General features: G+C 37.8%; 2 pseudogenes; one reads left to right on the top strand and one right to left on the bottom strand.

Moving 5' to 3' along the window:
- Nucleotides 1-13,078: 13,078 nt before the first annotated feature.
- LOC136385573 (large ribosomal subunit protein eL37 pseudogene) lies at nucleotides 13,079-13,367 on the bottom strand (annotated as a pseudogene).
- Nucleotides 13,368-28,299: 14,932 nt separating this feature from the next.
- Nucleotides 28,300-29,090, top strand: LOC136386254 (small ribosomal subunit protein eS4, X isoform-like; annotated as a pseudogene).
- Nucleotides 29,091-67,189: the final 38,099 nt, after the last annotated feature.

Raw genomic sequence — 67,189 nt, 5'->3', positions numbered from 1 at the left:
ATTTTTCATTTTCTGGAGCATTTTCTCATCTGTTAAGTTTGGTTCAAATAAACTTATAAAAGATTTTTATAGGTTTGGAAGTTTCTTATGTTGACAGTGTGATGACTCATTGTGGTTTGAACCTGCATTTCCCTAATGGTTAATGTAAAGCCAGTAAGCAGGGCTGCCACTATCAAAGCAGTCCGGCCCATGCAGGTTCGCATTGGATTCAGACAGTCGGTAAAGAAACAACGGAGCCAAAAACTGATGGGCTGTCATCTTGAATTCTAGCTTGCACCCGGCAGGCAAGTAAAATACACACTGGGCTCCAAAACCCACTCACATTCAGTGCTCACAAAGCTACTAACTTATCCAAGTTTCCTAGAATCAAAGGTTTCTAGCTCATCAGACTTTATTCACCTCTGTTCCCCATCTCCTTCCTTCTCACTGCACAAACTCTGCACAAACTCGCTTTTCACTCAACATTCCGCCATCTTGGCCACTTCTCCTGGCCTCTTCCACGTGGCCTTTCTCTATCTCCTCTCTGCTCTCTGTTCTAAGGTTAATCTCAGGAACCAAGAGAGCAAGCTCTCGTTCTGCCCCCATTTCATAGTGTAGATTCAAAACCTTTAATCCAATATACAAAATAGGGAAGTCAAAGTCACTTATCTGAGGCATGATGGGATTGTACCACCCCACAGCAAAAAGGGTGGGAAAGGCTTAATCCCAAAACCAAGCCCCAGGCTACAAGGATTCTGCCTGCCCACAACCCGCCCCCAACACACATTAATATCACCTGGGCAACGGCCTCCATGTGGGCAGCGTCATCTTTAACAAAGTGAGCATAATACATTTTATCTGCCCAACAGTTATTGACACTAAGCATTCTTTCTGTGCTTATAATGCATTTGTATATGTTCTTTGAATAAATGTCTGTTCAGATATTGTGGCCTGTAGAGCCAGTAGCCACAGCCACCATCACAGCCTCCTGGCCCATGCTGATTCGCATTTGATTCGGACAGACGGTAATGAAATAATGGAGTAAAAAAATGATGGGCCATTACCATTAATCCTAGCTTGCACCTGGCAGGCAAGAAATACACACAGTGGGAAAACACTTCCCTTTCCATGCAGGGCTCACAAAGCTACTGACTCATCCGAGTTTCCTAGAATCAAAGGTTTCTAGCTCACCAGCCTTATTCACCTCTGTTCCCTATCTCCTTCTCCCTGCACAAACTCTGCACAAACTGGCTTCTTCTTCAGCACTCCACCATCTTGGCTGCTCCTCCTCTCCTCCATGTGGCCCTTCTCTGCTCTCCTCTGTAATGCTAATTTCAGGAAGTGAGAGTGAGCATGCTCCTGGTCTGCCCCATTTTATAGTATAGAAATCAAAACCTTTAATCCAATATACAAACAAGGAAGTCTTTGACACAAAGTCATTTAGGGTGGGAAAGGCTTAGTCTTAGAACTAAGCCTTAGGCCAGGGGTCCCCAAACTATGGCCCGCGGGCTGCATGCAGCCCCCTGAGGCCATTTATCCGGCCCCGCTGCACTTCCAGAAGGGGCACCTCTTCCATTGGTGGTCAGTGAGAGGAGCACATTGACCATCTCATTAGCCAAAAGGAGGCCCTAGTTCCCATTGAAATACTGGTCTGTTTGTTGATTTAAATTTACTTGTTCCTTATTTTAAAATTGTATCTGTTCCCGTTTTGTGTTTTTACTTTAAAATAAGATATGTGCAGTGTGCATAGGGATTGTTTTTTTTATAGTCCAGCCCTCCAACAGTCTGAGGGACAGTAAACTGGCCCCCTGTGTAAAAAAGTTTGGGGACCTCTGCCTTAGGCTATAACGACCCTGTCTGCTTACAGCCTGTCCCCACACCCAATGCAAACTATAAGCCAGGAAACCTATATATCATATTTACAATCTTATTTGACCAACATGCCCATTTTAATTGGATTATGTATTTATATATATATAATATATATATATTTATTTATTTATTTATTTTTGACTGAGAGAAGCAGGGAAAGAGAGAAACAGGAACACTGAGCTGCTCCTGTATGTGCCTCAACAGGGGAATTGAACAGGCAACCTCCACACTCTGGCACCACACTCCAACCAACTGAGCTACCCAGCCAGGGTTTAATTTTTATTGATTTTTTTTAGAGAAACAGTGAGACAAAGGGAGAGAGAGAGAAGAGAAAGGGAAGTGTTCATGTGTTGCTCTACTCAGTTTTGCCTTCTTTGGTTGCTTCCATTAGTGTGCCCTGAGGGATTGAACCCCCAACCTTGTCATTTCAGGATTACACTCTTAACCAACTGAGCTAACTATCCAGGGACTGTATTTATTAATGATCTCAAAGAGTTCTTTATATATTGTAGCTACAAGCTCCTTATATACAGAAGTGGGCAAAAGTAAGTTTACAGTTATAATACGAATTAATAATACAATGATTAATAAATGATAACACAAGAATAAATTGTACTCACAACTATAAACCTACTTTTGCCCACCCCTGTATATGATTTGCAAATATTTTCTCACATTCTGTGGGTTATCTTTACATTTTCTTAATGGTATTCTTTGAAGCAAAAGTCTTTATTTTTTATTTTGATGTAGTCCAACTTATTTTTTCTTTTTGTTTCTTGTGCTTTGATTTTGTTGTTCTCTTTAAGAAACCATTGCCTAGTCCAAGGCCACAAGAATTTACCTCATGTTTTCTTCTAATACATTAATAGGTGTAGCACTTATATTTCCGTTTTGAATTATTTTTTGTATGCCATGAGGAATGATTCCAATTTCATTCTTTTGAAAGTGGATATTCAGTTGTCTTAGTTCCATTTGTTGAGAAGACTATTCTTACCCCATTGAATTGTTTTGGCAGCCCTTTTGAAAATAAAGGAAATGTAAATGTAAATGTGAAGATTTATTTCTGTACTCTTCATTATATTCCTTTGGTTTATATGTCTAGCTTTGCCAATAACAAACTATCTTGACTATTGTAACTTTAAGTTTTGAAATAAGGAATTGTAAGTCTTTTTTTTTTTTTTTAAATAAATTTTTATTAATGGTAATGGGATGACATTAATAAATCAGGGTACATATATTCAAAGAAAACATGTCTAGGTTACCTTGTCATTAAATTATGTTGCATACCCCTCGCCCAAAGAAAGATTGTCCTTCGCCACCCTCTATCTAGTTCTCTGTGCCCCTCCCCCTCCCCCTAACTCTCCCCCTGTCCTCCCTCCCCCCACCCCTGGTAACCACCACACACTTGTCCATGTCTCTTAGTCTCATTTTTATGTTCCACCAATGTATGGAATCATGTAGTTCTTGTTTTTTCTGATTTACTTATTTCACTCCTTATAATGTTATCAAGATCCCACCATTTTGCTGTAAATGATCTGATGTCATCATTTCTTATGGCTGAGTAGTATTCCATAGTGTATATGTGCCACATCTTCTTTATCCAGTCTTCTATTGAAGGGCTTTTTGGTTGTTTCCATGTCTTGGCCACTGTGAACAGTGCTGCAATGAACATGGGGCTACATGTGTCTTCACGTATCAATGTTTCTGAGGTTTTGGGGTATATACCCAGTAGAGGGATTGCTGGGTCATAAGGTAGTTCTATTTGCAGTTTTTTGAGGAACCACCATACTTTCCTCCATAATGGTTGTACTACTTTACAGTCCCACCAACAGTGAATGAGGGTTCCTTTTTCTCCACAGCCTCTCCAACATTTGCTATTACCCGTCTTGTTGATAATAGCTAATCTAACAGGGGTGAGGTGGTATCTCATTGTAGTTTTGATTTGCATTTCCCTAATAACTAATGAAGCTGAGCATCTTTTCATATATCTGTTGGCCATTTGTATCTCTTCCTGGGAGAAGTGTCTATTCATGTCTTCTTCCCATTTTTTTATTGGATTGTTTGTTTGTTTGTTGTTGAGTTTTATGAGTTCTTTGTAAATTTTGGAAATTAGGCCCTTATCTGAGCTGTTGTTTGAAAATATCATTTCCCATTTAGTTGGCTGTCTGTTTATTTTTATATCAGTTTCTCTTGCTGAGCAAAAACTTTTTATTCTGATGTAGTCCCATTCATTTATCTTTGCCTTCACTTCTCTTGCCATTGGAGTCAAGTTCATAAAATATTCTTTAAAACCCAGGTCCATGAGTTTAGTACCTATGTCTTCTTCTATGTACTTTATTGTTTCAGGTCTTATATTTAGGTCTTTGATCCATTTTGAATTAATTTTAGTACACGGGGACAGGCTATAGTTGAGTTTCATTCTTTTGCATGTGGCTTTCCAGTTTTCCCAACACCATTTGTTGAAGAGGCTTTCTTTTCTCCATTGTGTGTTGTTGGCCCCTTTATCAAAGATTATTTGACCATATATATGTGGTTTTATTTCTGGGCTTTCTATTCTGTTCCATTGGTCTGAGTGTCTATTTTTCTGCCAATACCATGCTGTTTTGATTATCGTGGCCCTATAATATAGTTTAAAGTCAGGTATTGTAATGCCCCCAGCTTCATTCTTTTTCCTTAGGATTGTTTTGGCTATTCGGGGTTTTTTATAGTTCCATATAAATCTGATGATTTTTTGTTCCATTTCTTTAAAAAATCTCATAGGGATTTTGATGGGAATTGCATTAAATTTGTATATTGCTTTGGGTAATATGGCCATTTTGATTATATTTATTCTTCCTATCCAAGAACAAGGAATATTTTTCCATCTCATTGTATCTTTTTCGATTTCCCTTAACAATGCTTTGTAATTTTCATTATATAGGTCCTTTACATTCTTTGTTATGTTTATTCCTAGGTATTTTATTTTTTTTGTTGCAATCGTGAAGGGGATTATTTTTTTGAGTTCGTTTTCTAATATTTCATTGTTGGCATAGAGAAAGGCTATGGACTTTTGTATGTTAATTTTGTATCCTGCGACCTTACTGTATTGGTTTATTGTTTCTAATAATCTTTTTGTGGAGTCCTTCGGGTTTTCGATGTATAGGATCATATCATCAGCAAAAAGTGATACCTTTACTTCTTCTTTTCCAATATGGATGCCTTTTATTTCTTTGTCTTGTCTGATTGCTCTGGCCAGAACTTCTAGCACCACGTTAAATAAGAGTGGAGAGAGTGGACAACCCTGTCTTGTTCCTGATTTAAGGTAGAAAGTCCTCAGTTTTATGCCGTTTAAAATGATGTTGGCTGATGGTTTATCATATATGGCCTTTATCATGTTGAGATATTTTCCTTCTATACCCATTTTGTTGAGAGTCTTAAACATAAAATTGTGTTGTATTTTATCAAAAGCCTTTTCTGCATCTATTGATAAGATCATGTGGTTTTTGTTCTTTGTTTTGTTGATATGGTGTATTACGTTAACCGTTTTGCATATGTTGAACCATCCTTGAGATTCTGGGATGAATCCCACTTGATCATGATGTATTATTTTTTTAATATGTTGTTGTATTCGGTTTGCCAGTATTTTGTTTAGAATTTTAGCATCTGTATTCATTAGAGATATTGGTCTGTAGTTTTCTTTCTTTGTGCCATCCTTGCCAGGTTTGGGTATGAGGGTTATGTTGGCCTCATAAAATGTGTTTGGAAGTATTGCTTCTTCTTCAATTTTTTGGAAGACTTTGAGTAGAATAGGAACCAAGTCTTCTTTGAATGTTTGATAGAATTCACTAGTATAACCGTCTGGGCCTGGACTTTTATTTTTGGGGAGGTTTTTAATAGTTTTTTCTATTTCCTCCCTGCTGATTGGTCTGTTTAGGCTTTCTGCTTCTTCATGACTCAGTCTAGGAAGGTTGTATTGTTCTAGGAATTTATCCATTTCTTCTAGATTGTTGTATTTGGTGGCATATAATTTTTCATAGTATTCTACAATAATTCTTTGTATATCTATGATGTCTGTGGTGATCTCTCCTCTTTCATTTTGGATTTTATTTATTTGAGTCCTGTGCCTTTTTTCCTTGGTGAGTCTTGCCAAGGGTTTGTCAATTTTGTTGATCTTTTCAAAGAACCAGCTCCTTGTTTTATTGATTTTTTCTATAGTTTTTCTGTTCTCTATTTCATTTATTTCTGCTCTGATTTTTATTATCTCCTTTCTTTGGCTGGTTTTGGGTTGTCTTTGTTCTTCTTTTTCTAGTTCCTTAAGGTGTGAAGTTAAGTGGTTTACTTCGGCTCTCTCTTGTTTGTTCATATAGGCCTGAAGTGATATGAACTTTCCTCTTATTACTGCTTTTGCTGCATCCCAGAGATTCTGATATGTCGTATTTTCATTTTCATTTGTCTATATGTATCTTTTGATCTCTGCGCTTATTTCTTCTTTGACCCATTCATTTTTTAGAAGTATGTTGTTTAGTTTCCACATTTTTGTGGGTTTTTCCCCCTCTTTTTTGCAGTTGAATTCTAGTTTCAAGGCTTTATGATCTGAAAATATGCTTGGTACAATTTCAATTTTTCTAAATTTGCTGATATTGTCTTTGTGGCCCAACATATGGTCAATTCTTGAGAATGTTCCATGTACACTAGAGAAAAATGTATACTCTGTCGCTTTGGGATGAAGTGTCCTGTAGATGTCTATCATATCCAGGTGTTCTAGTATTTCGTTTAAGGCCACTATATCTTTATTGATTCTCTGTTTGGATGACCGATCTAGAGCCATCAGCGGAGTATTGAGGTCTCCAAGTATGATTGTATTTTTGTTAGTTTTTGTTTTAAGGTCAATAAGTAGCTGTCTTATATATTTTGGTGCTCCTTGGTTTGGTGCATATATATTAAGGATTGTTATGTCTTCTTGATTCAGTGTCCCCTTAATCATTATGAAGTGACCATTTTTGTCTCTGAGTACTTTTGTTGTCTTGTAGTCAGCATTATCAGATATGAGTATTGCTACACCTGCTTTTTTTTGGGTGTTGTTTGCTTGGAGTATTGTTTTCCAGCCTTTCACTTTGAATTTGTTTTTATCCTTGTTGCTTAGATGTGTTTCTTGTAGGCAGCATATAGTTGGATTTTCTTTTTTAATCCATTCTGCTACTCTGTGTCTTTTTATTGGTAAGTTTAATCCATTTACATTTAGTGTAATTATTGACACTTGTGGGTTCCCTACTGCCATTTTATAAATTGCTTTCTGTTAGTTTTGTATCTAGTTTGATTCTTCTCTTTTGTTTTTCTATCATTTGTTTCTGTTTGTTTGTGTTCCATACTTCTTTCCTCTGTTGCTACCTTTTTTAAGTCATGTGTTTTTGTGGTGGTTTTTTCTAGGGTGGTTACCATTAAGTAATGAAAAGGGTACCTACCATATTCATTGTAGTACCCTATCTTATAAGTATTTCTGCACTTCATCGTCCTTTGCTACTGTTAATCTCCATTCTCTCCCCCCTTTTTTTTTCCTTTGTTGTCACAGTTTAAGTTTGGTTTTATTGTGTTCTTGGTGGAGCTGTTACTTGTGGTGTTGTTTTCTTTTGTTCTTTGAATCTGGTTGGAAAACCCCCTTTAGTATTTCCTGGAGTGGGGGCTTTCTCGTGATAAATTCTCTCATCTTTTCTGTATTTGTGAATGTTTTTATATCTCCTTCATACTTGAAGGATAGCTTTGATGGGTATAGTATTCTTGGCTGAAAGTTCCTCTCTTTCAGGGCTTTAAATATTGGGGTCCACTCTCTTCTAGCTTGTAGAGTTTCTGCTGAGAAATCTGATGATAATCTAATAGGCCTTCCTTTATATGTTGTACTCTTCTTTTCCCTGGCTGCCTTGAGAATTTTTTGTCATTGGTTTGTGTCATCTTTATTATGATGTGCCTTGGAGTGGGTTTGTTGGGGTTAAGAAAACTCGGTGTTCTGTTTGCTTCTTGAACTTGAGGCTTTAGTTCTTTCCACAGGCTTGGGAAGTTCTCGTCTATTATTTATTTGAGTATATTCTCCATTCCATTTTCTTTCTCTTCTCCCTCTGATATACCTATTATTCTTATGTTATTCTTTCTGATGGAGTCAGATAATTCCTGTAGGGCTTTCTCGTTTTTTATTATTTTTGAGTCTCTTTCTTCTTCTCTCTGTTGTGCCTCAAGTTGTTTGTCTTCTATTTCACTAATCCTATCTTCAATCTGGGTTGTTCTGCTAGCTAAGCTTGTTACCTCGTTTTTCAGCTCGTGAATTGAGTTTTTCATTTCTGTTTGATTTGTTTTTATAGTTTCAATTTCCTTGGTAATATATTCTTTGTGTTCATTGAGTTGTTTTCTGATCTCCCTATATTGCCTTTCTGTGTTTTCTTGTATATCTCTGAGTATTTTTAAGATTTCTATTTTAAATTCTCTGTCATTTAGCTCCAAGGCTTCCAATATGTTAAGTCTTTTCTCCATAGATTTTTCCACATCTATTTGTGTTACCTCTCTTTCTTTTGTATCCATAATATTCGATTTCCTCTTTCTTATTGGCATCTGAGGGTGGTCTTGTTGATAGCACTAATTAGAATTAATAAAGAGTAAAAAGTAAAAAAAAAAAAAAAAAAAGGGTAAAACACCCCACAAAAAAAAGCAGTAATAATTTATTATTTCCCCCTTTTTTTTCTTTCTTCTCCTTCCCTCCTCTCCCCTCCTCAGGGAAATATCGTGCCTATAATGGAGGGCCTGGTTTGCGGTGAAGAGTTCAAGGGGAAAAAAAAAAAAAGGGGAGTAGGGACCTACTAAATGCAAAAAAAAAAAAAGGAAGAAAATCTTAGACAAGCATAAGTTGATCTGCCTGTGGGTGATGGTCAACTAAGAGATATAATGAGAGGGATAAGAGGGAACCAGAAAAAAGGACAAAAAAAGGAATAATAAAGAAGAAAAAAAATAAAAATAATAAGTAAAAATATGTTGTATTAAGTGGAGCGAAGACCAAATACAATGGAGACCTTGGGTTGGGAGGACCCAAAATGCCACAAAAATAAACTAACAAGAAAAAAACAAAAACAAAAGCGAAAAAGAAAAATAAAGCCAAAAAAATCCTTGAGTCCCAAATTAACTAATTTGTTCGTGATTGAGGATTAAATGGGAGGAAAGTAAAACAAGAAAAGAAAAAACGAATAGAAAGGAAAAAATAAGAAAAAGAGAAAAACGAAGGAAGAAATAAAAAAGGAAGAGAAAAAAACAAAATAAAGCAAAAAAAAACAACAACAAAAAAAAACAAAAGAGGAGAGAGTGAGAGTTAAGTGTCCTGGAGTATAACCCCAAAGGAGGGTGAGGATGAAGAAGAGAAATAAAATGTAACACTTATGGGTAGTGTAGTTCAAGAAAAGGGAAGCATAAGATGGGCAGAGAATAGAAGGACCGAGGTGGAGGAAATAAAGGCAATAAGATAGAAGAAACAAACAACAACAACAACAACAAAAAAAAAAATTAGTGGAACAAGTTGTAAAGTCTGTGGATTTTTCTTGATTTTGAGATGTTAACTTCTTCCTTTTTCTTTTCTCTCCCTCTTCCTGGTCGGTGACTCTGTACCCCAGGCTCTGCCCCTGTGTCACATTTAGGGAGGGATTTGCAGTTGATGGGATTCTATGGCAATGTCATATAATTGGCTTTAGTCTTGCTGGTAGTCAAGGCTTGTTGGCATTTGCAGGGTCCAACTATGAGAGAGTTTGCTTTCGTGGATTCTCTCTCCTAGTCCCCCCTTCCTGAATTAGCAGCCTGGTGATCCAGCTATAAGGCTGCCACTGCTTCTGCCTGGGGAGTAAGAGGCTCAAAGAGCTGGGAAATCCCCACTCTATCCCCACTCAGTGCAAGGCTTTGGGAAGGGCTCTGACAGTCAGGGCCTCCAGTGTAATCAGGCGGGGGTGGGAGTCAATTGTTGTCAAGGTGACTGTTCAGCGCCTAGCATTCAGTTGGACCTCTCAACCCAGGCTTTCCACACTTTGTAGCCTGTTTTGGCTGGTAAGAAGAGACACTAGTCTCTGCTTGCGACTAGTGTGGTATAGATCTTATTATCTGCCAAGTCCTTCTTGTTAGCGTTTATCCCTGAATATGGAGGCTCTATCAATCAGAAGTTGCCCCCGCCCCTTTAGCGAGAGGCACTAAAAAATATCACGCCTCTTGTCTTGGGTCGGTGAACTGAGAGAGATCTTATCAATTAGAACCGAGGGTGCGCAGATTTCACGGGTTAAGTTAATTTTAGTAATTGGGTCGCAGCTGTGCTCCCGAAGGTATTTCAGGCTGCCTGCGCGCGCCCCTCCCCCAACGCTTGATTGTTAGCTTGAATGGCTGGGTGAGGTGCCCCGCCCGCAGAGAGAATCTCCCAAGTAGGGAATACCGCCCTGGGGCCTCTCCCGCTCCCCGTGCGCGGGCCGCTGGGAACGTTAGCGGTGCTCGGTCTGCAATGCTCGGTCTGCAACCAGACCGGGCGCACGCCAGCGGCTGCTCGCCGCTCCGGAGTGTGGGCGGTGCTCGCTCTGCAACCGACCCGGGCGCTGCTCGCGGCGGCTGGCGGCGGCGGCTGGCGGCGGCTGCTGCTCGCGGCTCCCGAGTGCGGGATGACTTACCACAGGCGCACTTCCTCGCGGCTTGAATGAACGTCCCTGCGGTAGCTTCCTCCACACCCTCGTCTCTCAGATTCAAGTGATAACAGTCCTTTTGCTTTCAGTTTGTGTGGAACTCCGTAATGCTCCGAAGATAAATTTTCCTGTTTCTAGTTGATAAATTTGTTGTGATTTTGGGGAGATCTGTCGGACGCGCTGCTCACGGCGCCATTTCCGTGACGTCACTCTCAGGAATTGTACGTCTTTAAACTTTGTTTCTTTTCAGGATTGTTTTTGCTATTCTGGATCCCTTGACTGTCCATGTGAAATTGTACAATCAGTTTGTCAATTTCTGCAGAGGAGGTAGCTGGAATTGTGATAGGAATTGTGTTTAAGATGTAGCTATATTTGGGGGACTGATGCTACTTTAAGAATATGAAGGCTTCTATTTTATGATGTCTTTCCATTTATTTAGGTCAGGGGTCTCAAACTCAACTCAGCATGTGGGCCGCAGAGCAAGATCACAGCCGTTCGGCAGGCCGCACTAGGTCTACAAAAGGCAACTGTTACGCAACACTTTTCTCACTGCAGTTGAAAACAAAAAAAAATCAGTACAACAAGCACAATCGTACATGCAGTTTACTCAGTGTCACAAAACGACCAGAAACTGTAGTTCGCATCACAACTGCTGTTAACTAAGCTAATATCTAGCTAGGATGCTAGAGAAATGAAAAATACAAGTAGGCCCCTAGGCTTACTTAATTTTATCCAAAATATTTTGAACTTCATGGATTAGTCTGCGGGCCACACAAAATTGTTCGGCGGGCCGCATGCGGCCCGCAGTTTGAGACCCCTGATTATTTAGGTCTTCAATTTCTTTCAGAATACATGTTTCCCCTGCTACTGGAAAGTAGAGAGTTCTTATAAAACATTTTGTAAATCAAAATAGCATAAAGCAAAGAAGCAATTGTCATTAATTTATGTTTTTATTTTGCTTAGTATGATTAAAATGCTTAAATACATCCAGTTTTATGCTAAGTGTAACAACCTTATGGGTTGTCTTAGGCTTTTCTGATATCTTAGGACACGTCTTGCTAACTGTTGGGCAGATAAAATATATTATGCTCACTTTGTTAAAGATGGTGCTGCCCACGTGGAGGCTATCACCCAGGTGATATTAATGTGTGTTGGGGGCAGGCTGTGGGCAGGCAGGATCCTTGTTGCCTGGGGTTTGGTTTTGGGATTAAGCCTTTCCCACCCTTTTTGATGTGGGGTGGTGCAATCCAATCATGCCTCAGAGAGGTGACTTTGTATAAGAGACTTCCCTATTTTGTATATTGGATTAAAGGTTTGGATTTCTACGCTATAAAATAGGGGCAGACTGGGAGCTTGCTCTCTTGGTTCCTGAGATTAGCATGAGAGAGCAGAGAAAGCAGAGCAGAGAGCAGAAAGAGGCCATATGGCCAGAAGAAGCAGCCAAGATGGAGGAGTGTTGAGTGAGAAGTCAGTTAGTGCAGAATTTATGCAGGGAGAAGGAAGGAGATGGGGAACAGAGGTGAATAAGTCTGGTGAGCTAGAAACCTTTGATTCTAGGAAACTCGGATAAGTCAATAGCTTTGTGAGCATTGAATGTGAGTGGGTTTTGGAGCCCAGTTTGTGTTTTTACTTGCCCACCGGGTGCAAGCTAGAATTAAATATAATGGCCCATCAGTTATTGGCTCCGTTGTTTCTTTACCGACTGTCCGAATCCAATGCGAACCTGCATGGGCTGCTGTGATGGTAGCCCTGCCTACTGGCTTTACACTAATCTATGCACAAAATAGAGATATAGCACAGATACTTACAGATACAATTCAAAGCTTATGGCAGCTTGATGCTGAGATTCTGAGTGTATAGTTTCCAGGGAAGAAGCTTGGCAGTGACATTCTTGCTCTTAGGGTATGTTCTGCCTCCGTAAGTTCTCACTGCAAACACTAAACGCTGTTTTCACTTTTAACACTTATTTGTAGAAGTGGAAATCTTCAGATATCTTTCAGTTAGTGAAAAAAGGTTCTGATATAGATCTTTTGTAAAAGCCAAGTGGCATAAAGCAAACTTTCAAACAGTAGGACCTGCATAAGCTTTATACTTCTTTTGGTAATATTTTTTTATTCTTTCGGATGCTATTGAAAATAAAATTATTACATAAACTTTATCTTAGAAAGGTTTATTATTGCCAGTATGTAAAAACACAGTTGCTATTTTTATAATTGATCATATACACAGCAACCTGAGTGGCATCATTTATTAGTTCAAATTACTTTTTATTGTATTCCATAGGATTTTCAACACATTATCTGTAGGGATAGTTTTACTTTTTTCCAACTTGGATGCCTTTATCTGTTTCTCAGGGGTAAATAGAAGAACTTTTCCAGGGGTAGTTTTTGAGGCTAGTCTTTGAGGTTTTTTTTCTGGCTCTTTTTAGGTGTCTCTTTTCCCGGTTCTTCTGGTAAACTAGCTGCTGTATGGTTTGCTTGATGTTTGTTTGCTTGTTTTGATTGTTTATTTTTTATTGTAAACTAGAAAATTTATTGTACTACTTATCATATAAGTCCCTAAGATCAAGTAGATGCTGCAACAGCTGCCCTCTTGGGTTTAGGTGCTGTTCCTTCATAGAATCCATGCCTCAATCTATGGTACACAATTTTTATGGGTCTCATTCGACTAGTCCCAGTTGTATTTTGTCTTTTTAGCGTCGGCACTTCAGTTATATTTCCTCTTCTGCTTGGAAGGGTGGCCACACTTTCCACAGGTTGACTTCTGAAGGTGGTGGGCCTTTGAGCTACAGCGGCCACACAATGTGTGCATCTTACTGTAATGCTTTCCAAAGAGTGATGTTCCCTTCATCATTTGGCTTCTGTGGCTGAGACCCTAACTTGAAGTTTTCATGAAGCTACCAGTTTCTTCTTTATGTTTACCACCAGAATCTCCATTGTTGTTGAGAACAATGTTAGGCATGACCTTGCTCAATCTCTGTTTTAAATAAAGTCAGGAGATAACGTCAGAGTAATGGGGGGGTAGGAAGCGATACCGATAAATCTCCCCCAAAACTCAACAAGATCTTCAACCAGAAACAGAAAAACCTATCCTTGGAGCCTCCAGATGTTTCGCAATACACCCGAAGGTATGATCGAGCAAAAAATTGGCTAAATATATAACCAAAGCCTGAAGGAAATAGGGAGTAAGAAATGCTCCGCCTTCCTCACTAACCTAAACAGGGCGGCTTTCACTGGAAACTGAGAATATAGAAACTAAGGCGGGCAAAGGGGGTGAATAGATCCAGGCCGCGGCACAAACGGCTGAACCAGGCTGTGGCACGGAGATCCAAGCCGAAGAAAAACTGTTCCTGTGACAACCTGGACAATACAGCTAACACTCGCGCCAAACCCAGACAAAGAAAGACAAGTGGGGCAGCCATTTTACCCGATCTCCTGGTCGGCGCGCGCAGATAGTGGATGAGAGATTCCTTCCAAAGCCCCGGGAGGGTGCGCCTGTGTTACCCCACAGAGAGGCAGAGTCAGAGGCCTTTGTGTGGGCTGAAAGCCTCCGGGCAGCCCCAGCGCCCTGGGAGAGCCACACACGGGGAGGGAGCGAGAACTAATTCCAACGCTGGAACTTTTCCGTGCGGGAGGGGTTTCACTCAGAGGGTGAGACCGCTGGTCTGATATCCTGGTCTGCGCGTGCAGATAGTGAACGAGAGATTCCTCCGAGTGCCTCGGCAGTGCGCGCCCGTGTTATCCCACAGAGGGGCAGAGTCAGGGGCCTTTGTGTGGGCCAAAAAGTGGAATCTTGGGCCGCCCCAGCGCCCTGAGGGAGCCGCGCACGGGAAGGGAGCGAGAGCCAATTCCAACGCTGGAACTTTTCAGTGCGGGCGGGGGGTTTCACTCAGAGGGCGAGACTTCTGGCCTGACATCCTGGTCTGCGCGCGCAGATAGTGAGCGAGAGTTTCCTCCAAGCACCCCAGGAGTGAGTGCCCGCCCGTGTTACCGGACAGAGTGGCAGAGCCAGAGGTCTTTGAGTGGGCGGAAGCCCCGCCTGATTATGCTAGCAGCTCTGACTGACTGAGCCTTACCCAGAGCCCTGTGCTGAGTGGGAATAGAGTGGGGAGTTGCCAGCTCTTTGAGCCTCTTACTATCCAGGCAGAGGCAGCAGCAACCCCATAGCTGGATTATCAGGCTACTAATTGAGGAAGGAAAGACTAGGAGAGAGGCTCCAGGAACACGGACTCTCTCACTGTCGGAGCCTATAAATGCTAATGAGCCTCGACTGCCAACGAGACTGAAGCACAATACATGACATCGCCATAGAGACTTATCAACTGCAAACCTCTACCTGAGCATGCCAAAGGGGCAGAACCCAGGGTACAGAGTCACCGACCAGGAAGAGGGAGAGAAAAGGAAAAGCAAGAAGATAACCTCTCAAAATCAAGAATAATACGCAGACTTTATAACCTATCCCATTTTATTATATTTGTTCGTTTGTTTCTCTTATCTTCATCCTTGATTTTTTTTTCCTCCTCCAATTTGGTCGTTTAACTTTCTACCGGTCTTACTCTCTCCTCTCCTTGAACTACACTACCCATAAGTGTTACATCTCCCATTATCTTTTCTTTCCTCTTCCTTTCTCTCTATGAGGGTTGCACTCCAAAACCCTTAACTCTCTCTCTCTCTCTCTCTCTCCTCTTGTTTCTTTTTTCTTCTTTTAGTGGTTCCCTCTTTTTTTTCTCTCTCTCTTTCTTTTCTCCCTCTATATTAGTTTCTTCCTTTCTCCTTTACGTCTCCTCTCATTCAAACCTCAATAACGAACAAATTATCTTATCTGGGACTCAAACTTATGTTTGTGGCATTTTGGGGGGTTTTTACTTCACCTTTTTTTTTTTTTCATTTTTCTGAAGCTGGAAACAGGGAGAGACAGTCAGACAGACTCCCGCATGCACCCAACCGGGATCCACCCGGAACGCCCACCATGGGGCGACGCTCTGCCCACCAGGGGGCGATGCTCTGCCCATCCTGGGCGTCACCATTTTGCGACCAGAGCCACTGTAGTGCCTGAGGCAGAGGCCACAGAGCCATCCCCAGCACCCGGGCCATCTCTTTTGCTCCAATGGAGCCTTGGCTGCGGGAGGGGAAGAGAGAGACATAGAGGAAGGCGCGGCGGAGGGGTGGAGAAGCAAATGGGCGCTTCTCCTGTGTGCCCTGGCTGGAAATCGAACCCGGGTCCTCTGCATGCTAGGCCGACGCTCTACCGCTGAGCAAACCGGCCAGGGCTATTACTTCACCTTTTTAACTCAGTAGCAGTGCTCCCATCCCTCGCTCTCTATTTTATCAAGCTTTTGTTCCACTAAATACAGTAGTAATTTTTTAATTTGTCCCCCCATTTTCCTGTTTCCCTCTTATTCCTCTCATCATAACTCTTAGTCAACCAACACCTAAACGCAAATCATTTTATTCTTGATCCAAATTTTTTCATTATTTGCTTTTTGTGGGTCCATTCCCCCCCTTTATTTATTTTTTATTTTATTTATTTATTTATTTTTTTCTTGCCCCTTTATTACTTTTCCCCAATTCAGGCCCTCCATTACAGGCATTGTTTGTTCTATTAAATACAATATAATTCACAGTTCACCACAAGATTTTCTCAAGAAAGAAGGGAGAGGAGAGGAGAAGAAAAAAGGAGGGGGGAAATAATTTCCTTTTTTTTAATTTTTATTTTATTTTTCTTTATTTCATTTTTAATTTAAAAAACACAACTTTTTTTGATTTTTTTATTTTTTTAACTTTTTATTCTTTATTAAATCTCATTAATACTATCAACAAAACCACCCTCAGATGCCATTAAGGAAGAGAAAATCAAATACCATGGATACAAAAGAAAGAGAGGTAACACAGATAGATGAGGAAAAATCTATGGAGAAAAAATTTAATATATTGGAAACCTTGGAGCTAAATGACAGAGAATTCAAGATAGAAATCCTAAAAATATTCAGAGATATACAAGAAAACACAGGCAATTTAGGGAGCTCAGAAAACAACTCAATGAACACAAAGAATATATGTCCAAGGAAATTGAAACTATAAAAACAAATCAAACAGAGATGAAAAACTCAATTCACAAGCTGAAAAATGAGGTAACAAGCTTAGCTAATATAACAGGCCAGATAGAAGAGAGGATTAGTGATATAGAAGATAAGCAACTTGAGGCACAACAGAGAGAAGAAGAAAGAGACTCAAAAATTAAAAAAAAATGAGATAGCCCTACAAGAATTATCTGACTCCATCAGAAAGAATAACATAAGAATAATAGGTATATCAGAGGGAGAAGAGGGAGAAAATGGAATGGAGAACATACTCAAACAAATAATAGATGAGAACTTCCCAAGCCTGTGGAAAGAACTAAAGCCTCAAATTCATGAAGCAAACAGAACTCCGAGTTTTCTTAACCCCAACAAACCTACTCCAAGGCACATCATAATGAAATTGGCACAAATTAACGGCAAAGAAAAAATTCTCAAGGCAGCCAGGGAAAAGAAGAATACAACATATAAAGGAAGGCCCATTAGATTATCATCAGATTTCTCTGCAGAAACTCTACAAGCTAGAAGAGAGTGGACCCCAATATTTCAAGTCCTGAAAGAGAGGAACTTTCAGCCACGAATACTATACCCATCAAAGGTATCCTTCAAATATGAAGGAGAAATAAAACATTCACAGATACAGAAAAGATGAGGGAATTTATCATCAGAAAAACCCCACTCCAGGAATTACTAAACGGGGTTCTCCAATCAGATACAAAGAACAAAAAAAAAAATAAAGCCACAAGTAAAAGCTCCAAGAAGAACACAATAAAACCAAATTTAAACTGTGACAACAAGAAGAAAGGGGGGGAGAGGATGGAGATTAACAGTAGCAAAGGACGATGGAGTGCAAAAGTACTCACAAAATAGTGCACTACAATGAACAGGGTAGGAACCCTTTTCATTACTTAAAGGTAACCACCATTGAAAAAACCACCACAGAAGCACATGAGATAAAAAAGATAGCAACAAAGGAAAGATGTATGGAATACAACCAAATAAAAACAAAAGATAGAAAAACGAAAGAGAAGGATCAAACAAGACACAAAACTAACAGAAAGCAATCTATAAAATGGCAATAGGGAACTCACAAGTGTCAATAATTACACTAAATGTAAACAGATTAAACTCATCAATAAAAAGGCACAGAGTAGCAGAATGGATTAAAAAAGAAAATCCAACTGTATGCTGCCTACAGGAAACTCATCTAAGTAACAAGAATAAAAACAAATTCAAAGTGAAAGGCTGGAAAACAATACTCCAAGCAAATAACATCCAAAAAAAAGCAGGTGTAGCAATACTCATATCTGATAATGCTGACTACAAGACAACAAAAGTACTCAGAGACAAAAATGGCCATTTCATAATGGCTAAGGGGACACTGAATCAAGAAGACATAACAATTCTTAATATATATGCACCAAACCAAGGAGCACCAAAATATATAAGACAGCTACTTATTGACCTTAAAACAAAAACTGACAAAAATACAATCATACTTGGAGACCTCAATACACCACTAACGGCTCTAGATCGGTCATCCTAACAGAGAATCAACAAAGATATAGTGGCCTTAAACAAAACACTAGAGCACCTGGATATTATAGACATCTACAGGACATTTCATCCCAAAGTGACTGAGTATACTTTTTTCTCCAGTGTACATGGATCATTCTCAAGAATTGACCATATGTTGGGCCACAAAAACAACATCAGCAAATTCAGAAAAGTCAAAGTTGTATCAAGCATATTTTCTGATCATAAAGCCTTGAAACTAGAATTCAACTGCAAAAAAGAGGAAAAATATCCCACAAAAATGTGGAAACTACACAACATACTTTTAAAAATGAATGGGTCAAAGAAGAAATAAGTGCAGAGATCAAAAGATATATACAGACTAATGAAAATGACAATATGACATATCAGAATCTATGGGATGCAGCAAAAGCAGTGATAATAGGGAAATTCATATCACTTCAGGCATATATGAACAAACAAGAGAGAGCCCAAGTGAACCACTTAACTTCACACCTTAAGGAACTAGAAAAAGAAGAACAAAGACAACCCAAAACCAGCCGAAGAAAGGAGATAATAAAAATCAGAGCAGAAATAAATGAATTAGAGAACAGTAAATCTATAGAAAAAATTAATAGAACAAAGAGCTGGTTCTTTGAAAAGATCAACAAAATTGACAAACCCTTGGCAAGACTTACCAAGGAAAAAAGAGAAAGAATTCATATAAACAAAATCCAAAATGAAAGAGGAGAAATCACCACGGGCACCGTAGATATACAAAGAATTATTGTAGAATACTATGAAAAACTTTATGCCACTAAATTCAACAACCTAGAAGAAATGGATAAATTCCTAGAACAATACAACTTTCCTAGACTGAGTCAAGAAGAAGCAGAAAGCCTAAATAGACCTATTAGTAGAGAAGAAATAGAAAACACCATTAAAAACCTCCCCAAAAATCTGTCTGTCTCTCTCTTCCCCTCCCACAGCCGAGGCTCCATTGGAGCAAAGATGGCCCGGGCGCTGGAGATCGCTCCTTGGCCTCTGCCCCAGGCGCTAGAGTGGCTCTGGTCGCAGCACCGCGACGCCCCGGAGGGGCAGAGCATCGCCCCCTGGTGGGCGTGCCAGGTGGATCCCGGTCGGGCGCATGCGGGAGTCTGTCTGACTGTCTCTCCCCATTTCCAGCTTCAGAAAAATACAAAAAAAAAATTGAAAAACCTCCCCAGAAATAAAAGTCCAGGCCCTGACTGCTATACCAGTGAATTTTATCAAACATTCAAAGAAGACTTGGTTCCTATTCAACTGAAAGTCTTCCAAAAAATTGAAGAAGAAGCAATACTTCCAAACACATTTTATGAGGCCAACATAACCCTCATACCAAAACCAGGCAAGGATGGCACAAAAAAAAGAAAACTACATACCAATATCTCTAATGAATATAGATGCTAAAATACTAAACAAAATACTAGCAAATCGAATACAACAACATATTAAAAAAATAATACATCATGATCAAGTGGGATTCATCCCAGAATCTCAAGGATGGTTCAACATATGTAAAACGGTTAACGTAATACACCATATCAACAAAACAAAGAACAAAAACCACATGATCTTATCAATAGACGCAGAAAAGGCTTTCGATAAAATACAACACAATTTTATGTTTAAGACTCTCAACAAAATGGGTATAGAAGAAAAATATCTCAACATGATAAAGGCCATATATGATAAACCATCAGCTAACATCATATTAAATGGCACTAAACTGAAGGCTTTCCCCCTTAAATCAGAAACAAGACAGGGTTGTCCACTCTCTCCACTCTTATTTAATGTGGTACTAGAGGTTCTAGCCAGAGCAATCAGACAAGACAAAGAAATAAAAGGCATCCATATGGGAAAAGAAGAAGTAAAGGTATCACTTTTTGCAGATGATATAATCCTATACATAGAAAACCCCAAAGAATCCACAAAAAGACTACTAGAAACAATAAGCCAATACAGTAAGGTCGCAGGATACAAAATTAACATACAGAAGTCAATAGCCTTTCTATATGCCAACAATGAAACAACTGAGAACGAATTCAAAAGAATAATCCCCTTCACAATTGCAACAAAAAAAATAAAATACTTAGGAATAAACATAATAAAGAATGTAAAGGACTTAAATAATGAAAACTATAAACCATTGTTAAGAGAAATCGAAAAAGATATATTGAGATGGAAGAATATTCCTTGTTCTTGGTTAGGAAGAATAAATATAATCAAGATGGCTATATTACCCAAAGCAATATACAAATTTAATGCAATTCCCATCAAAATTCCAATGACATTTTTTTAAAGAAATAGAGCAAAAAATAATCAGATTTATATAGAACTATAAAAAGCCCCGAATATCCAAAGAAATCCTCAAGAAAAAGAATGAAGCTGGGGGCATTACAATGTCTGACTTCAAACTATATTATAGGGCCATGACAATCAAAACAGCATGGTATTGGCAGAAAAATAGACACTCAGACCAATGAACAGAATAGAAAGTCCAGAAATAAAACCACATATATATAGTCAAATAATTTTTGATAAAGGGGCCAACAACACACAATGGAGAAAAGAAAGCCTCTTCAATAAATGGTGCTGGGAAAACTGGAAAGCCACATGCAAAAGAATGAAACTGGACTACAGTTTGTCCCCCTGTACTAAAATTAACTCAAAATGGATCAAAGATCTAAACATAAGACCTGAAACAATAAAGTACATAGAAGAAGACATAGGTACTAAACTCATGGACCTGGGTTTTAAAGAGCATTTTATGAATTTGACTCCAATGGCAAGAGAAGTGAAGGCAAAAATTAATGAATGGGACTACATCAGACTAAGAAGTTTTTGCTCAGCAAGAGAAACTGATAACAAAATAAACAGAAAGCCAACTAAATGGGAAATGATATTTTCAAACAACAGCTCAGATAAGGGCCTAATATCCAAAATATACAAAGAACTCATAAAACTCAACAACAAACAAACAAACAATCCAATAAAAAAATGGGAAGAGGACATGAACAGACACTTCTCCCAGGAGGAAGTACAAATGGCCAACAGATATATGAAAAGATGAGCATCTTCTTTAGTTATTAGAGAAATGCAAATCAAAACTGCAGTGAGATACCACCTCACACCTGTTCAATTAGCTATTATTAACAAGACAGGTAATAGCAAATGTTGGAGAGGCTGTGGAGAAAAAGGAACTCTCATCCACTGTTGGTGGGAATGTAAAGTAGTACAACCATTATGGAAGAAAGTATGGTGGTTCCTCAAAAAACTGAAAATAGAACTACCTTATGACCCAGCAATCCCTCTACTGGGTATATACCCCCAAAACTCAGAAACATTGATACATAAAGACACATGCAGCCCCATGTTCAATGCAGCATTGTTCACAGTGGCCAGGACATGGAAACAACCAAAAAGCCCGTCAATAGATGACTGGATAAAGAAGATGTGGCACATATACACTATGGAATACTACTCAGCCATAAGAAATGATGACATCGGATCATTTACAGCAAAATGGTGGGATCTTGATAACATTATACGAAGTGAAATAAGTAAATCAGAAAAAAACAGGAACTGCATTATTCCATACGTAGGTGGGACATAAAAGTGAAACTAAGAGACATTGATAAGAGTGTGGTGGTTACAGGGGGAGGGGGGAAAGAGAGAGGGAAAGGGGGAGGGGGAGGGGCACAAAGAAAACTAGATAGAAGATGACAGAGGACAATTTTTCTTTGGGTGATGGGTATGCAACATAATTGAAAGACAAGATAACCTGGACTTGTTGATCTTTGAATATATGTATCCTGATTTATTGATGTCGCCCCATTAAAAAAATAAAATTATTAAAAATAAATAAATAAATAAAGTCAGTTCCTTTGGGGAAAGCTTTGAAAATCTCTCTCTCTTTTTTTCTTTTTTTTTTCTTTTTCAGAAAGTTTCTTTCCACCGGGCAAAATCTCTACTACTAGGCCACTACACTGAAGCTAGATACTAGAATGATAGCCCTGCTTTACAAGCAGGGCAATGAGTGGGACAGTAAGTGGCCTTTGATCTTTCCCATTTGTTTCTCCTGTTGTGCAACTTCCACCCAATGAGCAAGCTGGGGCGAAGGCTACTGGACCCCAGGATTCTTAGCCTGCTATGCTTAGGATAGAACTGCTGCTATACAAGGGGTTTTATGTTTATTTTTAAAAAATAATTTACATTAGCTTTGATTGTTTTGTTGAAGATCAGGTCCACTTTTCATATCACCATTCTGTAAGTGCTAGTGTGAGAATTACTTTGGGGGTGAGTCTGATCATATTACTTTCTTCCTTGAATTATTTGTTTTTTTTAATTATTCTATAAGCAATTAATTATCATCTTCTAAATATGATGATGTGCTATCTGCCTTTTAAGTCTTGCTTTCTGTTTTCCTCGCATGATAATCTAGGCATAATGATGCTCTATGGCCTGAAAACACCTGTACCTTTTAGTATTTATACCTTTAAAATTAATCTTTCTACATTGTTCTTTCCTTCACTCTGTCATGAGTTGTTACTGTTTGAAAGATCCTTCAAACACCCCCTTCTTCTTTGTGAATCCCTTTGAAATATGAGGAAGCAAAAGAAGTATTTACATCATCACCTATATTAGCAATTTGAAATTCTTCCATAGCATTTATCCCATTAAATTGTGCTTTAGGCCCTGGCCGGTTGGCTCAGCGGTAGAGCGTTGGCCTGGCATGTGGGGGACCTGGGTTCGATTCCCGGCCAGGGCACATAGGAAAGGCGCCCATTTGCTTCTCCACCCCCCCCCTTCCTCTCTGTCTCTCTCTTCCTCTCCCGCAGCCGAGGCTCCATTGGAGCAAAGATGGCCCGGGTGCTTGGGATGGCTCCTTGGCCGCTGCCCCAGGCGCTAGAGTGGCTCTGGTCGCAGCAGAGTGACGCCCCAGAGGGGCAGAGCATCGCCCCCTGGTGGGCAGAGCCTCACCCCTGGTGGGCGTGCCGGGTGGATCCCGGTCGGGTGCATTCGGGAGTCTGTCAGACTGTCTCTCCCCGTTTCCAGCTTCAGAAAAATACAAAAAGAAAAAAAAAAAGAAAAAAGAAAAAAAAAGAAAAGAAAATTGTGCTTTAGAGTCATTTTATGTATACTTTATAAATAGTCTATTCCGCGAGCTCTTTGTAAACAAGATTTCTACTCTTTATTGGTACATTTACACAATGTTTAAAAACAATTCCTTCAATAGGATCTAAAATTTCTTTTGAATGTAAGTGAATAAGTGTTCTGTCTCAGAATACTTTGCAGCTTTTGTGTTCCTTAAAGAATTCTAAATCATAAAATATTGAGAATTGATCATGGGGCAATTAAAATTTGCTCTCTAGTAATTATTTTACTTCTAATTAGATAATCTAACAAAATTAACAAAGCTGGCCTTTCAGTATTCACTATTAAACAGCAGGAATACCATGGCTTAAAGTGTAGATTACATTAATTTACTACTAAGTAAATGGAAACTTGTGGACTAGTTAAAATTACTGTAAATACTCCACTTACTAGTCATACTAGGTCACAATGTTGCTTCTATTTGCAATGGATTCACTGAGTTAACGGGAAAGTAAAATACTTTCTTCCTAGAGTCCTAACAGATCACATTCACTTTTACTTTGGTTAAAATTAATATTTATGAAAAAGTAAAATTTCCAAGGAACAACTAGTATTAATAAACACTGATTTGCCTTGATTTGATATTCTAGCAGTATGAAATCTGGTTTGAAAAATATTTTGAACATTCATAGTCATTTAGAGATTTTTATTGGAGCTATCTGGAAATGTGAAATTGAAAACAGATGAGATTTGGACCTGATGGTTAACAGTTCTTTTATTTGCCGTGAGAAAACATAGAATCTATTTTTTTTTCTTTATTACAAAAAATAATGGACAATTTGAGTATTATTTTTGCACAAACTTATAGACTTGTTTTTTGATCTGCACACATTTTAGTTTCTGTGGTAAGGCATAATTCATTTAAAATTTATGTTATACTTTATGATGTGTTTTAAAACATTCTTTCATATTGTTTTAGTTTGTTTTTCTTTTTTTCCATCTACTAGAATATATTGACCAAGAATTATGACTGGGTGTATAAATATACATACTGAGAGAGAAACACAAATAAGAGAAAATAAAATAGGGAAAACCCTTAAGGTCTTTCTTATATTCTTCTAAAGTCATTTTTCCCATTCCAACCTAAATCTGTACTTGAACAAATTTATCAAATAGGATAGACTACTTCTTTAAGATGGGATAATATTATTTTTTAAATCTAATGTCCTATGAAAATTTTTTCACTTACATTCCCAGGACTGCCTTTCTAGAATTGGTAATTTTTATTTGTTTCATCTAAATGAGTTATAAAATGATTAAAATTGTGACTTTATAAATCAGGTGAGATTGTTTATAGTAACACATGCTATATATGTCATCCAGAAATACAATGCAGCAACATTAGTGGGCTCTGGTAAAGCTCTGATTTCAATTTAAAACAATAAGTTATTTAAAAGGATTTCTAAATGTTTTTACAATAAGTTATAGTGGGCCCTGACTGGTTGGCTCAGTGGTAGAGTGTCAGCCCAGCATAAGGAAGTCCTGGGTTCAATTCCGGTCAGGGTATACAGGAGAAGCGACCATCTGCTTCTCCACTCATGCCCCCTCCTTCTCTCTCTCTCCCTTCCTCTTTCTCTTTCCTTTTCCCACAGCCATGGCTTGAATGGTTAGAACAAGTTGGCCCCGGGTGCTGAGGATGGCTCCATGGCCTCGCCTTAGATGCTAATATAGCTCTTCTTGGAGCAATGGAGCAGCAGTCTCAGATGAGCAGAGCATTTTCCCCTAGTGGACTTGCCAGGTCCAGTTGAGGTGCATGCGGGAGTCTGTCTCTCTACCTCTGCCTCTCACTTTAAAAAATGAATAATTAATAGTACTAATAAATTGTTGTTTATCTTTGTATTTATAAGTATGTATGTAATATTTTTTACAAGAGAACTAGAAGTGATGCAATATTGGTAGAGTTGTACCTCTTTGAACCCCTAGTATCTAATATGAGGGAAATTTTGCTTATTGCCTCTGTCACTTCCTCATTTCCTAGGTTTATTTGACTGAATTTCCTGGCTAGAACTGCTGTTTTTTTCTTTTTCACTGCTCCACTTATGTTCTTCTGGAAGCTTAAATCTTTAACAAGATGAATTTCACACTAGTTCAAATAGTCATTAATTTAACTAAAATAAAATGATCATCTAAAAAGTCCTCATCACAATTTTCTTAACTATGTGTGATGATGGATATTAAGTAGACTTACTGGGGTGATCATTTTGCAATATATGCAAATCATTATGTTGAACATCTGAAACTAATATAATGTTATATGTCAATTATACCTCAATTTAAAAAGAGTTAAAACAGCCAGACCAGGCAGTAGTGCAGTAGATAGAGTGTAGGCCTGGGATGCAGAAAACGTAGGTTCAAAATCCTGAGGTCTCCGGCTTGAGCGCAGGCTCACTAGCTTGAGTGTGGGTTCATAGACATGACCCCATGGTCGCTGGCTTGAGCCCAAAGGTTTCTGGCTTGAAGTTCAAGGTCACTAGCTTGAGCAAGGGGTCACTGGCTCAGCTGTAGCCCCTGGTCAAGGGACATATGGGAAAGCAATCAATGAACAACTAAGGAGCCACAATGAAGAATTGATGCTTCTCAACTTTCTCCCTTTCTGCCTGTCTGTCCCTCTCTCGCTAAAAAAAAAAAAAAAAACTAAAAAGAAATTAAAAGCAACCTGAACCTTAGTACTCTCTATCACCAAGTAAACTTTCTTTTTTAAAAAATGCTGTTTGCATTCCTGGAGCAGCTTTTTAAAATGGCTGATGTTCTTTTCCCTGCGCAGGCTTTGGAAAACTGCTAGAAACACTTAAGATGCTGTGAAGATAGGATGGTGAAATTCAAAACTGGGTAGACTGTGTTACAGTGGTCATGGAATAGCCAACTACTGAAGTGGTGCTGGAAAAAAAGATTCCAAATAAACCAACACCTTTCCTTATCTTCCACAAGAAGCTTCCCTCTTTCCTCAGTGATGAAAATGGATCTAGACTAGATTCATGTGCACTCAGGTGCCTGCATTTCTTTGTTTGTTTGTTTTTTCCAAATGAGAGGAGGGGATATGGAAAGACAGACTCCCACCTATGCCCTGGCCAGGATCCTTTTGGAATCCACCTGGAAACCCCCATCTGGGGCCAATGTTGTGCCCATCTGGGACTGATGTTCACAACTGAACTATTTTTAGTGCCTGTAGCAGAGGCTTCATGGAGCCATTCTCAGCACCCAGGCTGATAGCTCAAACGAATTGAGCCATGCCTGTGGGAGGAGGAGAGAGAGAGAGAGAGAGAGAGAGAGAGGAAGGAGAGGGGGAGGGGTGGAGAAGCATATGTTCGCTTCTCCTGTGTGCCCTGACCAGGATCGAACCAGGAAATCCACATGCCTGTCAATGTTCTATCACTGTGCCAACCAACCAGGGCAGGTGCCTGCTTTTCAAAAAAAGAGGTCAATGTGCACGTTCATGGGTGAAAATATAAGTATTAAGCATTTAAGGAAGAATTTCAACAGTTTTTTTTTATTTTTTGCTAAGCAACACATGGTATTGACAAAAACCTCTGGGTGTACACACACACACAGGTGGCGGGTAAAAGAGAGACAGAAAGGAAAGCATCTGAGCCCTGGCTGGTTGGTCCAGTGGTAGTGCGTCAGCCTGGCGTGTTGAAGTCCCAGGTTTGATTTCTGGCCCCAGGCACACAGAAGAAGTGCCTATATGTTTCTTCACCCTTCCCCCTCTCCTTCCTCTTTATCTTCTCCTCCCACAGCCAAGGATCCATTAGTGCAAAGTTGGCCCAGGCTCTGAGTACAGCTCCGTGGCCTCCACCTCAGGTGCTGAAATGGCTCTGGCCGCAACGGAGCAACACCCCATATGGGCAGAGCATTGCCCCCTGGTGGGAATGCCAGGTAGATACTAGTCAGGCGCATGCAGAAGTCTGTCTGACTGTCTCCCCACTTCTAACTTTGGAAACACACACATACAAAGAAAAAGAAAAGCATCTGTTTTATTGTTTCTCTAGCCTTATTCAGAAGACCCTAAGAAGACCATTTTTCTCAGCCCATACTCTGTCAGAAGAACAAGACTGCAAATTATCTGCTAAAGAGTTTAGTACTTAATCACAAATAAACAATCAATTAATCAAATATTTATTAAATGCTCACTAAATGCAAGGGGGTATAATATAATTTTGGGGCTGAATATTCTGATATTTGAGATTTTTTCTTTTTCTTGTATCTTACATTCATTTTTCAAAAATTAATCCTTTTATTATTGCTCATACTTTGAATTTTCTCTGTTGGAATTTTTTTTCTTTCCCATCTCTAACATATATGCTTCTAATTTTCTTTTTTCTTTTTCTCATTTTCTTTCCATTAATTCATTCTGTAAAGGCTTTATCAGGAAGCAAAGTAGAATTAAGAAACCTAGAGGTCTACTTCAAAGTTATGATAATTACTATATTACTATTATTTTGAGAGCTCATGCTATGTGCCAGACACTAAAACATGCTTTGAATATATTAACCTCAACAAGAAAACAATTATCAAAGGAGAATTATTGTTATTTTACCATTGGTCCCATAAATATTATTTCTCTGGATTTTTATTAATTTGTCAATTTAGTAAACAAATAGTTTGTTTTGTCCATTTTGTAATAGGCAATGTATAAACTACTGTTGTTAATCAGTGATTAGCCTCATGATCTTTTAATAAAGGCAGCAAATAAGAAAAACCATTATAATAGTAGGTAATAAGTTCAGTGATAGAGATATATCCTTAGAATCTCATAAGATAAAGATAAGAATATTAGGAGAATATTTTGAATAAGTTAATATGCATTCCTTTTTGAAAGAGGAGGTAATCTGATAGACCAGATTGGTGTGGATATGGCAATGGGGAGAGTATCCCGGGTGAATAGAAAAAAAATATGAAAGATGTAAAAGACATAAAACATGATATTTTGGAGAAATTCAAAGAAAGTCAATGAAAGGAAGGTCAGAAAGAACAATAAGTCCTTCTGTGCCTAGTGTATCCATGGTTCATGATGCCAAGAAACATCTGAAGAATGTAAAATCTCCAAAGCATAAGATGCTGGATGAACTCACCAGTGTGTTTGCTTCTCGGCCATCTACAGGTCCTCACAGGCTGAGAGAATGTCTCCCTCTCCTCATTTTCCTAAGGAACAAACTTAAGTATGTCCTAACAGGAGATGAAGTAAAGAAGATCTGTATGCTGTAGTTTTTAATAAGATCAGGCAAGGTCTAAACCAATAGAACCTACCCTCTTAGTTTTATGGATGCCATCAGCATTTACAAGACCAGAGAGAACTTCAATCTGTTCTAGGACATCAAGGTTGCTTTGCTTTTTATCGTATTATACCTAAGGAGACCAAATATAAGTTGTGCAATCTGAGTAAGATCTTTGTGGGCACAAAAGGAATCCCTCATCTGTTGACCTATGATGCTTGCACCAGACACTACTCTGATCCCCTCATCAAAGTGAAGAACACCATTCATATTGATTTGGATACTAGCAAGATCACTAATGATTTCATCAACTTTGATGCTGGTAACCTGTGTATGGTGACCAGAGGTGCTAACCTGGGAAGAATTGTCATGATAGCCAATAGAGACATCCTGGTTCTTTTGACGTAGTTCATGTGAAAGATGTCAGTGGCAACAGCTTTGCCACCCCGTTCTCCCAACATTATTTTTATTGGTAAAGACAACTAAACATGGATTTCCCTTCTTTGTAGAAAGTGTATCTGCCTCACTATTGCTGAAGAGAAAGATAAGAGACTAGTGGCCAAAGAGAGCAGTGGGTGAAATGAGATCTAAGTGATGTAATTGGAAGAGTCTTTTTACTTAAGTAAAAATGGTACAACATTGAAAAGGAAGGAAAGAAGGAAGGGAGGGAGGGAGGGAGGGAGGAAGGAGAAGAGAGGAGAGGGGAGGGAAAGGAAGGGAAGAGAGGAAAGGGAGGGGAAGAAAGAAAAAGAAAGAAAGGGAGGGAAGGAAAGAAAAAAAAAAACAGTAAGTACCAGATATTGAGGGCTGGCTAACAGAATTTTTTTGTTTCCCCAAGCTTTATTAAGGTATAATTGACAAAAAACTCAGTGTAAATTTAAGAAATACAATGTGATGTTTTGATATACATATATTGTGAAGTGATTACCCCCAAAAATTCAGTAATGAGTTTTTGAAATCTTACAGCCCTGGCTCAAAACCAAGTTCTACTCTTACCTTTTATTTAATTTTTTTGTGACTTAGATTTATACCTCTATAATGGAAATTATTATAACCCTTTTTATTATGAAGTTTTGTTATGGATTAAACCAGTTAATAGCTTCAAAGATTTATGAGTATTGCTGCTATTATGCTCTGCTGAAGAAGCTGAAAGTGCCAGGATATGTTTAGACTTTTATTTTAATAGGATCCCAGGGGAAGAAGGGAGAAGAATGGACAGTAGGATAGATAACTGCCCTTAGGGAAAACATACCAGTTAAGATGGTAGATGTTTGTATGGGGAAAAGGTCATGGGTGTAGTTTGTGTCTGACTCAGGATCTTTACCATATTCAGAAGAAAAATCTGTTATGAAAAGCTGGCTGTATTGTGGTTTCTGCTTAGGGAAATGGCAGGGTGGGGGAATAGAAACAGTTTTCATTTGAACACCTTGAGATTAGTTGTCTATGAGATATCTGTAAGTGGTTGAAAATATGTGTCTGGAGCTTAAAGCTGAATCTAATTAGAACATTTAGATTTGGAAGAGAGTAGTCATCATGAAAAAAATTTGGAAAAAATTTTTTGAAGTATAGTTTATAGAAAAATGTAAGAATCGCAAGTGCACAGTTGAATTTTCACAAAATGAAACACCTATCTCACCACTATATTTTAAACTACAGATAACTCAAATACATGAAACATATTTTCTTGTCTGAGAGGGGTGTTTTAGTATAGAAATACAGATCATAAACTAAATAACTTCACAATAATTAGAGTTCTTGTGTTTATAAAAACATTGGCAAAGATATTTGGAGTTTAGAGAAACCCTTATTAAAATTCCATTTTCTTTCCCTTACACTTCCTTTCACCCATAAAATTTCTCAGATGATCCTTTCCAGACTCTTCATTAGAACCTCAACCCTCTCTGCAATCCTCTTTACAAACTCTGCCAAGATATTTATTTCTTAAGCAATAATATTTCTCTTGTTTACTACTACTTCTCCTGATTTAGTGTTTCATAAAGCTGAAAGAATTAGGCTGTGAATGCTCAAATGCTTTCAGAGAATAACTATCAGCAAAAACACTGAGAAAGAAGTTCAGAACCTTTTTATAGGAAGAGATAAAAGTTTGGGGGTATTCACAGAATAATATTTATTTTCCAAATATACATATATTTAAAAAGCTTTGAGAAGGAAGTTCTGGAAAACACCAAAAGAATTCATTACAACAGGATAAAGATAAGCAAAGGACATCTGGAAAAGAGTTACAGAAATCAGGGAAGAAGGACATTTCAGGGAAATAGAGGTGGCCATTAGTATAGAATGATTTCCAAAAAGTTTCAATTGGATTTCACAAATTAAGGCTTTTTGTGATTTAAGTGACTGCTTCTAGCAGAGAGACTAGAAAATAAGCTAAATTACAGTGAGTTGGGAAATGCATGAGGATTAAGAAGTAGAGGTAGAGAACTGAGGTAACTTTTCAAAAGGACCAGGTACGAGAGTTATGAGAGGAACTGTAAGATTTCTAGTGATGATAGTGGGAGGGACAAAAAAAAAAAAAAGCAGAATAGATGGAGAGTTGCTTTTGAAGATATGAGTGACCTAAATCAATATTTTCTTAAATGCTGAGGGTAAAAGCGGTAGGGGAAGGACAGTAGATAATGATGATGTATAAATCAAATGAAACAAGATGCTTGAAGAAATGAAAACATATCAAATCTAGAACACAGGTGGAAGAATTGTCATACTCATGGGGAAGAATACTTCCTTCTATGACATGGGAAGGAGAAATGGGTAGGATTGCAGATACATTAGGGTTGAGATCAGGAAGGTGAGCCCTGCCTCCAGATGTTTCTTGCTGAAAAACCGTCTGCTTGAAGTCAGGTATGCTGCTTCCATGAGAAGTAATTCGAGGCCACTCACTCTCTGACCCTCCCTAATTCCTCAGATACCACCTCCCAAGAGAGGAGGATAGTTTATGAATTGGTTAGAATGAATAAGTCTTGCTACTTCCTTTGTAAGTGGATGATACGTTAAAATTTTGGTCTATCATCGTGGCTCTTCCTTTTTTACCCAAAAGGCAAGAACATAATGCAAACCAACGACCTATTGTGTTAGATAGGACTATTTTTCTTTTTATGTTTGACTTTCTTCTGCCTTTTCTTGCCACTCAGCTAGAATGTAGAAAGTAAAGAGACTTAAGTTTGGACGTGCCATATTATCTATCTTTCTGCTTCTCTGTACTCTCCTGGTAGCTTTCTCTGGCTGCACCTGTTATCAGGACCTAATATAATTGTCCCTTCTTCACAGAGATATTCTCTAACCTTCCATCTGAATCATGGCCAGTGTTATATTGTTTCACAATAGCCCATTCTTTAAAATATATCAAACAATTGTTGATATATATGATTGCATGTTTGAAGTATCATTGTTGTTTCAATGTTGCTTTCCCACTAGACTGTAAACTTTGGAAAGGTAGGTACAAAGGATAATTTATTTCAGAATGTATATTTAGCTTATAGCAGAACCAGTCACATTTTAAACTTTCAGTAAAAATTGTGTTGTATAAGTTAGAAAACGATTGAAACAGAGTATGGTCTGCTTTGAAACAAAGGTATTTAAGTCTAGCTACTTTAGGAAAAAGTGAAACATTTTATATGTGTTTCCTTTTAAGTTTACTAGAGATCACCTGTTTGGGAAATGGGGTCAGAGATTCAAGTTGATAAAAATTCTTATTGTAACTTTAACTTCCCATTGTTCCTCTTGCACCTATCTATTTAGAGCACAACCACCCCCACCCCTACTCCTAAGGAAAGATATGGCTGTGGTCCACAAAAAGGATAAGATCATTTTGATTATTCTTTTTGTAATTTTACCAACAAGCACTACAATAACATTATAGCTTGAAAATGACTTGGGGGAGGGGACAATTGATCATTAATGATCTGCCTAATATAATGGAAAACACACTCATCAAACTGTAAGAGGACACTGGCAATGTCTGGAAATTATAAATAAATTTGATAAGTTCCTAGGGTTTTTTTTTCTATTTAATTGGATACTCTCATCATTACCCAATGCCATTTGTTTCCTTTTTGTGCTCTCACTTGATTTACTGTTTCTTAGTTAAAAAGAATGCAAGCATCTTATTTCAGACAGCCTAACCATCTGAACACCAGACCAAACAGGAAAAGAAATGAGAAACAGATTAAAATGAATTTTTGATGTCTAGCACATCATTAGTCAGCAGGCACATAAGCAAGTGATTATTTTCTTAGTTAACTCTGAAGTGCTAGACCCAAGAGTTAAAGAAAAAAAAAACCTCTACTCTTTTTCAAATTTGGTTTTCATATTCAAAACATTCATAGCATGCAAGTGAACCTCAAAAGTGACAAGCAAATTGGTTCAGAGGCATAAATCCTGCTAGAATTAAGCCTAAAGTTACCGTGAATCTTTGAGTAAAATGAGGTTGTATTTTAAAGCCCTTGCCCTTTATGAATAAGGAATCACTCAGAAAGCAAAATAAGATTTATTTAAATAAAACATAAAATATTTTCAAACATACAGAGATTGTTTCTGATCTCTGACTGTCTATAGCATAATAGCAGCTTCTTAAATCGTAATGTTTTCACATGTTCTGAAACCCATAGAGATCAACAAGGAAAGAAAATGAAACCACACAAAACTCATGCCAACAAAATAACTAAGTCAAAGAATATTACAAATTGAGTTTATGTCTACAGTTATGCATTGTTTAATGAAAGGGATATGCCTTAAGAAATGCATTATTAGGCAAATTTGTGGTGTGAACATCAAAGAGTGCACTTATACAAACCTAGATGGTATAGCCTGTCACACTCCTAAGCTATATGGCATTGTCTATTGTTCTGAGGCTCCAAGCCTGTACAAGCATGTTACTGTATAAACCCACAGGAGATTAAATCGAGCACAGAAGAAAATGATACAATCAAAAGACGCAGTAAACATGAGGTGTATGAGGCTGCTACTGGTGTACAGCATATTGTTTTATAGAAAATAAATTTTTTTGTTACAAGCAGAAAGAGTATACCCTAAAACAACAGTAATAACTATAGTATAGTTAATGTATAAACCAGTAACATAGTCATATATTATTATTTTCAAGTGTTATGTACTATACATAATTATATGTGCTATACTGTTATATGACTGCCAGAGTAGTAGGTTTGTTTACACCAGCATCACCAAATATGTGAGCAATGCATTGCAGTATGACATTACAATGGTCACAAAGTCACTAAGTGATAGGAATTTTTCAGCTTTATTATAACCATATGGGACCACCATCGTATATGTAGTCCATTGAAACATGTGGCACATGCTTGTACTAGGGAAACATTTGAAACCAACAGAACCTGGTTTGGAGTACAGGCTGAATGTGAGATTCAGATGAGATTGCTTAAAAATCAAAAACATGCATCAGGTAAATACCAGTATGAGACCTCAGTTAATTTCTATTAGAAAAATGAGGTCTCACTTTGAGTGGGGAAAAGAACAATATGAGACAACATGGATCTGAATATTGGCTACTGAGAATCCAGAGGAAGTGACCTATAAGTGTGAGCCCAGAGGTAACAGTCATAGGAAGGCACTGGTTCTGTGGGGAAGGGAGCAACTTAGAACGGAGTGAGCATTCCCTGGACTTTGAAAATGAAGAGAGGTCCTGGTCGGTTATCTCAGTCTGTTAGAGCTTAGTTCTGAAATGACAAGGTACAAGGTTGAGTTTGATCCCTAGTCACAGCACATATGGGAATCAATTAATGAATGCACAACTCAGTGGAACAACAAAAGAATGCTTCCCTTCCCCCTCTTCTCCCTCTCGTTTCCCCTCTCTGTCTCTCTAAAAGTCAATCAATAAAAGAAAAAAAATAAGCCCTGGCCGGATAGTTCAGCTGGTTGGAGCGTCATCCCAAGACATGGAGTTTGCTGGTTGGATCCCTGGACAAGACACATACAGGAACAGCTCAATGTTCCTCTGTCCTTGCCTCTCTTAGAGAGAGAGAAGAGAGAGGAAGAGAGAGGTAAAGTAAATAGAGAAGACTAGTCCTAAAGAAACCAAATAATGATGCAGAGTCAAAATATATAACCCTATCTTAATCGTGTCAATCCTTAAAGAAACTAGACTTCAATATAATAATTATATTTTGACTAGAAAATAATTAGAAAAAAAAGAGTTAGATATGACTGAAGGCTTTTTACGTGTTGACCTGCCAGTACCAAAAAGTATAAATAACACTAAGATCTTGGTTTCTAAAAATCATTTCTTGCTAAATGGAGCCAGGGCTCCTTTGAGATAAGACCTAATATTTGTAAGATCAGAGAAAGTATAAGGTTAACTAGAAAGCAAGGAAATACTTTAACACAAATGAGGCCATGTCAAAAAGATTCTGGAGATAGCTTGAAGGTGGATCCAATGGATAAATTTGATGCAGCATGAGTATTAAAGAGAATTATGACAGTAGAGAATTAAAATACATTAAAAATAGTAAATACCTACGAATAAGAAATATTCATAATAATTTTAAAAAGGGAGATACAAAAATAGGAAATGATCTTTTAAAAATGGGAATTCAGATCATAACTAATGATCTCAGCAAATAACTATAAAAATAATTTCAGAGTTAGAAACTCACTGTTCTGTAATACCTTGTAATACCTGGTATAATATACCCAGATAAGGATCAATGGCTAAAACCATGTGGCAAAAAAAAAGTGGAGAATGGGTTATTCACAATCCCTTAGATTACTTATTATTTAGAAATGAGAAATATGCCTTTATAACAAAGATATTAGTAGTCACCTCATAAATCACTAATAATATTATGACCTGCTATTATGTGCCTATTGATGAGATGCAGAAGAAGTTACATATCTTCTATGTAGTGTCCCTGTGAGAAATATTTTATCTGAATCTAAACATGGGCACACATTAAGATGAATTCTGAATGTGAGACATACTGAAGAACAAATGTCCTTGACTCTGCAATAGATACAATGCCATTAAAAGTAGAGGACAAAGATGAACTCTTCTAGATCATGAAAGACTTATTAAGAGCCATTCTAGCTACATACACAGCATGAATTTAATCATGGGAAAGACAGCAACTAAATAGCACATTGTGAGTAAAATGAGGAAAGTTTTAGTATTGTAAGAAAGGAAAAATAAATTTTTCTCTACTCTTCTAGGTCTTGGCTAAAACTCCCCCCCCCACAGACACACCCTGTAATAAAAGACAGATTAACAGGAGAATAAAAAGAAATTTAATAACATATATACTTCCTGTATACATGGGAGAGACCCAGGAAAACTGAGTAACTACTGGAAATGGCCCAAGCCATCATATTAAATGCGATCTACAGCTTAAAGACAAAAGAAGATGCTGGGGTGGGGAGTCAATTATGGTAGGTTAGCAGGGAAAATACAGTAAATGAGGCTATGGTTTTATGCAGATTTAAGTCAATACCTTCTCTACTGATAGAGTTTCTAGAGATTTAAAGTCATCCTCCTCTTCCTGGTACAGAGGGGGAGACACTCTTAAAAATGGAAAGTCTCCTTATACATGTAAATTTATTTTGGCTCACAAGCCAAATGACTGGCAGAAATGCATTGCCACCCACTTACCAATTATTTTAAAACTGAGGGTTGTTTTTTTTTTAAAGAAACAAAAATACTGTCTTTAGGGTGAACTATAGTGGCCAGTATGATTGTTATTGTTCCAGATCAAAGCCTCATTCTTTTAACATTTATAGGTCTTCAGAATAGTAGCAGGTCTCCTCCATCTGTTCATGAGGAAGTTAAGCCTTTCAGAAGCCAAACCCTAACTACACACACAGAGTTCAGTCCTTATTGAATATGGATAGAAAACAATTATCACCAGATATTACACAAATGTAAACATCTAGGATGGATGGATTTTTAAATTTTTACTACAATATTCATAGCACCCAGAAAACTGCCTTGCCTGGTGTAGGTACTCCATAAATATTTGTTGAGATTATTTGAGAATGTTGTGACATAAAAGTATTGCTGGAGAAAAATGGTTTCATATGGATTTGCAAGAAAAAATATTCCAGGACACACATGTGGAAGAAGTTTAAGAATAATGGCAAGATTTATTGGGGTAAAATAAATAATACATCCTTGGAGATGTGAAGAGTGGGCAGGCTCTAGTAGCAGCTGCCCCAAGCTCCTTGATAATCCTCCAGATATTTTCTTGGTTTCAGAAGCAAGCTGGCTGTCTTTCAAACTATCCAGCCTCTTTCCTGATTCTTTCCAGGATGTGCTGGGCCCTCAACCTATCCAATCCCTTTCCTGAGTCTTCCAGCATTTATAGTCTTATCCCATCTGATCCTTTCCCCAGATTTTCCAAGCTTAGACTCCTCCCCTTTATGGTCACCACTTTGGTTCCTATTGCGCATGCCTCAATTTCTGCTTCATCATCTGGCTTCTACTGCACATGCCTTTAGTAGAAGGACATCACTCTGTACTTTCTTGATTTCTACTGTGCATGTGCCTCAGCAGAGGAATTTCCCCTCACTGGCTCTCCCTCTACCCACCCCCCTACCCAGGTAATCCAAGTAACTGGGCCTGTTGTCCCCCCCTTCAGGAAATTGGAACGCCAATCTGTCCTGCCTGCTTGGAAATTAATGTCCCTTTGGTGGAGGATTCTGCTGGCCCCTGGGTGTCTGTGAGGCTGTACCTTTCAGACTTAATCAGACTTAGCCAGTTTAGCTCCTTTCTCTTTGTAAATACCTAACTAGCTACCTATGATAACAAAAGAGGATAAGTATTAAAAATAGAAAATAAATCCTAGGAGAAAGAGGAATAATTCATGGAATAAGAAGGAACTTGAAAAATGCATGTCAGGTAAATATGAGTAAATATTGCATAGGTAACAAGTGGAAATGATGCTATAAAAAGAATATGAATGAAAAAGCGGAAATTGTACGGTTTCAAATCTCAAAAGCATTATGAAAGCAACATATCCATTAAAAATATCCACTAGTTGTTCAAAACCCTGAGGTTGCCAGCTTGAGCACAGGTTCATCTGGCTTGAGATGGGGATCGCTGGCTTGACCATAAGATCAGAGATATGACCCTAGGATCGCTGGCTTGAGCCCTAAGGTTGCTGGGTTGAAGTGCAAACTCACTGGCTTGAGCCCAAGGTTGCTGGCTTGAGCAAGGGGTCTCTGGCTTGGCTGGATTCCCCCCCCCCCATCAAGGCACATATGAGAAAATTGAAAAACTAAGGTGCCATAACGAAGAATTGATTATTTTCATCTCTCTCCCCTCAGTCTATCTGTCCCTATCCGTCCCTCTCTCTGTCTCTCACTAAAAAGAAGAAATCTATATTATGAAAGAGTGATCTTCATTTAGATGTTATGAACTGAAAAAAGCAAGTTTTAGAAAAGTATACTGAAAATAAATTCCTATAGTTTAATAAGTTTGAGATGGACATATGTCCCAGTAGTAACAATGAGTAATTTTGTTAGTGAAAGGGAAAAGTGGGAGAAATGAAACTAGAACTGGAGTTGAAACTAATCTTAGGAAAGACTAATTTATTTGTATTTGTTTTTTTTAATGATCAAAAAGTATTCACTCATCATTCTTGTTTAAACTCAATTTTTTAAAAATTTATTTATTGATTTGAGAGAGAAATTTTAAACTGTTTCTGCATGTACTCTGACCAGGGATCAGACCCACAACATTTGCATATCAGGACAATGCCCTAACCAACTGAGCTATCGGGACAGGACTAAACCCAACTTTTAAACACAAACTTGCTTAAACACAAAGTTTTAAAATTTCATGTAGAAGTTGATATACCCCCAAAACTCAGAAACATTGATACGTAAAGACACATGCAGCCCCATGTTTATTGCAGCATTGTTCATAGTGGCCAAGACATGGAAACAACTAAAAGCCCTTCAATAGAAGACTGGATGAAGAAGATGTGGCACATATACACTATGGAATACTACTCAGCCATAAGAAATGATGACATCGGATCATTTACAACAAAATGGTGGGAACTTGATAACATTATACAGAGTGAAATAAGTAAATCAGAAAAAACCAAGAACTGCATTATTCCATATGTAGGTGGGACATAAAAATGAGACTAAGAGACATTGACAAGAGTGTGGTAGTTACAAGGGGGGAGGGAGAGGGGAAGGGGGAGGGGGAGAGGCACAAAGAAAACTAGATAGAAGGTGATGGAGGACAATCTGACTTTGGGTGATGGGTATGCAACATAATTGATTGACAAGATAACCTGGACATGTTTTCTTTGAACATATGTACCCTGATTTATTGATGTCACCCTAGTAAAATTAATAAAAAAAAGAAGCTGATTATTAATCTAAAAACATTTTCAAAATATTTCTTCTTTTGGAAAAAGTATTGACTACACTTACTCCTAGAATAGAAAATATCAGTGGTTAAATTGCCATGAAAGAAACTGAAAAATAATTCAGTAAATCCATAAAAATACACCAAATATGATATTTTGTTTAGTGAGCAAGAAATACATAATGTTCAAAAAGCAGAGCAATCTCAATATAAATTATTCCTGGGATTTGGGAGAAAGCTTTAAGTTAATTTTACAGAAGAAATATAATTGTCACATTAGCATCTTACTTTGAATATAAGAATTAAAATTGGAAGCTAAGCTCAAAGTCTAGAAAATGTAAAGCCAAACAGGTCATTCAGTGGTGTAAAAATACAACTAATTTAATCAGCCTTATTACATTCTCAAAAGTTATTTTGCCAATTTCAACATCAATTCCAAGTTTTAAGTTGAAAATGATAACTTTTTTAAGATGATGAATAATATGTGCTTTAAACAAACAAATTTTCATTTAATGTTAGTACATTGATTGAAATACTATTAATGAGAAACATTAAGAGAATGCTAGATATGATTTTCTTTTTTGTTGTTTGTTTAATTTTTTTTCTTCTTTTCCAAGTGAGAGGAGGAAAGATAGGATCTTGCATGCATCCCGACCGGGATCCACCCAGTAGCCCCAGTCTGGGGCCAATACTCTGTCCATCTGGGGCCATGTTTGCAATTGGACTATTTTTAGCACCTGAGGCAGATTCTCTATGGAGTCATCCTTATAGCCCAGGGCTGATGAGCTTGAACCAATCAAATCATGGCTGTGAGAGGAGAAGAGAGAGAGAGAGAGATAGAGAGAATTGGAGGGAGGAGAGGTGGAGAAGCAGATGATTGCTTCTCCAGTGTGTCCTGACCAGGAATTGAACCCGGGACATCAATACACTGGGCTGACACTGCCACTGAGCAAACTGGCCAGGGCCTAGATATGATTTTCAATATTATACAGTGTTACCTAGGGTAGTTTTATATGAAAATCAATATGTATATATTTCAGACAAATTAAAAAGTTAAATGAATATATATTAAAAATAAAAAGAATATCAGATTTCTTTCTTTTTAATTTTTAATTTTTAATTTTTATTTAGAAAATTAACTTGAATAGGTTAACATTGATAAATAAGAGTACATAGTTTTCAGATAAACATTTCTATAGCATTTGAACTATTGATTCTGTTGTATACTCATCATTCAAGGTCAAGTCATTTTCCGTCAACTTATATTTATCACTCTTTACTCCCTTCCCCCCATGTCCTCCTCTGTCCCCCCATCCCCTTCCTCCTGGTAACCATTTCACTTTTATCTATGTCCATGAGTTTCAATTTTATATCCCACCTATCTGTGAAATCATACACTTCTTAGCTTTTTCTGATTTACTTATTTCACTCAGTATAATGTTCTCAAGGTCCATCCATGTTGTCACAAATGTCACTATGTCATCATTTCCTATGGCTGAATAGTATTTTATTGTATATGTGTACCACATCTTCTTTATCCAGTCCTCTATTGAGGGACACTTTGGTTGTTTCCATGTCTTGGCCACTGTGAATAATGCTGTGATGAACATGGGGGTGCATGTGTCTTTACATACCACTGTTTTTGAGTTTTGGGAGTAGATACCCAATACAGTGATTGCTGGGTCATATGGTAATTCTATTCTTAATTTTTTTGAGGAACCACCATACTTTCTTCAATAATGATTATACTAATTTTCATTCCCCTCAGCACTGAATGAGTGTTCCTTTTTCTCCACAGCCTCTCCAACACTTGTTCTTACCTGTCTTGTTGATAATAGCCAGTCTAACAGGTGTGAGGTGGTATCTCATTGTAGTTTTGATTTGCATTTCTCAAATAGCTAGTGAAGGTGAGCATCTTTTCATATATCTATTGGCCATTTGTGACTACTATATCAAACTAAAATGCTTTTGCACAGCAAAAGAAACTGAACAACAAAACAAATAGGCATTCAACTAAATGGGAGATGATATTTGCAAACAATAGCTCTGATAAGGAGTTAATATTACAAAATATATAAAGAGCTTACAAAGCTCAACAACAAACAAGCGAACAATCCAATTAAAAAATGAGGAGAGGACCTGAACAGAGACACTTCTCCCAAGAGAATATCTGATTTCTAAATAAGGAATTACCTTCTGTGTTTGTGAAATATAGAAGAAATAATGGAAAAATTACATATTTAAGTTATACTATAATACTTGTAACCATTAACAAAATCATAAACTTAGAAGGACAGGTGACAGACTGCAACATGTGACTAAGCTCTATGATAAGGTACGTGTATTATATTTGAGTACATATATGTGTAAAATATGTATTTAAAATTGATATGATCTCATACAAAATAAGAAAAAAATATCATTATTTAAAAAGATGGCAAGTATGATCAGACAATTCATGAATTCCAATAGTGACATAACAAAATAATTTATTTGATTACTAGTGAGTCCAAATGAAAACAGTGGGCATTTTTACCTGTCATTCGACTAAGGGTTATTTCTTTGTTTCTTTTGTTCCCTCCTTTCTTCCCTCCCTCCCTCCCGTCCTCCTTTCCTTCCTTCCTCCTTTCCTTCCTTCCTTTTTTCCTTCCTTCCTTTTTTCCTTCCTTCCTTCCTTCCTTCCTTCCTTCCTTCCTTCCTTCCTTCCTTCCTTCTTTCCTTCCTTCCTTCCTCCTTTCCTTCCTTCCTTCCTTCCTTCCTTCCTTCCTTCCTTCCTTCCTTCCTTCCTTCCTCCTTTCCTTTCCTTCCTTCCTTCCTTCCTTCCTCTTTCTTTCCTTCCTTCCTCCTTTCCTTCCTTCTTTCCTTCCTTCCTTCCTTCCTTCCTTCCTTCCTTCCTTCCTTCCTTCCTTCCTTCCTTCTTTCCTTCCTTCCTTCCTTCCTCCCTCCCTCCCTCCCTCCCTCCCTCCCTCCCTCCCTCCCTCCCTCCCTCCCTTCCTTCCTTCCTTCCTTCCTTCCTTCCTTCCTTCCTTCCTTCCTTCCTCCCTCCCTCCCTCTCTCCCTCCCTCCCTCCTTTCCTTCCTTCCTTTCTCCCGTCCTCTTTCCTTCATTTTTCCTTCCTTTTTTTTGTGACAAGAATTGTTTTCTCTGTGCTTTGTAATTGTTTGTAATGATAAAAGGCAATGTTGGTAGTAATATACTTACTTGGTAACTTGCTTGGTAACTCTAGCAAATTGTTGGAGTGAATGTAAATTGCTACAATTTTTTGACGTTTTGGCATTATATATTAATGGTCTTAAAATAGTTTATAGCCTTTGACCTGGTAATTTCTGCATCTATAAATTTCTTTTAAATAAATATATAGATATAAACAGAAAGACTTTTTAGTGTTAACATAGATAACAGAAATATGTAAGCATTCTTACTGTTAAACAGTATTTTAATTTGTAATGAATCATAATCATTATTCATATATAAGTACTGAGTTTTTGTATATAATCATGTTTTTAAATAAAATATTTTAATTTTTAAAAATGTATGTAAGTATTTTTGAGCTAGAGAAACTTTTTCAAGTGGACTCTTAGCATTCTCTTCTTCTGGAAAATGTTTTTTCTTCCTGGCTTGTGTCACATCATATTTTTATGATTATTTTTTTTATCTGTCCTTTTAAGTGTCAATTATTTTTGCTATAACTTTTTACAGGTAATACCATGTACTTCTTTTACTTCAATTAGCATTTTTGTTCTTATTTTAGAAGCTTACTTGATATTCCATGACAGCTAAACACTGCCAGTAAGTGTGTGTCTGTGTATGTGTGTGTGTGTGTATAATGACTCAGCTATCTCAAGTCTCAGAAGTCCCAACTGAATTATCATCTATACCTCTACCATGACAAACTGACAAACCTGCTATATTGCTTTTCTTTTATCAGTGGAACTTCTTAACAGCCATTCAGCCACCTAAACCAGAAATTTGAGGTCCTCTGTAAATTATCCAAGCAGCTACAAACTTTGTGCTTTTTACATATTATATCCACATCACCAAAATTTCAGGATCTTGTATACATTTTTTTATGCAATTAATACCGTAACTCCATATGTGGAACAGTATAACTTTTCTATAGTCTGTTCTGCATGCACCTGCTAGTGTGACCATTCTGAAAATTGAATAATTGTATTCCTATTACTAAAATTACATTGACTGTGAATTGCTTTAGAAGATCTAGTTAGACTCTTCAGTATGATACACAGGACAACCTGTTTCCTCTTTGACCTCATCATTTTATGTTTTGCTAATGTAATCAGACCTCTCCCTTTTCTATCCCATAGTATGATGATTTAGTTACAATGTACTGATTACTGATCCCTGAATAGTCAATGCTCTGTTATGTGTCAGTACTGTTGCATTCAGTGTTTATTTTGCTGTGGATAAAAGTAATGACCACATTTCATTGGCTAATTACTACTTGTCCTACAATATACAACTCAGATATCACTTAACTTTAGGGAGTTTGACTTATTAGTATAGATTGCTTCTTCTAGCTTGTTCCATTATACCTTATATCTGAATCTCTATCAGGGCATCAATCATATAGAGTGTCACCATGTGTTTATTCAAGTACTTTCTTTAACATTCAATATATTTCTTAATGATAAGAGCTGAATTTCTTAACTATAATTCTAGAATGCAGCCTTGGACCTGGCACATTCTGCTTAAATATACAGATGCTCCTCAACTTCTAGATTTGCAATATGGTTTCTATTGCATGCTTATGGCTTTTGTACCATTGTAAAGCCAAAAAAATTAAAGTAGAAATATTGTAAGTCAAGAAAAGTCTGTATATGTGTTCAGTGCATGGAATAATGATTTGGAAAAGGTTTGGTAGATGTTATATCTTAATGGGCAAGAAAGATTATACAAATATGTTAATTGAGAGAGGTCTAGATGGAAACAGATCAAATCAAGGATACTAAGTAACAATATTATTATAAGTTTTCTTTAGAGAGTAAAGGGTGGAAAATAGGTCTGGGGTGCTGACATTGGCCAAAAATTTTCAATCAGAATGAAGACCTTTATTTGAAGGTGGTGGAATATAATATATATGCCAGTAACTGTTATAGTTTTAGAAATGTAGTAATTTTAAAAAGAGAGCTATAGATCTTTTGGAACTTCTATTTTGAGGTAAAAGTGGGGAAGAAAACAAGCACAAGATAAATAATAATTATTTTAAATAGCCACAAGTACTATCTGCCAGAATAGAAGATAAGTCCAGAAATGGAAGAAAACTGTGTTATGACTAGTGGTGTTAGAACGGTTAACCCAGAACCCAGAGTTGGCTGATGCTTAGGGTCCATTCTGTATGACTGGTGAATGAGAGAAAAAGGAATTTCCAGAAAGTGCTTTTCTAAGTCCCCACATTTTTGCAGTGATGTCAGAGATGCTGGTTTAATGACTGAAAATGGAGAGTTTCAAATATTTCATACAGGAGAGTCTCTTATTATTTCATAGTGAAAAAGCCTGAATTCCTATGGAAAAGTATGTTTAAATCTTAAGTACAGTCCCAGAAGTGAAATATAGCTCAGATGTTCATTGAAATTTATCACACCAGAAAGCTTCTCATAGAAGGGACTACATATTCAGCTCTCATATAAATAAAATATGTAAAATGTTCAGTTAATTATTGTAAAGAAGATACTAAAGATAAATATATGGATGATCTCAAAATATAGAGATAACAGGTAACATTACTCCAATAGAAACATCACATTTCTTTGTGAAATTACTAGTACAAGCAGTGTTTTGATATTTATATTGTTGGAGGCTCAAGCTTATTTGTGCTTTCAGAGGAATCTTTAAACTTAATTCTTCATGGAAGATTGAGAGAAAAACTTTCTCATGCTTAGCCAAAAACGATATACTTTATATTGCTGTCAAAGACCTATCTATTGGCTATAACTGCTTTCAAAAAGAATTTATTATATAAGGTTTATTTTTTAGAAATAGACTAGAATATATCAATAGTTTTAAAAATCTAGGAAGAAAATACAGAAGATGGAACTATTTGTGCTCAAAATCACAAGTATGTTTGATGCAGTGGATTTAAACTGATAGATTGTAATGTAAAAAACAGAGGTCACCCTGGCTGTTGGCTCAGTAGTACAGCATCTGCCCAATTACTGGATGTCCTGGGTTCAATTCCTGGCCAGGGCACACAGGAGAAATGACCATCTCCTTCTCCCCTCCCCCTGTAGTACTCCAGCCCACTGGGAACTACCAGTGTCACGTGGATAAAACCTACTCAAAACACAAACTTATGTCAACAGGAAGAGGGGGAGTCTTGTCGAGGGAGGCAAAGATCTCTTGAATTTCCTTCTTCCTTAGCTTTTATTAATCAGAAGTAGAACAAAGATAGCAGGATTACAGGGGAGGGAGATCAGGTGATGAAGGGAAAGCATAATTAATAACTTTCTTGCTGACATAGAGAAAGGGCTAATTTGGTCAGTACATTCTTTTTCTTTTGTTAATTAACAAGCGCAAAAAAGGGACAATCTAGAACCTCTAGGCTAATTTTCTAAAGCTCATTCCTATGCATTCCTTTATGTCTGCACAAAGGTCTCTCACTCACACAGTTCCTTGGTGTTTGCATCCAAGAGACATTCACTCAGGGCTTTTAACTAAAGATCCTCAATCCAAGTCATAGAAGATTCAAGGTTAGATGGGTGGTTCCCTACACCCACCCTCTCTTCCCCTCCTGCAGTCATGGCTTGATTTGTTCAAGCACATCAGCCCCCGGCACTGAAGATGGCTCTGTGGATCCTCCACCTCAGGTGCTAAAAATAGTTCGATTTTGAGCATGGCCCAAGATGGGCAGAGCATCGGCCCAGAGAGGGGTTGCCGGGTGGATCCCTGTCCGGACGCATGCAGGAGTCTGTCTATGTATTTCCCCTCCTTTTACTTGCAAAAGAAGGGGGAAAAAATCCCAGAGATTAGGTGGAGTTTGGAAGGTTCAGATCAAATCTTTCCAAAGTCTGATATTTAGCAGGGTAGATATTGAGGAATGTGATTTGGGAGATCAATTTAATACAGCAGTTGCTTTGAGATAAAAATAAGTGGCTACATAGTTTGAAAGTCAGGGTAGTAAATTAGGTTTATGATATAAGAAGCATACATTGGTAGAGTGGGAAAGCTTTATATCAGCAAAGTTAGACTGGTAATAGTGGTTGTTTAGATAGGAAGGATATTGGCTTCCATTCTAAAGGAAAATGGTGCTTGTAAGTTATAAATTGCATTTTCTGTAGGAACAAAAATATAATAAAGTCATCGTGGGCCTAGAACCAGGACATTGAACCATTTATTTGTCTAGGACACATTATAATCTCTTTCTGGACATAGGATGAATCCTAGATAAGTTGTATTAATTTTCTGTTTCTGCATTAGAAATTAGCACAAATATAGTGGTTTAAAACATTCTTTTATTAGCTTGCATTTAGGTTGGAAAACTATCATGGGGTTACTGGCTCCTCTGTTCAAGGACTTAAAGGTCTGAAATCAGCATTAAAATCCTTGTCAGATAATTCTAGCATCTAATTTATCTGGAGGTTGGCATGATCTATCATTTCTCTTTCAGGTTATCATTTATCTTGTTCTTGGTATAAATGTGATATATTATTGTCTATTTTACATTTTGGCTATTATATTAGGATACTTTTTAAAGTGATTTTATTTTAGCAGGCATTCACTCTGCTTAGGTTTGACACACAGTTTTTCCTCTACCTTTGTGGACTGTGGTTCAATGACAATCTAGTTTTCAGAACCTTTGTGGTGTTATTTTGGTGTGTTTGATTTATATTATGCAGGTTAGTTGACCACTTGTTCTTGCTGATGCTGCTTAAGGGTTCAGAAGAAGCTTCTCTAGAAAAGGATACCTGGTGCTTCTAGGTGGGGAAAAGGAATCATAAATCCACTTGGATTAAGAGTACTCTAGGCCAGGCACTTGGTGCTCACCAGGTTAAGAGCTTTTATGGTGGAATATCTGTTGCTGGAACCAGCAAGTTACCTAGTGTCTCCGGGTAGGAATAAGGAATTTTAGGACTAGCTAAGAAGGGATTAGGCAAAAAAGCAGCCCTGGCCGGTTGGCTCAGTGGTAGAGCGTCGGCCTGGTGTGTGGAAGTCCTGGGTTCAATTCCCGACCAGGGCACACAGGAGAAGTGCCCATCTGCTCTCCACCCCTCCCCCTCTCCTTCCTCTCTGTCTCTCTCTTCCCCTCCCACAGCCAAGGCTCCATTGGAGCAAAGTTGGCCCGGGTACTGAGGATGGCTCCATGGCCTCTGCCTCAGGCGCTAGAATGGCTCTGGTTGCAACAGAGCGACGCCCCAGATGGGCAGAACATCAGCCCCTGGTGGGTGTGCCGGGTGGATCCCGGTTGGGCGCATGTGGGAGTCTGTCTGACTGCCTCCCCGTTTCCAGCTTCAGAAAGATACAAAACAAAACAAAACAAAACAAAAAAACAAAACAAAAAAAAAACATTAAAAAAAAGCATATATATATTCACATAGACACAGAATATAGCCAGAGGCAAAGGGAGGTGGGATTAGGTAGAGGTAGACAAAGGAGCGGGGCATGGGGAGAGAAAGAGACTCTGCTTGGGTGATGGACACACAATGCAGTGTGCTGATGGGGTTTTATTGAGTTGTACACCTGAATCCCAATAAATTTAATAAATAAAGAAGAAGAGCATTTTCCGGGTGGGAGCTTTTTGTAGTAGGATCACTTTCATTGTTCACTGGTACCTTTGGCCAGATTGGTATGTCTGGGTGGGGAAGGAGGGTTTTGGCCCTGGTGAGAAAGGACAGCACTTTTCCCTGGTCATTTATTTTCAATAGAACATCTAATTTTTCTTCCTTGTAGCTTCTGCAGGGGTCACCTGGTGTTTTCAGTGGGATTCACATTTGATCTTGTAGAGGAAGAATCTACTTGAGCTATTTTCTGTTACTAAATTGGAAATTAGGAAATGTCTGCTCAAGTCACCATTTCCTGTTTAGGAGTCATAAGATGGCCTGCCATGAAGTTATTTATCAATTCTAATTGTCCCTAGCCAATTCACCTTCTTATTTAAACCTTTCAGAGATCTGCTTTGGTTGCCTTATGTTATTTCTAGGATATATAGGTATAGTTTTAGAGGGAGAGCAGGGAGAGCGGAGTATAAACTATCTTATCTGGACTAGAAGTCCTTTCTGTGCCTTTTAAGGGCTTGCCTAATTAAATCAGGCCCAGTCTGGATACTCTCCTAATCAATTATGCCATATATCATAACCTAATAATGGGAAGTATATTCCATCACATTCATAGATTTCATACTCAAAGGGAAGAACTATTACAAGGGCCATTAGGGGTCATTTTAGAATTCTGTCTACCACAGAAAGCATACATGTATATGGTTGTACTGAATAATTAATTAGGCAGTTATCATCCTTTGGAAGGTCATAACCTGTTAGAATAGTAAGAAAGCCAACTACCATTATAATTATTTCACTTACTTTAAATGAAGTACATCTGGTATCAGAAATAATAAAAACCAGAATATTCACAGAACTTTCCAAATTTAATGTGAAATTTTAGAGGATTGATCTGAGTCTACATTCTGGCTATGAAAATATCTTCTCTGTGAATATCTTGAGCTAGCTCAAAGATGTATTAAAAGACTTCACCACCATTCTTCATGTATATTTTATAGTTCTCTGCAACTACCGTGGCTGCGATAGGAAATAAAAGTCAGTGATGATTCTGACTTTAAATATTTAGAGCAGGTTGGTACTTAACATGTCCACATTTATAAAGGTTGCATATTGTAGAAAAATTATTACTGTTATGATTATGTCTTTAAGTTTTATATAATGTATTTTCACCTAAACCAGGATTAAAAAATTTAAGCCAAATTTGCTGGGCTGGCCAATATACCTCCCCATAGAAAAGAAGGAGTTAAGATTCTAGGCTGCATTAGGGGAAAAATACTTCATTATGTTTGGATTGGAAAGCAAGCATAATCTAAAATTTGATAGTCATGCTTTTCAGTGATATTTTCATTTTTACTGAAAACAGTTAGAACTGAATTAGGTAGACACGTTTTAACTCTGGTTTTACTTTTTTTTTTCTTAAATGAGAGGCAGGGAGGCAGAGAGACTCCTGCATGTGCCCTGACTAGAATCCACCCAGCAAGCCCACTAGGTGGCAATGCTCTGCTTGTCTGGGTTGTTGCTCCATTGCTCAGCAACTGAGCAATTTTAGCGCCTGAGGCTGAGGCCATGGAGCTATCCTGAGCGCCTGGGGCCAACTTTGCTTAAACCAAGTGAGCCATGGCTACGAGAGGAGAAAAGAGAGAGAGAGAGAGAGAGAGAGAGAGAGAGAGACAGAGAGAGAGAAGGGGAGGGAAGAGGAGTGGAGAAGTAGATGGGTGCTTCTCCTGTGTGCCCTGACCAGGAATTGAACCTGAGACATCCACATACTGGCCCATGCTCTACTGCTAAGCCAACTGGCCAGGGCCTCAGGTTTTACTTTTAAGTCTTTCACATTGCAACTTGGGAGGCTTCAAGCAGCAACTAGTTGCTTTGGATCATTCACACAAAGATTAAGGGTATATATAAACCATGAAGCCCTTTATAAGAAATAATAACCTATTTAAAAATGATTTTATGAACTAAACATATGAAAAGGATACTGAAACTTGAATATACTCATAAAGCAAAAATTAAAGAAATATCTATAGTGTCCTTTTTCTTTAGTTGTTTACAATCACTGCAAACCAAAATGTGACATGTTTAAGAGAAATAATTAAGTTTTAAAGCATTGTTATTATTTCTAAAGATGAAATGTACTTACTCTCATTTATCATAGAAGATATGAATATTTAAAAGGGTTGTTAAAGAGTTGAATCAAAGAGCCAAAAAAGAAGAATAACACGAACAGACAAGAGAGCATAGGCAGACTGTGTTTGAAGAGTTGGGAATGCTTGTCATGGTTGATGGTACCTGATTTGCTCTTCAGTTGCATTCAGCATCCTTCTCTACCCTAATTTATGACTGACTGCAGGAGGTTGGCCTTGAATAGCTTTGTCAACCAGTCTCTCTTGTTCTGTCTCTTTAGGTTGGGTTTGGCATATGTGGACTACCAACGAGAGATTAGAGGTCAGGAGGAAAGCAAGGTAAGGATATTTATTTTCATGAACCTCCTCAAACTTTAGGTTGACATTGGCTGCCTTTTGCCTATTTAAGGTCACGTCTCTTGTTGGGTAGCCTTCTATTACAATTGCAGGATATTCTGAATTGCAGTCTTTATGCCCTAGTGATGATAAAACTGGCTTCCTACAGTTGATAGCCTCAGGGTACTCCATCCTGTGTTGATTTCCTTTCATTCCTTACACATTTTGCTAAGTAGTCTCTTCATTAAATGCTATTCTGTTACCTTTTTCAAGAGTATCATTAATTTTCAGCCTGAACTCTGATAGATACATTGGTAGTAGGGAATGGGAGAACTAGGTTGCAATAACCTGCTGGAAAGAGAGATAGGAAGAGAAGGCCTACAAAGCTTTTTACACCATTCAGTGAATATACTGTGCCTTCTTTATATGAGTGTGAGGAGCCACTGAGCCACTTCACCCACAGGTGTTGAAGGTACCAAAAACTACAGAATTAATATTAATATTTTAAGAGGCTTGGAGAACATTTTATTAATTTGGGTTAAGGTGTGCAGAGAAATTGTGAGAATAGTCTCTGTACTGTGTGATTGGCGTAGTCAAGATGGCCGTTGGCATTGTATTGTAAATGCAAAGGGGAGGAAAACATGGAACCCCAGACATTCCACCACACCTGTGGGGAAAGGGGTGAATGGCTAGCCAGATGCAGGGAGAGAAAAGCCAAAATAAACCCTTTCTTATAACTGTGAGCCATTTGTGGGCATTTGTCCCCACAGAAACTACCTCTCCTATGTAAATGCGTGTAGTTAACACATGTGACTCTGGACAGAGAGATAGCAGATGAACACTAGATAATATGGGAATGCCTTTTAATATCTAAAAAGATATCTTTCTGCCATTGTGTTGACCTGTAAATTTTGTTTTCTCCAAAAGGATGTATGGCTTGCAAATTGAACATGGTCCTATCATGTTAAAAGACATATGACTATAACCAATAGTGGTAAAGGGCTCCTAATTACAATTTTTGCTTCTGTACTTCCCACTTAAAAAATTATAAAAACCAAGTAGAACAAAGGGCCGGTGCATGCTCCTTCAGACCACTGTTGGAGGAGCTGCCACTTGGCCAAGCTAGACAATAAAGCTTTGGTGTGTAATCAACGGAATTTGTTCGTGTCTTCAATGTTTCGGGTCCCTCCGGATTAGGCTTAACAAGTGAATCTAGTAAATTCTTTTTTTTTTTTCTTTTCTTTTTTTTTGTGATATGGTGTTCTTGTGATATATTCCTAAAAGTGGGATGGCTGGGTCAAAAGGCAGTTCCATTTTTAATTCTTTGAGGAATCTCCATACTGTTTTCCACAGTGGCTGCACCAGTCTGCATTCCCACCAGCAGTGCAGGAGGGTTCCCTTTTCTCCACATTCTCGCCAGCACTTATTCTGTGTTGTTTTGTTGATGAGCGCCATGCTGACTGGTGTGAGGTGATATCTCTTGTGGATTTAGTTTGCATTTCTCTAAGGATTAGTGATGTTGAACATTTTTTCATCTGTCTATTGGCCATCTATATGTCTTCTTTGGAGAAGTGTCTATTCATTTCTTTTGCCCATTTTTTGATTGGATTGTTTGTCTTCCCAGTGTTGAGTTTTACAAGTTCTTTATAAATTTTGGTTATTAACCCCTTATCAGACTTATTGTCGAATATGTTCTCCCATTGTGTATTTTTGTTTGTATTTTTATTCTGTTCATATTGTCTATAGGTGTACAAAAGCTTTTTAGTTTGATATAGTCTCATTCGTTTATCCTGTCTTGTATTTCATTTGCCCGTGGAGATAAATCAGCAAATATATTGCTGCGAGTGATGTCGGTGAGCTTACTTCCCATGTTTTCTTCTAAGATGCTCATGGTTTCATGACTTACATTTAAGTCTTTTATCTATTTTGAGTTTATTTTTGTAAATAGTATAAGTTGATGGTTTAGTTTCATTTTTTTGCAGGTAGCTGTCCAATTTTCCCAACACAATTTGTTAAAGAAACTGTCTTTACTCCATTGTATACTCTTACCTCCTTTGTCAAATATCAATTGTCCATAAAGGTGTGGGTTTATTTCTGGGTTCTCTGTTCTGTTCCATTGATTTATATGCCTGTTCTTATGTCAGTACCAAGCTGTTTTGAGTACAATGGCCTTGTAGTATAACTTGATATCAGGAAGTGTGATATCTCCCACTTTATTCTTCTTTTTTAAGATTGGTGAGGCTATTCCAGTTCTTTTTTGGTTCCATATAAATTTTTGGAGTATGTGTTCTATATTTTGAAGTATGTCATTGGTATTTTAATTGGCATTGCATTGAATTTATAAATTGCTTTGGGTAATATAGACATTTTAATGATGTTTATTCTTCCTATCCATTAACATGGTATATGCTTCCACTTATTTGTATCTTCCTTAATTTCTTTTATCAATGTTTTATAATTTTCCTGGTACAAGTCTTTAATCTCCTTGGTTAAATTTACTCCTAGGTACTTTATTTTTTGTTGTTGCAATAGTGAAGGGGATTGTTTCCTTAATTTCTCTTTCTAACGGTTCATTGTTAGTGTATAAAAATGCCTCTGATTTCTGTGTATTAATTTTATATCCTGCCACCTTGCTGAATTCATTTATCAGGTCCAGTAGTTTTTTGAGTGAGACTTTAGGGTTTTCTCTATACAATATCATATCATCTGCAAATAATGATCGTTTTACCTCTTCTTTTCTAATTTGGATGCATTTTATGTCTTCTTCTTTTCTGATTGCTCTGGCTAGGACTTCTAGAACTATGTTGAATAAGAGTGGTGAAAGGAGGCACCCCTGCCTTGTTCCTGATCTTAAGGGGATTGCTTTTAATTTTTGCCCATTGAGTATGATGTTGGCTGTGGGTTTGTCATAGATGGTTTTTATCATGTTGAGGTATGTTCCTTGTATTCCTACTTTGCTGAGAGTTTTGATCATAAATGGGTACTGGATTTTATCAAATGCTTTTTCTGCAACTATTGAAATTATCATGTGGCTTTTCTCCTTTTTTATGCGATGAATCATATTGAGTGATTTATGAATATTGTACCATCCTTGCCTCCCCAGAATAAATCCCACTTGATCATGATATATGATTTTTTTCATGTATTGCTGAATCCGGTTTGTTAAAATTTTGTTGAGGATTTTAGCATCTAAATTCACCAGGGATATTGGCCTATAATTTCCTTTCTTTGTTTTGTCTTTGCCTGGTTTTGGAATCAGAATTATGCTCACCTCATAACAGGAGCTTGGAAGTCTTCTTTCCTCTTGAATTTTTTTGAAATAGGTTGAGAAGGATAGGAGTTAGTTCTTCATTGAATATTTGGTAGAATTTACCTGTGAAGCCATGTGGCCCAGGGCTTTTGTTTGTTGGGGATGTATTGATAACTGTTTCCATCTCATTTGTTATAATCAGCCTGTTTAGATTTTCTGATTCTTCCAGATTGATTTTTGAAAGATTATATGTTTCAAGGAATTTGTCCATTTCACTTAGGTTGTCCAATTTTTTGGCATATAGTTCTTCATAGTATTTTCTTACAATATTTTGAATTTCTGTTGTGTCAGTTGTTATTTCTCCACTCTCATTTCTAATTTTATTTATTTGAGTCCTTTCTCTTTTTTTCTTGGTGCGTCTGGTTAAAGGTTCATTGATCTTGTTTACCCTTTCAAAGAACAAGCTCTTGGTTTCATTGATCCTCTGTATTGTTTCTTTAGCCTGTATGTCATTTATCTCCACTCTGATCATTATTATTTCCTTCCTTCTACTACCTCTGGGCTTTACTTGCTGTTCTTTTCTAGTTCTTTTAGATGCAGTGTTAAGTTGTTTATTTGAGCTTTTTTCAACTTCTTAAGCTATGCCAGTAAATTCTTAAATTGCTTAATTATTGTGGCTAGGTTTCTGTTTCTTTGCTTGCACACACAAAATAATACATGACTATGAAATAGATGTCTTGGATTTATAAGACTGATAAGACTACCGGGATCTATGTAGATTAATTATATCATATTAAGACGTTTCTCTTATAGAATAAAGATCATCCCAGCCCAATGTACCTGAGTCTATTTCTTGAAATTCAGTGACTTTATATAGTGTGAACTTTGTTTTTTTCTGTCAGAAAAGGCAATATTGTTTGATTTTTTAACATTTCTTTTTATTTCTAAACAGAAATTAGGGAAAATAGAATAATTTCTTCAAGAACCAATGATTCTATTTATATTTTTATATTTGGACTTATAATAGATTAGATTCAGATTGTTATACACTGCTCACAAAAATTAGAGGGTATTTCAAAATGAATCTAAAGCAATAAAAAAAGAAGCATTTGATTTTTTTATTAAATAAAAACTTCAGAGGCCCTGGCCGGTTGGCTCGGCGGTAGAGCGTCGGCCTGGCGTGCAGGAGTCCCAGGTTCAATTCTCGGCCAGGGCACACAGGAGAAGCGCCCATCTGCTTCTCCACCCCTCCCCCTCTCCTTCCTCTCTGTCTCTCTCTTCCCCTCCCACAGCCAAGGCTCCGTTGGAGCAAGGATGGCCCGGGCGCTGAGGATGGCTCTGTGGCCTCTGCCTCAGGTGCTAGAATGGCTCTGGTTGCAACAGAGCGATGTCCCAGATGGGGAGAGCATAGGCCCCTGGTGGACATGCCAGGTGGATCCCGGTTGGGTACATGTGGGAGTCTGTCTGACTGGCTCCCGTTTCCAGCTTCAGAAAAAAATAGAAAAAAAACTTCAGAAAAGGAAACAAGTCAAAGAATGTTGTTTGCTTACACAAATGAGATGCAAAACCAACTTTTATTTTATTGGTGAAAATGCACTAATCAAACAGCTGAAAATACTGAAGTATCTGCATGTTCCCTGATCCCCTAATTTTTGTGAGCAGTGTACTTAAGTAACACTCCAAAAGTGGATATAAGACGGATAACTATTGTTTGTCCATTGCTATATGAGTTTATATAGCTAAGAATCCACATCTCAATTAGCATTTTCTCTCACCAGAATCTACTACTTTCCTGTGACAGGTAGAGTTGTCAGACAGCCAGAGATCAAAGCAGTGTACATGATATTCATGGGAGCAAGCAAAGACATGATGCTTGTTATTTTCTCTGTCTCTGTAATGTTACTACAGACTTTTCATTTATTTATTTATTTATTTATTTATTTCTGAAGTTGGAAATGGGGAGGCAGTCAGACAGACTCCCGCATGCCCCCAACCAGGGTCCACCCGGCATGCTCACCAGGGGGCGATGCTATGCCCATCTGGGGTGTCGCTCTGTTGCAACCAGAGCCATTCTAGCTCCTGAGGCAGAGGCCACAGAGCCATCCTCAGTGCCTGGGCCAATTTTGCTCCAATGGAGCCTTGGCTACAGGAGGGGAAGAGAGAGACAGAGAGGAAGGAGAGGGGGAGGGGTGGAGAAGTAGATGGGTGCTTCTCCTGTGTGCCCTGGCCGGGAATCAAACCCGGGACTCTTGCATGCCAGGCAACGCTCTAGCACTGAGCCAACCAGCCAGGGGCACTACAGACTTTTAAAAAATTTATATTTATTATCCTGGCCAGTTGGCTCAGTGGTAGAGTATCGACCTGGTGTGTGGAAGTCTCAGGTTTGATTTCTGGCCAGGGCACAAAGGTATAGCACCTATATGCTTATCTACCCTTTCCCCTCTCCTTTCTCTCTGTCTCTCTCTTCCCCTTCCACAGCCAAGGCTCTATTGGAGTAAAGTTGGCCCAGGTGCTAGAATGGCTCTGGTTATAATGTAGCAATGCTACACATTGGCAGAACATTGTTCCCTGGTGGGCATGCAGGGTGGATCCCAGTTGGGCACATGCAGTAGTCTTTCTCTCCACCTCTCCACTTCTCATTTCATAAAAATACAAAACAAAATGTATTTATTGAGTTTAGAGAGAGAGGAAAGAGAGAAAGTGGTGAGAGGAAAGTGCTTCTCACATATGCCTTGACTGGGCAAGCCCTGGGTTTTGAACTGGCTACTTCTGCATTCCAAGTCAATGTTTTATCCACTGTGCCACTACAGGTCAGACTAATGGGTCATTTACAACAAAAGATCTTCTAGCCAAGTTGTCAGTATGTGCTCTACTAAGTCCTGAGGGATGGTTCTGATTATCATGAGAAAAAACTGATCAACAGAGGGATAAGAATCACTTTTATCAAATGTTATTTGGATTAGAGATCTACTGTCTCTTCTGGTTTCTCATGAAGAATGTGGTGATAATCTTTCATCAATACCTTCAGAGAAGAGTGTGCTAATTTCTGAATTTTCATCACGAGCTATAACTGGATACAGAACTTGAACTTGACATGTAATTGGAATTTGAAATAAAAATCAATATGGAATGTAAATAGCAATCACAGCTAGAATTTGAATTTGAACCAGAACTCCTACTACCATAAGAACTATATTTTCCATTGGATGACTCTGCCCTTTCCATATTTTGACTTGAGGCTGAGAACCTAGGCTCTAAATCACTGTCACTGTCCATAAGGTTAATTTAGTCACTAAATATTTGTCATTGTCTGTCTTAACATGCTTTGAATTGTACCAGATGCTGTATCATCTAAACCAGTATTTACAATTCTACGAATAGGCCCTGGACAGTTTGCTCAGTGGATAGAGTGTCAGCCTGCCATGTGGAAGTTCCAGGTTTGATCCCTGGGCAGGGCACACAAGAGAAGTGACCATCTGCTTCTCTTACTCTTCTTATCCCCCTAGTCCCCCTCTTCCCCTCTCGCAACCAGTGGCTCAATTAGTTCAAATGTCAGCCTTGAACGTTGAAGATAGCTCAGTTCATCCAAGCGTCAGCCTTAGGTGCTAAAAATAGCTTGCTTGAGTCAAGCATCAGCCCCAAACAGGGGTTACAGGGTGGGTCCTGGTCGAGGTGCATGTGAGAGTCTGTCTCACTCTCTCCCTCCTCTCACTTAATAAATAAATAAATAAACAAATAAATAAAATATAATTCTACTAATGGGAATTCTGATGGTACTAACATAAGCTCTTATATATGCATGTTCATCAGTTGAAAACATGTGCCTAAGTTCTCCTTGTTCACTTTCTAGCAGTCCATCGCCTTAACCACTCGGCCACCTCATAACCTGTGTGTGTTCACTTTTTAAAGTGACAGTGTTGTCTGGTATCTTTGCTGTTATCTGAGTTCTAATTATGCTGTGTCTCTCAAAATGTGCAACAGGATGTCCTTACCCTATTTCAAAATTCAAGGAGATGATTGGATTTTTCTGTCTCAGTCCAGAAGATACACCATCATTCGTTGTGTCTGAAGAAGATTTTCCTTGAATGGCAATCCTTGGTCCAGAAGTTGCAAAAATAATAAAAAAAAGCCCCTATTTTGCAATTCAGGTCTAGTTTTTGCTGTTTTAATGTTTCTAGGTGCTGAGTTCTAAAACAGTCTCAGTCTCATTTGCCAAAGGTTACTCATAATTTGGAGATGCTATACTATGATGAAGTCTTTGTAAAAGTTCACCCAGTGAATGTGGAGGTGACCTACTTTCAGTTCTTGCTCTGGTTCTACTGTGGTCTGACCTTTTGCTTTTTGCTCTTTGCTGACCTCTGGTAGGTGAGACTTCCATTAATGCTCCAGTAGTACTTCATTCTGATCTAGAAGGTCTTGTAAATCTTGATTCAGACTGTGGATTTTCCACAGGACTTTGGCAGTTTTCCATATTTTCTCATCTGGGAAGTCTGGCAGATGGTGCGTATTTATTCTCTGCATTTGGACTCTGATAATTAGGATTAAAATGTATTTCTGAACTGAATCTGAAATTACTGTGTGGATTAACCTGGCTTACTTCTCTCCAATATTGGTATTCTCTTTACCCACTTGTCACATTTTCAGTTTATTTGAAAGAGATAAACCAGACTATTCAAATGTCACCACTAGAAGCATCAACAAAGATTCTCCTTCACTTGTTAACAAAAAAAAGGGGGAAACACAGAAAGGAACTACCAAAATCAGAGCCATCATAAAATAGCATACTGAAATTTTCTTTCAAAAACAAATCAAAAAATTATAATAAATACTCAGATGTTATAAAGTGTCTTCACATCGATAAAGTTAATATTTTGTAAACTACGCTGTAGATTGTCAAGTAAAGGCAGGAAAGTTTCTATTCCACCTGAAAATAGTGAAATAATCCTAGAAAAAATTAGAACATTGTTTTTTTAAAAAGGAATCTCGCCTGACCTGTGGTGGCACAGTGGATAAAGCATCGACCTGGAAATGCTGAGGTCACCGGTTCGAAACCCTGGGCTTGCCTGGTCAAGGCACATATTGGAGTTGATACTTCCAGCTCCTCTCCCCTTCTCTCCTCTCTCTCTCTCTCCCTCTCTCTCTCTCTCTCTCTCTCTCTCTTTCTCTGTCTCTCCCTCTCCTCTCTAAAATGAATAAATAAAAAAATTTAAAAAAAAAGGAATCTCAAGAGCCTGACTGGTGGTGGTCCAGTGGATAAAACATCGACCCGCAATGCTGAGGTCACCAGTTCAAAACCTGAAAGTCACCAGCTCCGAGCACATCTTGTTAGTGTGGTGTTGCTGGTTTGAGCAGGGGAATTGTCCACATGACCACAAAGCTTACCAGCTTGAGCCCAAAGGTTGCTGGAGTGAAAAGCCTAAGGTTTCTGGCTCGAGCAAGGGCATAGTGACTTGGCCCCGATCGATCAAGACATGTATGAAAAGAAATTAATGCACAAATAAAGTGAAAGCAACTACAAGTTGATGCTTCTCACCTTCCTATCTCTCTCTCCCTCAAAAGATTTTTAAAATATGCAATCTGGAGGAAACCTATGTTCAATATTTTATCATATATACAGTTCTGTGTACAAGTGTGAGAAGAATGTCAAGAGACATTTTTTTCACTCCACTGTCAAAACACTAATGAAGTTAAACAAGGCAAACACCAGTTAAAGTACAGTGCTTTAATCTACATTAATTCAATTTACATTACTGTTAAATTCTCATTAGTCTAAAACATTACTTCTAGGCTTTTGACTTAAGTGCTTTTGAGAATATATAAAGTTGTTTTAAAATATAAGACTATTATAGCCATTACCCAAATACAAAGAAGACTTATAGGCTTAAAAATATTTGAGTATTTCTTAATGTTACCAAGATTATGAATTGACATAAAATTGAAGGTTAGATCAAATGAATAAACTAAACCTAGCATAGTATATATAAGACCATATTCAAGAAAAAATTTTAGTATTCTCTTCAATACATAGTAAAAGTCTCTACTTCACACTGGAAGAGAAGCACCAGACCTGAGGTTAGAGCAGGGTTTCTCAACATTAACACTGTTGACATTTTGGCAGTGTGCAATTCTTTGTTTTGGGGAAATATCCTGTGTATTGTGGGATATTTGACTGTATTCCTTGCCTCTGCCCATTGGATGCCAGTAGTACCCACCCCCTACCTGTGGCAATTAAAATTATACACTGCTCACAAAAATTAGGGAATCAGAGAACATGCAGATACTCCAGTACTTTCAGCCCTTTGTATAGTGCATTTTCACCAATGAAATAAAAGTTGATTTTGCATCTCATTTGTGTAATTAACTTTCTTTGACTTATTGTTTGCTTTTCTGATGTTCTTGTTTAATAAAAAAAAATCAAATGCTTCTTTTTTTTATCACTGCATATTCATTTTGAAATATTCCCTAATTTTTGTGAGCAGTACATTTAGGCATTTTTAAATGCCTCCCTAGTTGAAAACTACTTGATTATAATATGAAATAGTTATTTTTTGCTGGTGAGGAAGTCAAATGTCTATATAGAAAAAAAATCAGAAAATTGAAAGAACTTTAAATCGCAATGGAAAACCAAGGAAAATATCAATAGGTTATTTCACCTGTTTTGCAATTAAAGCAACCCAAATATGAATCAGAAAAACAATGTACCTTGACATTTTCACCCCCCAAAAAAGTAAATGCCAGTTCCTTTTTTTATGAGAAGTTACTCAGCACCAAATTAACTTGTGCCACCCTGTATAATCTCTGCCTGACATTTACTATTTACTGGCATGAACTTCCTCATCCTATTCCCCTCACAAGCAAAATATAGCTGTATTTTCATCTGAGTTTCCCAGTGGTTTTTTTTTTTTTTAAATTAGTTTGTCTTCTCAGCAACACTTTCATACCTGGGTTGCCTAGCAAACTGTTATTCGTGATAATCTTATAATCTTCTTTACTCAGGTTTATTTACAGATTGATAGAAATCTTCCAGAACCGATTGGTCCATCTGACTTCTGTGCTGGGCCACAGATTCATCTCCTTTATCGCCAGAATCTGAGTTTTCCATCTTGATGAACAAGTGGAAAATCATCTGAGTTTTACAAAAAGGCATTTAAATACAAACAAATATTTTCTGTTTCAATGTCCAGGATATTATCTGGTGGGACCTGCCTCTGCTTATGTTTCCCTGGTCTCCACCAAAGCAGTTCTGCAGCTTCAGGTGAGTCAACTGTTGAGAACCCCCACACACTTGATACGAAGTCATTGTTGCCTCGGTAACCATAATTTTCCCCAGGGTTACCAAATAGGGACTGCATTCAGGTTAGGTTTCAATTCATTCCAAACCAGCAAATATTGATGAGAACTTACTGTGTACCATGCACAGCAAAGACCTTTACCTCTGGTAACCTACATGAGCCTGTTATCATGTGTTCAGGAGACTTTTTCAGGCTCTGATATGCTCTAGTTATTTCTATGTTAAATCACAGAATACAAACACAGCTAGTTACATTATAAATGACTGCCTTCTTCAAAATTCCAAGTCAGTCATCCTAGTTAAATGCAACAATTCTCATTTCCAGAGACCTCTGTATTCTCTCCTCTAAATTCTTTAAATCATAGACACTAAGAGAGTTAACAATTTTTGATAATTCACAGGGCCATGGCTGAATCTGTTTAATTGGGTCCCCTCCCTTTCAACTCTTAATGATTTCATCTTGCATTATACAATCCTTAAAGCTTCTGTTTAAAAAGTATATGAAATACACTAATAAAAAATTTGGCAGGTTTTCTCTTACCCAGAGAATCTCTTAAGGAATTCTATACAAAGCCATCCAGTTTCACTTTTGTTTCCCTTTCTCAAAGTATTATAAATATTCCTTAAACAGAACTATTCAGAACGTCATAGGCACTTTTTAAATAGATCCATAACAGTTCTTTTGCCTACTGTAATGAGTGCTGACTTGGATGATCTTGTTCCATATACATGTATGTTGATGCAGCCAGGATGGCTTCCTAAAAATGATTCTAATTTGCAATCCTATCTGAAGGAGACCTCTTAAGAGTTTTTGGGCTCATTAATATTACCAGTCCCACTTAACACTTGCTTGGAAATCCTTCATTCAAATTGTTCATGTAAAGACAAGATTGTCTGAGAGAAATGGCGCCGTGAGGAGCGCTCCCGATACCTCTCCCCAAAATTTCAACAACTTCTACAGCTAGAGACAGAAAAACGATCCCAGGAGCGTCTGTAAGTCCCACACACTGAACAAAGGTCAGCAATCTAAGAGAAGAGACGAGATATTTTTTAGGGCCTCTTGCTCTGCACGTAGTGGCTGAGGCAACTTCCTGCCAGATGATACAGGGTGAAAAACACATTCCTATGGAACAGACCTCAGAGAACACTGCAGAAGTTGGACAGCCTAAGCTGTAGGCTTTTTAACAAGGAAGAAGCCTGCAGAGAGCAATCCCATGGAACTCTAAGGCAAATTTAACTATCGATAGATATACCAGGGGAACCTTAGAAAGGAGCCTGAACAGAAGTCAACACGCCCCCCTACCTACTTAAGCTGGTGGCTCTGATTGGCAGAGCTTTCAAACTCAGGGCTGTGTGCTAAAAGGAGGGACATGGCAGCTTTTAAGACCTCCTGTTCTGCAGGCAGCGACTAGGGCATCTTCCAGCCAGCCAATACAGGTTACAAAGTGCAAAAAGCCTGAGGAGAGCCCTGGCCAGTTGGCTCAGTGGTAGAGCATTGGCCTGGCGTGCAGAAGTCCTGGGTTCGATTCCCGGCCAGGGCACACAGGAGAGGCGCCCATCTGCTTCTCCACCCCTCCCCCTCTCCTTCCTCTCTGTCTCTCTCTTCCCCTCCCGCAGCCGAAGCTCCATTGGAGCAAAAGATGGCCCGGGCTCTGGGGATGGCTCCTTGGCCTCTGCCCCAGGCGCTAGAGTGGCTCTGGTCGCGACAGAGCAACACCCCAGAGGGGCAGAGCATCGCCCCCTGGTGGGCAGAGCGTCGCCCCCTGGTGGGCGTGCCGGGTGGATCCCGGTCGGGCGCATGCGGGAATCTGTCTGACTGTCTATCCCCGTTTCCAGCTTCGGAAAAAAAAAAAAAAAAGCCTGGGGAGAGTGGTCCCGCAGAGTGCTAAGATATACTAAACATGCCTGGAGGCTCATAGAAAGACACCTTGAGAGAAATTGGCTCCCAGCCCTGCCTGATTACACTGGCGCTCTGATTGACAGAGCCTTACCCAGAGCCCTGCGCAGAGTGGGGATAGAGTGGGGATTTACCAGCACTTTGAGCCTCTTACTCTCCAGGCAGTGGCAGGGGCAACCTCATAGCTGGATCACCAGGCTGCTAATTCAGGAAGGTGAGACTTGGAGACAGGCTCCAGGAAAACGGACTCTCCCATTGTTGGAGACTGCAAATGCTAACAAGCCCCGACTACCAACGAGACTGAGGCCTACTATATGTCATATCCATAACAACACATCAACTGAAAATCTCTACCTAAGCATGCCACGGGGCAGAGCCTGGGGTACAGAGTCAATGACCAGGAAGAAAGAGAAGAAAGAAAAAGGAAGAAGATAACCTCTCAAAATCAAGAATAATCCACAGTCTTTATAATTTTTTCCACTTTTTTTGTTTATTTCATTTTCTTATCTTTATTTTTTTTTCCACCTTGGTCCTTTTATCCTCTGCTCATCTTATTCTTTTCTCTTTGTCTTGAATTACATTACCATAGGTGTTATATTTACCATTTTTTCTTTTTTTTTCTCTCTATGAGGATCACACTCCAAAAACCTTAACTCTATCCCTTCATTTTTCTTCTTTTTTTTCCTTTTCTTTTTTCTCCCTCTCTCCTAGTTTCTTCTTTTCTCTTTCACTTTTCCTCTCATTTGATCCTTACTCACAAACAAATTATTTTATTTTGGATACAAATTTTTTTCTTTGTGGCATTTTGTGTGCTTTTTCCTTCACTTTTTAACTCATTAGCATTCCCCCCAACCCTGGCTCTCCAGTCTATGTAATTTTTGTTCCACTTAATACAATAGTATTTTTTTCTTATCTCTTTCACTATATCTTTCATTAGACCATCATTTACAAGAAATTATTTTATTCTTGACCCAAATTTTTTTCATTTTGCGGGTCCCTACCTCGTTTTTTTTTTTTTTGCCCCTTTGTCATTTTTCCCTAACTCAGGCCCTCCGTTCTAGGTAGTTTTTGTTCCATTTAGCACAATATATTTCTCAGTTTTTCGTGGTATTTTCTCAACAAAAAAAAGAAATAATAATAATTAATTAAATTATTTTATTTATTTTTTACTTTTTATTCTTTATCAATTCCTATTAGTGTTATTAAGAAAACCACTCTCAATGCTATTAAGGAAAAGGAAGTCAAATATCATGGATACAAAAGACAGAGAACTAGCACAGATAGATGAGAAAAAATCTATAGAAAAAATTTCTAATAGATTGGAAACCTTGGAGTTAAATGACAGAGAATTTAAAACAGAAATCTAAAAATACTCAGAGATATACAAGAAAACACAGAAAGGCAAGTTAGGGAGCTCAAAAAACAACTCAATGAACAGAAAGAATATATAACCAAGGAAACTGAAACTATGAAAACAAATCAAACAGAGATGAAAAACTAAATTCATGAACTGAAAAATGAGGTAACAAGCTTAGCTAATAGAACAGGCCAGATAGAAGAGAGGATTAGTGACATAGAAGGCAGGCAACTTGAGGCAATACAGAGAGAAGAGGGGGAGAGACTCATGAATTTAAAAAAATGAGAAAGCCCTACAGGAATTGTCTGACTCCATCAAAAAGACTAACATAAGAATAATAAGTATATCAAAAGGGGAAGAGAGAGAAAATGGAATGGAGAACATATTCAAACAAATAATACATGAGAACTTCCCAAGCCTGTGGAAAGAACTAAAGCCTCGAATTCAAGAAGGAAACAGTACACCAAGTTATCTTAACCCTAACAAACCGACTCCAAGGCACATCATAATGAAATTGGCACAAACCAATGACAAAGAAAAAATTCTCAAAGTAGCCAGGGAAAAGAAGAATACAACATATAAAGGAAGGCCTATTAGATTATCACTAGATTTCTCAGCAGAAACTCTACAAGCTAGAATAGAGTGAACCCCAATATTTAAAGTTCTGAAAGAGAGGAACTTCCAGCCAAGAATATTATACCCATCAAAGCTGTCCTTCAAATATGAAGGAGAAATAAAAACATTCACAGATACAGAAAAGATGAGGGAATTTATCATCAGAAAACCCCCACTTCAGGAAATACTAAAGGGGGTTTTCCAACCAGAAACAAAGAACAAAACAGAACATAACCGCAAGTAAAAGCTACACCAAGAACACAATAAAACCAAATTTAAACTGTAACAACAAAAACAATAAAGGGGAGAGGATGAAGTTTAACAGTAGCAAATGAGGATGGAGTGCAGAAGCACTCATAAGATAGTGTACTACAATGAACATGGTAGGTACATTTTCCATTACTTAATGGTAACCACCCCTGAAAAAACCACCACAGAAGCACATGACTTAAAAAAGAAGCAGCAGAGGAAAGAAGTATGGATTACAACCATACAAAAAACAAATGATAGAAAAACAAAAGAGAAGAATCAAACAAGATACAAAACTAACAGAAAGCAATATATACAATGGCAATAGGAAACCCTCAAGTGTCAATAATTATACTAAATGTAAATGGATTGAACTCCCCAATAAAAAGACAGAGAGTAGTAGAATGGATTAAAAAAAAATCCAACTGTATGCTGCCTACAAGAAACACATCTAAGCAACAAGGATAAAAACAAATTCAAAGTGAAAGGCTGGAAAACAATACTCCAAGCAAATAACATCCAAAAAAAAGCAGGTGTAGTAATACTCATATCTAACAATGCTGACTACAAGACAGCAAAAGTAATTCGAGACAAAAATGGTCATTTCATAATGATTAAGGGGAGACTGAATCAAGAAGACATAACATTTCTTAATATATATGCACCAAACCAAGGAGCACCAAAATATATAAGACTGTTACTGATTAACCTAAAAACAAAAACTGAAAAAAATACAATCATACTTGGAGACCTCAGTACACTGCTAATGGCTCTAGATTGTTCATCCAAATAGAAAATCAATAAAGAAATATTGGCCTTAAACAAAACACTAGAGCAATTGGATATGATAGACATCTACAAGACATTTCATCCCAAAGTGACAGAGTATACTTTTTTCTCCAGTGTACATGGATAATTCTCAAGAATTGACCATATGTTGGGCCACAAAAATAACATAATCAAATTCAGAAAAATTGAAATTATTCCTAGCATATGTTCTGATTATAAAGCCTTGAAACTAGAATTTAACTGCAAAAAAGAGGTTAAAAAACCCACAAAAACGTGGAAACTAAACAACATACTTTTAAAAAATGAGTGAGTCAAAGAAGAAATAAGCGCAGAGATCAAAAGATACATACAGACAAATGAAAATAACAATACGACATAGCAGAATCTCTGGGATGCAGCAAAAGCAGTAATAAGAGGGAAATTCATATCACTACAGGCCTATATGAACAAACAAGAGAGAACCCAAGTAAACCACTTAACTTCACATCTTAAAGAACTAGAAAAAGAAGAACAAGAACAACCCAAAAACAGCAGAAGAAAGGAAATAATAAAAATCAGAGCAGAAATAAATGAAATAGAGAACAGAAAAACTATAGAAAAAAATTAATAAAACAAGGAGCTAGTTGTTTAAAAAGATGAACAAAATTGACAAACCCATGGCAAGACTCATCAAGGAAAAAAGAGAAAGGACTCATATAAACAAAATCCAAAGTGAAAGAGGAAAAAATCACCACAGATATCATAGATATACAAAGAATTATTTTAGAATACTATGAAGAACTATATGCCACCAAATTCAACAATTTAGAAGAAATGGATAAATTCCTAGAACAATGCAACCTTCCCAGACTGAGTCATGAAGAAGCAGAAAGCCTAAGCAGACCAATAAGCAGGGAGGAAATAGAAAAAACTATTAAAAACATCCTCAAAAATAAAAGTCCAGGGCCAGATGGCTATACTAGTGAATCCTATCACACATTCAGGAAGACTTGGTTCCTATTATACTCAAAGTCTTCCAAAAAATTGAAGAAGAAGCAATATTTCCAAACACATTTTATGAGGCCAACATAACCCTTATACCAAAACCTGGCAAGGACGGCACAAAAAAAGAAAACTACAGACCAATATTTCTAATGAATACAGATGCTAAAATACTAAAAAAAAAATATCAGCAAATCGAATACAACAACATATTAAAAAAATAATACATCATGATCAAATGGGATGTATCCCAGAATCTCAAGGATGGTTCAACATATGTAAAATGGTTAACGTAATACACCATATCAACAAAACAAAGAACAAAAACCACATGATCTTATCAATAGATGCAGAAAAGGCTTTTGATAAAATACAACACAATTTTATGTTTAAGACTCTCAACAAAATGGGTATAGAAGGAAAATATCTCAACATGATAAAGGCCATTTGTGATAAACCATCAGCTAACATCATATTAAATGGCATAAAACTGAGGACTTTTTCCCTTAAATCAGGAACAAGACAGGGTTGTCTACTCTCTCCACTCTTATTTAATGTGGTGCTAGTAGTTCTAGCCAGAGCAATCAGACAAGATAAAGAGATAAAAGGCATTCATATTGGAAAATAAGAAGTAAAGGTCATATCACTTTTTTCAGATGATATGATCCTATACATCGAAAACCCCAAAGACT

The sequence above is a fragment of the Saccopteryx leptura genome, chromosome X (assembly GCF_036850995.1).
Source record: "Saccopteryx leptura isolate mSacLep1 chromosome X, mSacLep1_pri_phased_curated, whole genome shotgun sequence".
Lineage (NCBI taxonomy): Eukaryota > Metazoa > Chordata > Mammalia > Chiroptera > Emballonuridae > Saccopteryx > Saccopteryx leptura.
The sequence above is the reverse complement of the archived record's forward strand: the minus strand, read 5'-3'. Positions and strand labels throughout refer to the sequence as shown.